General features: G+C 40.8%; 4 protein-coding genes across 12 annotated transcripts in view; 3 read left to right on the forward strand and 1 right to left on the reverse strand.

The window, feature by feature from the left end:
* The first annotated feature begins 486 nt into the window (after positions 1-486).
* ktn1 (kinectin 1) lies at positions 487-16706 on the forward strand. 3 transcript variants are annotated; one of them, XM_077620921.1, is made up of 36 exons: positions 487-746; positions 2896-3572; positions 3757-3912; positions 3997-4116; positions 4494-4624; positions 4720-4824; positions 5385-5516; positions 6387-6493; positions 6590-6734; positions 7154-7250; positions 7345-7529; positions 7727-7816; positions 7909-7946; positions 8045-8135; positions 8214-8282; positions 8363-8400; positions 8572-8662; positions 8773-8841; positions 9066-9106; positions 9623-9713; positions 9875-9987; positions 10072-10147; positions 10216-10256; positions 10344-10434; positions 11042-11128; positions 12354-12443; positions 12514-12600; positions 12675-12764; positions 12838-12930; positions 13380-13448; positions 13526-13609; positions 13941-14024; positions 15016-15099; positions 15178-15273; positions 15759-15863; positions 15981-16706. In XM_077620921.1, exons 2-36 carry the CDS (start codon positions 2897-2899, stop codon positions 16008-16010), a joined length of 3792 nt encoding a protein of 1263 aa, XP_077477047.1. In that variant the 5' UTR covers positions 487-746; position 2896; the 3' UTR covers positions 16011-16706. The 3 variants fall into 3 exon arrangements, with proteins under 3 accessions (XP_077477047.1, XP_077477048.1, XP_077477049.1); XM_077620922.1 differs by lacking the exon at positions 13941-14024 and having other exon boundaries at positions 488-746; XM_077620923.1 differs by lacking the exon at positions 11042-11128 and having other exon boundaries at positions 489-746.
* A 2583-nt stretch (positions 16707-19289) lies between these two features.
* On the forward strand, positions 19290-32518 carry peli2 (pellino E3 ubiquitin protein ligase family member 2). The gene is made up of 6 exons (XM_077621112.1): positions 19290-19630; positions 25034-25163; positions 28920-29021; positions 29339-29536; positions 29720-29908; positions 30069-32518. Exons 1-6 carry the CDS (start codon positions 19554-19556, stop codon positions 30645-30647), a joined length of 1275 nt encoding a protein of 424 aa, XP_077477238.1. The 5' UTR covers positions 19290-19553; the 3' UTR covers positions 30648-32518.
* Positions 32519-40582: 8064 nt separating this feature from the next.
* The window catches only part of tmem260 (transmembrane protein 260), a 45184-nt gene continuing 14522 nt past the window's right edge, over positions 40583-71244 (forward strand). For 4 of the 7 annotated variants that reach the window (XR_013305149.1, XR_013305150.1, XR_013305152.1 and 1 more), the window contains exons 1-14: positions 40583-40898; positions 44298-44329; positions 46068-46219; positions 56098-56275; positions 56362-56475; positions 56552-56731; positions 56804-56844; positions 58322-58408; positions 59021-59129; positions 59230-59402; positions 60274-60445; positions 61210-61349; positions 61794-61970; positions 62953-63006. Coding sequence is in view for 2 of the 7 variants with exons in the window: in XM_077620804.1 (XP_077476930.1) it covers positions 40790-40898; positions 44298-44329; positions 46068-46219; positions 56098-56275; positions 56362-56475; positions 56552-56731; positions 56804-56844; positions 58322-58408; positions 59021-59129; positions 59230-59402; positions 60274-60445; positions 61210-61349; positions 61794-61970; positions 62953-63006; positions 63230-63314; positions 63452-63712 (2064 nt within the window). In the remaining 5 variants the exon portion in view is untranslated. Of the gene's footprint in view, positions 40899-44297; positions 44330-46067; positions 46220-56097; positions 56276-56361; positions 56476-56551; positions 56732-56803; positions 56845-58321; positions 58409-59020; positions 59130-59229; positions 59403-60273; positions 60446-61209; positions 61350-61793; positions 61971-62952; positions 63007-63229; positions 63315-63451; positions 64943-71244 lie in introns of those variants that run through there. The other 3 variants (XM_077620804.1, XM_077620805.1, XR_013305153.1) reach the window with 3 other exon arrangements.
* Positions 47052-71244, reverse strand: part of LOC144089706 (uncharacterized) — a 44190-nt gene continuing 19997 nt past the window's right edge. Inside the window, exon 7 of the mRNA XM_077620808.1 lies at positions 47052-47065. The gene's annotated coding sequence lies outside the window, so the exon portion shown is untranslated. The remainder of the gene's footprint in view (positions 47066-71244) is intronic.

The raw sequence follows: 71244 nt of genomic DNA on the forward strand, positions 1-71244 counted from the left end.
TATATATATATATATATATATACCTTTAATAGACTGTCATTGATGGCACTAGACATGAAAATGACATAAATACTCAGATTAAAAAACGTTATTGATTCATTTTAATATCGTGTTTACCATTTTATACATGAAACACTACAATTATGATAATTACAATTGAGACCTATGTACTATATTTTTGTCCACAACTCTATGTGGACCAGGTCTTTATGGGGTCAATGTTTGTATTTTTGTATAAGGTTAAAGAAAATAACCCGTCCAGCGATCGATTGCATATAAATAGCTGTATTTTTTTTTTAAAGAGATTACACTGACAACAGTTGAAACTTTACATTCGCTCACGTAGAATAAGTCATAGATGTTTAGAAGGAGACGTAGCTATTGTTCCCCGCTCGCCCTCATTTTAATGCACTATGACAGATGTTATTTGACTTTGACGTACACTGTTGCTACATCATAATGATGACTCCATTCCCCTTTGACTTTGACGTCCGCACGAATGTAAGCCGATCTTGGCCGATCGACCTTGTCGCGTTTGAGCCATGTCGCCGCCCGCTCCGGTGTTCCTCGTGCTGTGAAATACGCGTCCCCCCAAAGAGATCGACCCGCCCAGCGAACGGAAGACAAGTTGTCTGGTAAGCCTAACCGAATCCAGGCGCAGCTTTGGGTTGTCAGGACGAGTCTGCTTGAGTCCACCGACAACAGCGCCGTGTAATTACTAAGAGAACAGTCCATTCAAACAACAGGTACGTTTTGCCCACTTCGTTTGCTTTGGTCAGTATATTTGCTTGCCGGTAAGACGCGTGGGAGGGTTGTGGAAAAGCGAATGTGTTAGGCCTGGGAACGGCCTTAGGACTCAAGCGGCAGAAGGGAGCAGAACACCGGGTCAGAGATTTCAAGAGAGGAGGAGGAGGAGACTTGCTCATCGGCCGAGGCAGACCTGACGTCCACGCCTTCGAACCTGTGATTGAGAAACAGCCCATCTGGGTCACCGCCTTTTTGGTTGCTCCGATAGCCAAATATTTTGCTTTGACCCAATAATGAGTTAGCCGGCTAGATGCGTTTTGCTAGCTCGTTAGCTTCCTCCGCCATGGTGTGATGGGCTTTAAACGCCGCGGTGCTATCGTGAGGGCTTTAAAAAGTGCGAATGCAAAACCGCATTACGCTGTGATAGCCAAGTTTTGGCCATGGCGTAAGGACTTCTTTTTAAAAAAAAAAAAACATTGCTTTTGAGAAGTTGGGATGACGAGATTGCATCAGGTCGTATCTAGAACTTGAGCAGCTATAGTTTGTGCTTGCTGGGAACAGCTGCGCTTCACTGTATTGCGCACACGGACACCATTATTAGCTCTTTCCCACTGTCATGGCCCACATGTCAGACGTCATTTTCATGAAAACATGACGCGATGTTACATGCGATCGTGTAGAAATAGCTGTAAAAATATTTAGTATTAAAGGTGCTATTCCAACCGAGTGTCATGCTATCCGGGTACATGGGTCAATATTAGTTGACAAATTGCTAAGTACCCTTTGGTAGCATCATCAAAATTCCGGAATAATACAATTTATTTGGTTCCTTCAGTTTGATCTTCATGTAAATTTATTGTAGGAATGTTTTTTTTTTTTTACAACTGAAAATATTGAAGCCCTGCATGTCTAAAAGTGTTAGTAACCCTCTACTAATTATTTTATGCAAACATCTAAATAAATCACTCTAAAAAAAGCTAGACATTATGTTTGAATTTCACTTAATGAAAAAAAGTCATGAAATATGCCTCAACAAGAATTATTGTACCCAAATAAATATTTATGTTTATTAAATATTGCTCTCCACTATTGACACTGCTCGTAACAGAGGGAGTAACACTGTAATACTGTCTTATTGCTGTATTTATTGATAGGTATATTTTTTTAAAAATGTATGCACCAATCAATTGCCAGCTTTGATATCCACATGAATCAATTAGCACAACACTAATCAAAAGCCTCCTTTTTTACATTTGTGACTTTTACACTAGACAACTCAACATTTTTCATAGGCGCAATTAATAAATCAACATTTAAACTACCAAGGTCTATCTCAGCCCTTTCAGACTCATCTTTCCGTCGTCAGGAAGTGTGGACACGAGTTATTCTTAAATGTATTATCAAGGGTAATCGGCTTAATCCAAATCAGTAAAGAGGCACAGACTGTGACATTGACTCCTGTATTTTATTACTACCGCAAATCTTTGCTGTTTAACAGTATTGCCAACACACTTTTAGTTTCCCTTTGTGTTACAGAAAATGCTATTTAAAGCTATAATTTTGCTTGGTTAGAATACTTTGTCATAATCTGAATTTTATGCTTCATCAGCTTTTGACCAAAAACTTAGATGTAACAATTACATATTAAATAAGACTGCACTCTGACTGATATTTCACTCATTAAAAAAAGATCTACATTTACATCCATAATGAATTGGCTTTATTCAACACTACAGATGTTATACCTCAAATCTACCCAGAGTGAAAAAAGTCATGCTTAATGTGCTTAAAGTGGGCATGCAGTCAACGTCATTTTGTCACTTCAATGTGAGTCAACAGTAAGTGTGTTTACCTCTTTAAATCCATCCTAATATACAGTAACTCAAGAGTTCTTGAAGTTGAGTTGTTTAGTAGGAGGGACCTACTTTATGTTAGCATTTTCTTCATAGTTGACCACCCTTACTGTTCAAATACGCATTGTTAATATTTGTTTTATTACTGATTCCTACATTTTGCCTTGCTTTATCTTGGATGTGAGAATTTTGAATATTTTTTAGAAGAGCTTAATAAACTTTACAATGAGCAATTTTACAAAAGATCACTTAGTACTAACTTTATTTTTTAATGCCATTTTCCTTTTTTGTGCAGAATGGCGGTGGATATCTATGACTCTCAGTACCTGCTCATCCTGGTCCCTTTATTGGTTGTTGCCCTGCTCTTCATCTTCTTCATGCTCTTTACAAAGGAAACATCCTATGATGAGGTGCTTGCCCGGCAGAAACGTGACCTCAAGTTACCACCATCAAAGCCAGACACGCGCAAGAAGAACGAAAAGAAGAAGAGTAAGAAGAAGGAGCCCATAAGCCCAACTGCCGGAGTAGGTGGTGGAGGGGAGTCTGAAGAGGACCAAGCAGACATAGTAATAGTTGTTGGCGCCCAAAGTTCCACCCCAGAGGTCGTTCAAGAACCAGAGAAGGTGGCTACTCCAGCTCCCGTTCCCCCACCACCGTCTACAAATATGTCCGTTCCAGCATCAACAGAGGCTTCCACTGGTTTGAGGGAGAGAAAGAAGAAGGAGAAAAAAGCTGCAAAGGCTGCTGCCGCTGCGGCAACATCTCCCTCACCTCCACCAGAGGAGCCAGAGGTAAACGGTTCCAAGCTTGTGGGACACAAAGCAGAGGCACCTGTAGTTTCCAGCAAACAGCACAGACCACCATCCCCACAGGTTGAGATCCAGGTTCAAGTTACACAAGCAGCTGTTGTGGGTCAGACACCCCCACAGGCTTCAAAAAAGAAGGAGAAAAAGAAGCAAAAGTTCGAAGCAGGTATGTTGCCACAAAAGCTATTTCAAACTGGAGGAAATACTGTCTTAAAGATGTACGTGTATGAGAATGAAATATTTTGGATTTGAACGGAAGTCAGTAATTTTGAGCTGGGTTTCCATTAAGGGTACTTTTGTAGTTGTAGTGCTTTGTTTTAATGTGATAAGTACATTATGTTTCTTTGCAGTGAATGACCAGCATCAGCCCGAGCTCATTAAAGTAGAGCAGCCACCAGTTAAGAAGGAAGCGCCTCAGATGGCTGAAACCAAAGTTCTCACCAATGCAGTTCCAAGTTCTACTTCCAGTGGGAAGAAAGGGGGCAAGAAACAGAAGAATGAACCTGGTATTGCCAGTCCATATCCTACGTTGAATTTTGCTATAGTTAAGCGCTCAGACTAACTTCTAAATTCTATCATCAATGCGCCAGCCAATCAAGTTGATGAGTCTCATGTTCTGACTGAGTCGGCAGCGTCTACCAACCACCAGACTGCCCACAATAATGATGTTCCTCCTAAAGGAAAGAAAGCGAAGAATGAGACGGACAAAGGTAAAGGCAAAGAAACTGCTCAACCGAATCCATGCAATGCCTCTAATGCAGTGGTTCTTAACCTTGTTGGAGCTGCCAAACTGCACCAGTTTCATATGCGCATTCACCGAGCCCTAGTTTAGTGCAAAATAAAATGTGATTTTGTTCAAATTCAAGATATACAAATTTCTCGCAGCACTGACTGGCCAAGCAATGTCGCGTGATCATCTGCAGTCAGTGATGGTCAAGCGGGGCATGCTATCGTGAATAGACATGATTAGTCGATGTGTCTTGACCTCAGCGGCAGAGGTTCCACTGAAACCCTGAGACCGACTCACCGAACCCAGGTTAAGAACCACTGCTCTAATGTGTATTTTTTTTATCTGATGCATTTCCAGAGAACAAAGAAGTGAAACTGAAGGAACTCCTTGCAGGTCTGTCCTCTATCAGCCTGTCTGAAGCTGAGGCTGTCAGCTTGATTGCTGTCCTCCGAGAAAAGAGCCCAAACGCTGTCAACGCCTGGCACAAAGTGAGAGAATAAACAAGTGCTCGATGTTAAAAGTATACAAAAATTTAAAGGAGACTTAAATAATTGTTCTTTTCATGCTGTCCTCAACAAACCAGTCTGCTGCTAAATCTGATCCGGCTGTTCAGGAACAAGCACGTCTCCTGACCACTCTTCAAGAGGAGGCTTCCATTGCCAAAGATAAAGTCAAACAACTCAGCCAGGTACCATACTCCTCCTCCTCCAAAATCAAACATCAAGAACAATAAAACATTCCGGGCTGTGGCATTAGCGCGTCGGCCACACAGTGCGAGTCCTAGGTTCAAATCCATGGATGCATCGTAGGCTAATTGGACACTCTAAATTGCCCCTAGGTATGAGTGTGACAGGGAATGGTTGTCCGTCTCCTCGTGCCCTGCGATTGGCTGATTGGCTGGCCACCGATTCAGGGGGTCTCCCGCCTTTGGCCCAAAGTCAGCTGGAATAGCTGGCACCTCCCGTGACCCTAATGAAGATAAAGCGGTTCAGAAAATGAAATGAAAAAAAATCATTCCTGAACAAGACTGTCAAGACTAATTCTTGAAAAGTACCTGTGGAATTTGCAATTTGCTTCCTCGGATCAAGAGGTCATTCTGGATTAGATTAGATTACCCAATTTTCTGGTTGTAATATACACGTACTAATAATCTTTATAAAATAATTGAAAATATGGATTTATAATGATTTTCTGTCTTTATTGTTGGTTTGACTTTAAATATTTTGCAATCTTGCCACTGTGCTTCAGGAGCTTCAGGCTTCAAAGCAGAAGACAGGACGGGTGGAAACCATGTTGCGTGAGCAGTGTTCAGCAATGGAAAAAGAACTGGGGTGCATGCAGGCCAAAGCACAGGGAAGCTATCAGGAGCTACAGATCAAGGTAGCATCACACATTAAGAAACCCATGATGCTGGTGAAATCATTTCCAATGTATCCTCTTGCAATGGTTATGGTACTTCAGGAAAGTATCAGCAAAAATGTGGATCATTTCCCAATATTAAAAGAAGCCTCTTCACTTTTCCGGATTTATTTTTATTTTTTTAACTGTTGAAAGGTAGAGTGCATTTTTTAAAATTGCCTGATATTAGCTACTATCCGATTGAAATGAAACCTAGCATGCTTAGGTGATAAAAACATTTTAACGGAGGGAGGATCGTATTCCCTTGTGAACAGTAGCTAGCAAGATAGGACAGAGTGGAGGAAACTAAGGGCTGAGAAATCAGGGATGTCCTGATAGATTTTTTTTGGTGTCTCAATTAGTTGTTGTTTTTTCATGTTTTGCCAAAATTTATCCGATACCTATAGTTTTAAACCAATAAAAATGTTGCAACCATTTATCATTTTTATTTTGGTTTACATATTTTTTTATTGCAAGAAACTTTCTCCACCAACCATGTTAATAGAATACATTAAATTATAGATATAAGAATATTGAATAGTTTAACCTCAAAAGCTTTAATGCAAATCAGTTTTACAAAAGAGAAAAATAACAGTAAATTTTTTGGAGATAATACACCCAAAATATCCACATTGCATGCCCATACCGATTTATTTATTCGTATCATATTCCGGGCGTGAATTTAATATGGGGCCACTGTGCTTTTCTAAGGTGGTTGTACTCCTGCCCATGTATGATCTCATACCTCTGTAAATTGACCAATTACATAGTTTTTCATGATTTATTGAACTCTTAAGATTTTGGAAGTTACTTTCCTACTTTTCTGACCTCCATTCGTGTCCCTGTGTGCAGTTCCAGCAGGTTAGAGAGCAGCTAGAGTCTCAAATCAGTCGACTTCAGCAGGAGAATGGCATCCTGCGAGATGCAGTCAGCACAGCCACCACCCAGATGGAGAGCAAGTGAGTGCTGCACCACAGTAATTCAGCGCTTCAATTAGAACATCACCTGTATAAAAATGTACAAATTTCCTCTTCTTGTATTGTATTGCTCGGCAGAAATACCGCTGAAATGAACAAACTTCGTTCTGATTACGCCGCGCTAATGATAGAGTTAGCGGACAACAATGCCAAGCTGCAGCAGGAGGAACACCAGAGGAAGTCACTGGAGGTCAGCTACAAGCAGAACGTGTCTCAGCTGGAGGTACAATGAACCACCATCACTTGTTACCTCCCCACCCCCATTCTTACTAAAGCACAAAGCCCTTCAGGCTGCAACCAAGCCCTGAATTTCTATAGGGGTGTGGCAGTCTTACCAAAAGAATGTTAGGTGGTTGTTGTGGAAGTCCAAGGGTGGGGTCTGAGGACCAGGACATATTTAAGGAGTCCAATGTTGTTACAGCATTTTGTCAAATTGCTAACGGAAACTTCCTCTTTGAGATTAGCCTTTTGTTTTATTAACTGCAATCAAAGCTTGTGTTTCTTTATCCATAGCTAGAGCTTGGTTGATAAAATGTCAAAAGACTTCAGACAATTGAAAGGTTATTGGAATATCAAGTCAGAGCATGATGATTTTTTTTCCATTCAAATTATGGAGCTTTTTTTTTGTTTCCATATACCTAGGCCCAATTGCAAGATGCTAAGCGACGCTGGGAGGAACTGCAAAGCTATCTTCATAGTGTCGATACTGAGCGAGAAAATATTCAGGCATCTAATCAAAGTGATAAGTCAACTCACTCGGATTGTTTACGCTCTAAAAAGATTGAGCTGCATTACATAACCAATTTTGTTTGTTTCTATGTGGGCGGGTGCAGCGCTCCATAGTCAGCTGCTTACGTTGGAAAGTGAGATGAACAACAAGAATAAAGAACTTCAGACCCTTCACAATAGCCTGACTGACGCCATGGTCTCCAAGGAGAGATTAGAGCAAAAGGTGATTGAGCTGCTGGAGGTGTCGCAGCACAGTATTCCGGACGATTCCATGCAGACTCGTGCTCAGGTGAGGCAAACTTTTGAGCAATGGAAATCAGCTATGTGGAAGTATCCTTGAATTGGTTTTGTTGAATTAAAACTTGAAAGTTGTGCTTAAGGTACAGTTATATTCTTCTGTATTGGCGTGGTGTTATGGCCCGCCACATTGAGTTTCACCTATGCAAAGCACAACCACTTTTTGCATTTTCATAATGTTTTTAACAGGAGCTCATGAATGAAAACAAAGGTCTTCAGGTTCAAAAGGAAACTCTCCAAGCACAAAATGAGACACTGCATGCACAGATTTCGACACAGGTATAGGGCAACGAGTCTACTTTAGGTTTCCATTTAATACCGACTCTTAGAACTGACATTGTAATTAGGCTAATGAGATTTTTTTAATGTAGGCCAACCACGTCTCCCACATTGAAGAGCTACAGAAGCTGTGAGATCTTTTCACTGTCTCTCTTAGTTGTAGTGTTTTTTAGTTCAATATTTTTTGCCTCAGTGCAGTCTCATTCTGTAATTCCTAATTTTATCCAGACTGGCTGATAAGGAGTTGCAGAGAAAGAGCCTGGAGGATTCCTTGAACGCTGAACGGAGCAGCGGCGCCAGTAGAGAAACTAACATGCAGGTCTAACAGCACCAGCAAAAATATTCTACTTGCGTCACCAGCCAACCAATGTCTTACTGTTTCATTGATATTCCACAGGCCTTTCACAACGATAACGTCTCCCTAAAGGCAGAAATACAGAATCTGCGGGCACAGATTTCTGATCAGGTCCGTACTTGGAAATTATATTTGCCTATGATCCTGTTTATGACACTACCCATGTTCTTTTTGATGTTCAACACATGCAGACTGCTTCCCAGCTGGCTTTGGACCAGATTCAAAGGAGGTGTGTACAAATCATTAACTCCCTGCGGGACAACAATCTATTGGCAAATACTTTATAAGTTATCGCATGCATCATAGGCTATTGATCATTTTAATGGATATATTTATCACGCACATTTTTGAAATGAGAGTTTAATACCATGAATTGACATACTTAAAACTCTGCTTCCAGTGTCCAAGAAAAAGAGGACAACATGAAAACAGTAGAAAACCTACTGGAGAAGGGTTTAATTGAAGTAGCGAACAAGGAGGAGGAACTAAAGGTGACACTTAATACCCCTGTCACAGTGTCCCATTATAACAATATGAACATTAATTCCACTGTTTCTACTGCTGCAGCGTTCTAATTTTTCTGGTTTCGTCCCAAATTCAGACAGTGAGACAGGAATATGAGGCTCTAAAGCGAGAATTGGGGGGCCTTCAGGAAACGCTAGCTCATCAGGTTAGTCTAAATTTGTAGCTGATAAAGCTAATAAAACATCCTTTACTAAAGTGGTGGTGATCAACTGTTATTATTCTAACAAGGATTGAAGGAAAAATAAAAACAATTCAAGGCCAAAGCTTTTTAATTCATGCATAAAAAAAATAAATCAAGGTCTTTATTTGCTTTACTTATTTTCACCCAGCTAATTCTAAACAGGTAATGCTAACCTTCTTTAATTGTAGATATCATCGGAATCACACATCATCCAAGAACTGCAAAGCAAGTAAGTCTTTTTTTGTGTATTTGCAGCATGCTGAAATCCAGGAGCAAAGTACATATACTTGATTCTGTATATAATGAGATCTTTATTTTTTTATTTTGGTGTTAGAATTTTTGAGATTTTGAGGTTTATCAGGTTTGCAAGATAATTTGTCCTGAAATTGCCCAAAGTGTCAGTTTTTGGAGCTACGGTAGTTCTTTTTTGGAGCTGTTGTTCTTTTTGACTGCCTATCTCTGGGTCGAATTCAGTTATGGGGCAACACTTCACTCTGATTGGCTGTTGAAGATGTTTAGACTTTAGAGGTTCAGGTATATTTGCATATCAGTCAATTTACATGGTACTATAAATGTAATTGCTCTTCCGTGTGTCTTCTATTAATGTTAAAAAAGCATGGTATTTTATAATACTTTTACATCGCAAAAACCCAGTGTACAAAACAGGGCAGAATTTCCTATTTTGATTTATCCATAATATTTATCAGAAAACAAATACAACTGGAGGGTTAATTGTGCTTTATAGGATCCAAGAGAGGGATTTGAAACTCAAGTCAATGGAGGTCAGTCTGCAATCAACAGAAGACAGCTATTCAACCAAGGCAAAGAGTTTTGAGGTGTGATTTTTTTTTCTTTTCTTTTTAATTTCCTTAATAGTATTAAGAAATATTTTGAGAGAGTTACAATGTCCCTTCAATCCCAGTTGCAATATACAGTCATTAAAGGTATCACTGTATTCCAAGGTAGAGCGCTTTCTGAAGCCATGTTCATCTCCTAGGCTCTCGAGCAGCAGTTTACTGCCCTGCAGGTCGAAATGGAGCAGTTGAAACAGAAGGATCAATCAGAACAGCTCACCAGATTGAGTAGTGAACTCCAAATACTACAAGCTCAGTAAGCACACTTTTCCACATAGTTATCACATTGTAGAGCTCTTCTCAATCAGTAGTCTGTAAACATCTGACATCTCATCCACAGGCTAACTGTAAAGGACAGTGAGATCCAGCAGCTAAATATTGAACTGCGTGATAATCTGGAGAAGGCCCACCAACAGGTTAGTGAGTCAAAATATAATTCCTTATGATTTGAATATAAGTGTACGAGCTTGGTCTTTTCTTTCAGCAAACTGTTAATGCAGGACCAAGCCCAGAGCTTCTAACAGCGTGAGTTGGGTTCCATGCTGAATCGTACAAATGCAACAAAGTTTTTTTTAGTGTTCATTATTAGATGGAATATATTTTGTCTCACAGGCTGTCTGAGAAGGACAAGCAAGTTGTAGAACTTCAGGGTGAACTCTGTGAGCTGAAAGAATCTCTGGAGCATCACAGAAAAAAGAACAATGTAGGTGTTTATGAAAACTACAACCAGATCTGTGATAGAAGTCCCTTTTGTGCTTCCCTAAATTTCAGAGTTCAACACTGCACACATCCATCACCCTCTCCTGTCAGCCACCCTTTGTCGTTTTGCTTCGCTGTTTTTCCCCCTAAACTGCAGTCTTTTGTTTGTCTTTGCCAGTATGATTGCACGCATCAGTTATGATTGCTTAAGATGCGGATTGGATAACAGGGATACCTGCATACTTTGCTACTTATCCACACATTGACCAGGACCTCTCCTGTGAGCGTATTTAATGCATTCAAATTTTGGCCTCTTTGGCTTGAGAAAGCACCCCTTTGAGGGCAAAAATGTTCAGACAATATATATACTGAACACTTAGGTTGGAAGGACTCCCTAAATCAGCCCCTTACATTCAAATTGGTATTATGACTTATTTCACCCACACATTGTGGGAGGTTGAGTGTTCTACTGTGGATGGAGCTCAGCTGATATAATAATAGTCACTACTAAAACCAGAAATGATTCCAGAAAGCCCACAAAGTTTGAGGGTCACTGGCTCTTACCCGAGGCTGACTGAATATAGTAATCTCTTTGGAACTGACCAAAACAGGCACTCCGGGAGAAAAACTGGAGTGCAATGGAAGCTTTGTCAGCCACCGAGTCCATGCTTCAAGGAAAACTCAGCAAAGCTGTCAAGGTTCGACACCCGATCTCAGTCTACTTCATTCTATAGCTCCAATCTTATGCATCCCTCAAATTTGCTTTTTCGCCCCTCATGGTTGATCCAATGAGATGTTTTCCACCAGCCATAACGAAGCTGCATGCTCATATAGCTTGCTTTTGTCCTCTCACTTCATACTTGCCCATGAATTACCCATTGATTCTATGGCTAGTTGTAAAGATATGCTACTTTTCTTGAATTAGTAAATGGTACCTTTCCACCAGCATCCATTGTTGCTTCTGGATAGACACACTTCAATATCATCTAAAACTACAATCCAACTCTTGGCACAAAGCTCGGGCTAATGGGTGTGCAGACATGACTGTGATTGTGTCATCCTTTTGCTTGCTAATATATTTGTCATGTCTCATTTACAGCATGCTGTTTGCATATTCAATGTAATTATCATGGTTTGATGGTGTTATTCATCAATCAATTATAGTACAGAAATTTTCTTGCAGGAAGTAATGGAAATAGGCAACAGGCGAAATTATATTGCATTGGTTTATATATGACCTGGAGCCTCATAAAGTTGACCATCACTCTAAACATTGCTGCTTATATATGTGAATTACACATTCACAATGTGCATTATATTAAGTGATGCTATATCACTTTTCCACTACTTTTCCTTCACTGGAGTAACATTAGTAAACATTTCAGCAAAAATTGTACTCCTACAAAAAGGTATTTAGTGTAGGTATGACATTTTAGTAGCCTGCAAAATAAAGCTTACGTTTTACTGTCTAAAAATATCAATTAAAATTTGGCAACAGTCTTGATTTCCATACTCTCCGCATAATTTTGTTCATGTTTTTTTTGTTTTGTTTTTTGTGTTCCCTACAACCATAAAATGTGTAAAGTTTGTGTTCAAAAGGCAGCTTCAGTGTCATTGCAATGTTTCTTTGTTGGTTTAACATTGAAAATCCCAATTTTTCCAATCTGGGTTTACTTTCTCCTCGGTAAACAAATTCTGATGAATCCCGGCAGGGAATTCAATTAATTCTCCAGAGCCTTTGCAGAGCTAAATTCAGTCATCTCTAAGGGAAAAAATATTCAGAACTCTGTTTTGACTAGGAAACAATATATAATGAGTGGGTTCTTAAGACGTTTGAGAGACTCGTGAAAATGCTTCTACTCAAAACAATTAATTTGTCTTTTTCCACCTTTCCCTTTTTTTTTTTTTTTTTTTACCTTGTAGGACAATCAGGCAACCCTGGCATTGTCTGAGTCTGAGTGTCGCAATTTTCTGCACAGAGTTATGCCCCATGTGCCTCTGCCCAACGAACAGGTATAGACATGCAATGGCAGCACTTCTGCCTACTTCTGATGGTATGACAAATTGCTCTTTGGTGTTCTAGAATCATCAGGAGTGGCTCTGCAGGTTTGAAAAAAATGTCAATGAGATTTCAGCGGAACAATCCACCCCTGTATCAGGGGACCCCAAGGTAATGTCCAACGGAATATTCTTAAAGTGCTATTTGTAAAATAAACAAGTTTGACCGTGTTTTCCTCCTGCCAGGAACTGTCTGAGAAGCTGAGAGAAACGGAAGAAGCTCAAAGGGTTCTACAGATTGACTGTGAAACGTACAAGAAAGTTTTGGCGGAAACGGTAAATTAACATTGTAGCCTTTTATTCAAAACAAGGCTGCAGGGCTCAACTGGTGTACATGCTATGTTCACAGGAGGGCATTCTGCAGCGCCTCCAGAACAGTGTGGAGCAGGAAGAGTCAAGATGGAAGGTGAAAGTGGAGCAATCACAGGTGGAACTGAGAGAGGTGTGTGCGGGATTTGATTAGAGATGCAGCTTTAGCTCACCCTTCAATTATATGAAAACTTGTATGCATGTGAGTGTAGTATATATTGTTGGTTTCAACAGTTTGAAAAGGCCATTTGTCAAATCAATTTTCAAACAAGCCTGTACAGAATAAAAGTATCACTTAACATAATTTGACCATTGAAGCACATTCAACATTCCAAATAATTTTATATAAATTATGGCAACATTGTTAATGTGTTTTCTAATTAGAAATACTGGTGTCTTTAGATGTCAGCCAGTTTGCCAATATAATTATAACAATTTGTTTTTTTTTTGCTGTTCGGTGGTTAGAAATTCCAGCCGAGTGATAATCATAAATTCTTTGACATTGTCGAAAGGCCCTGAAATATACTAGGGATATTAACAGTTTTGCTCACATGTTAGTAATTATTATTTATTTTACATCAGATGAGTGAGAGAGTAACAACTCTGGAACAGGATATAGAGAGACGAAGTGACGGAATGGAGTTGGAAAATGTGAGTTCTTCTGGACCACCACTAAGACTTTGTGTTCTTGACGCAGTGCTATTTTCATTGTTTGTCAATTTTTGCAGTTAAGAAGAGAAAAGCAGCACTTGGAATCAGAGTTGGAGAGGGCTGAGCGCGAGAGTGCCACATATGTGACAGAGGTCCGAGAGGTGAGCAAAAGAGCTGATTCTGGGCTTCAGCAATCGTTTGGTTGTGAAAGGATGAGCGGTGCTTTGGTTTCATGATGAAAGAGGGGCGGGTCATTTTTCCGGGGCTGTTATTTGAACCCTTCCACAAAGTCCTTATGTCTAAGTATTTTTGAACTGTAAGTCCAGCCAGACTAAGTTTAGAGACCATGTCTGACAGTTTCACACTGAATGTGATCCCTTATGTCCTCATTAGACCACTCTGTTGTAGATCCTTTTCAGGCAGTCCACATGACACAACTGTCCAGACTGTTTTTAGGTCCCAGTAAACAAGTCCTCTCAAACTTAATTTCAGCTCAAAGATCTGTTGACTGAATTGCAGACCAGACTCGATGGCTCATATACAGAAGCCAACAGGCAGAATGAGGAGCTGAATTTGGTAAGAGTGATTTGCTCGCCTAGCTAGCAATCCTTTTTAAACCTTGCCCTGTCGCACTTGGGACGGTTCTGTAGGTCGTCATTCATAAACTCGCTACATTCCTTACGCTCCCTGATCCTGTTTATATGAACGGCATCCTGTGTTCCATTAAAGCACTGGGTGATTAAAAAAAAGGGTAGGCCATGAATGGTGACTGACAATTTTAAAACCTTACTAACCCCTCCCTATCTTGGGGAGCAGACGCAGTCAAGGTGTCTCATCTTCTTGTGGTCTGGTGCCTAATAACTAGTTCACCGTAATTTCTCAAGTATGATCCCTCCTATTTTTACATTTTATTTTAGGACATCTGGCTCATGAAAAGGGTGTACAAGTTTTACTGGCTTGGATTTCATGGAAATATTTGACCGGCCTGCTTTCGAGCACAATTCTCACATGCGTACAATTTTTATTATTATTAACACATGATCAACAAGAATTATTTCTTGGAAGAAAAACTACCAAAGAAATGTAAATGACTATAGATAAAGTACCCGTAATCTTATGAGCAAGAGTGCATATGAGTAGATAAAAAAGTGATTTTGGGAAGGGCAGGCTATAAATGAGTGTATTATACTCAAGAAATTACGGTACCTTTGATCCTTTTGCAATTTTTATTGTAGCACTTGAAGCTGCACACTCTAATTCCATCCTCCATTTATCTCTTCGACTTTGTCCATTATGTTGATACTATGGGTTGTTGAGGGTGTCAGTTCAGCTGAGCAAACCTATTCTTTTAAACTTGAAAGAGCTCATAAGTCATGAAAGCAAGTGCTGTAGTCGCTTGTAACAATTGCTTTTTCAGTGAAGGTGACATGTGCTGTCTGCCCACCCCCTCGTCACTTTGAAACAGGATATGGCCTAACAAAAGTTATTTTAAAAAGTACTCCCCTTATGATTCAGGATACAAACCATTACATTGCAAATGTAAGTTGACTCTGTTTATCAATTTCAGCTGAAAACACAACTCACAGATACCCTTTCCAAGCTGGAGACCGAAGAGAACGAGCGGCACCAGGTTGCAGATGATCTCTATAAGGTAAGACTCATCAAAAGACTGATTTGCATTGCGCATTTTGCCTCTTCATGATTGTTTTTTTTTCTTTCTGTAATGCAGGCCCAACAATCTCTGGACCTGATCCAAGGGGAGCTCTCCAAAGTGGCAGACAATGCTGATGGCCAGATAGAGAACAGCAGTTTGTCCTCACAGAGAGTGAGTTGGTTGCATACCTGGGAAAGCAAACATTTATGGGTCATGATGGTTTTGTAATGAGAATTATAAATGTGGGATTCCTGTAACAGGCTATGTAAATTCATACTGTCGCATTCATCAGACCTTGATTTAACTATACTAACAAATGAATATTCGACCTTGAATAACTACACTGTCATATATGAATACTTGACTTATGTTTTAAATTTTTTGTATTTAGATAAATGTTATTAGGCTTTACATTTTCTGACTCACATAATGTAACCTCATTGGTCTACATTTTGACTATTAAAAATGTATAAGTTAAGTTTTATGTAATGAAACTTATAAAACAGTATGCACATTTTTTTAAATGGAGCAACAATGGAGTTTCTGAGCAACTTTAGAAGGCTATATTTCCTCAAAATTCCAAATTACACAGCCTTTGTCATTTCACAAATGTGCATTTAAGTTTTGATTGTTGTTTTTTCTTTTTTGTCCAACAGGAAGCACTTGATAGAAATGAAAAAATGACTGCAGGACTTCATCAAACAGTCCAGGAATTGCAGCAGCTGCTACAAGGTGTCAGTCGACAACTCTCCAAGGATGCAGTAAGGCCTCTTTCATTGCCTTTATAGATTTGCATTTATTGTGTACCATGGCACCTAGAGCACATCCAATTTTGTGGGACATTACTAATTTGTATCTGTACATTTTTTTTTGCGCAGGAGCCTGAGAGCGATGTGTCGAAGGTATAGCACGCAGAAGATACATGCAGTCAATTGGATCGCACTACAGACATCACTACCATGTCACATCTGCTATCAAACAAGGGAACGGGCTAAGGCTTATTGTTAATAGTACCAAGCACTCCACACTGTCACGACTTCACTTCCACCACATTCCTCTTAAACAGCAGCATCACATGTTGATTTTCATCAAAATCTCGTTCTGTAGAGCATAATCAACACAATCTGTACGGTTTCACTTGAGTCATTTTGAATACTGCTTTAGTTAGTTACATGCCACACATATCAACAGGGCACAGCTAAAAGACATGGCCAACTCTACTGAACATTTTTTTCAATCTATTTTCTTAAATTAATAAAAGTATTGTTTTAATGTACTGCGATATGCCACATTGATCTTTTCGTCTCTCCACTAGCTGTCTGTCTATCATTAGATACTCATGACTACGTAAATGCGCATATGGGAATTTTTACTCAGTTGAATGGAAAGTTACTACAAGGGTGTTGTGGCGATGCAGAGAACGTTTTAGCGTGGAGAGAGAAGACCAGATCAACAGTGCAGAGGTTTTAATCTACTGTACGGACTCTTAAGAGTGTCCCATATCATCTGTAATCAACACTTACTATATTGTTTCTAAGTTCATAACACTGAAGCGTTTGTTCTTTTGTAACAGGCTGTTAATAAAAGGGATGCTTGATAAATACGCTCAGTGTTCTGGGGCATCTCATTGCATTTCGTCTTGTCTGCCACAAGGGGTCACCGCATTTCCTTTTTAAGAATCCTATGCGTCAACGTTTATATAGTTGATTTTTTTAGGCTAATTATTGGACAATTGAATTGGCCTCATCCCATTAAGGAAACTATCACCTGTGCCAACTGACTTCAGCAAGTGGCAGAGGACACTTTGAAGGTAATACAAGCCAATCATTTGACTAGCAACCATAGACGACAGGTTGTGCTTTCTCTGTAAATTCGCAATCAGTAATCGGCAATGGTTGAATCAAGGCAGTTTTTTTAATATTAGTTCTCTCATTACCTTTTGCAGTACTACATTTTTTTACTTACATTACTTGAGTGACAGAGACTTTCTAAGTCTTCAGTCGTTGTGCTTCAGAACAAGGCATTTTAAACTTGTACTTCAGTGATAAATGTGAAAGGGTATTTGCAGGTCATGGTCAGTAAGGTTCACTGAACAAGTGAGTAGCTGTGCATTGTGCTTTACATTGTGTCGTTTATGTACAAAAGGACAAGGCATAAAGCATTGTTCATCTTCAGTAATTCTATCTTTGAGCCATGTATTTTATTCTTAAGAATGGAGAATTTTTCCATTTCTCTTCTGTACTTCCATCCCCCCACCCAAAGAATCGTTTTGTTGACTTTCCTGGGTGGGTGTACAGGGTGCATGCAGCATTGGATCAGCACATTCCTTACATTCTCAAACACTGTCATGCTGCAGTCAGCTGATTGCCGATCTTTCTTTCGCCTTGATGGAAAACTCTGGAAGTATCTCCTGCTCTTCGCTGACTATTTAAACAGCCTCTGTGTCCTACCAAATCAGTTGTTTTCATTTGCATGTTCTCACAAAAGTAGTCATGTTTGTGTTAACTGGTTTGAGGTGACACTGACTCAAGGCCTTCCCAAAAACTGATGCATGAGGCTTTCCAAACACCATTTTACCATGTCGTCATTGCTCATAATCAATTACGCAATGTCGTTGGTTGTGCTATGTGAGTGCCTGGAAACATTTGCCCCCTCCTCCTGACAGCTCAGTCAAACTACATCAGTGCAGACTCAGCAAAGCGAGTCCCCTCCCTGCATCTGCTCTCCATCAGTGTGGTATGTGCGAGAGCTTTGATCACCACAGACACACAAGCAATGACTGTATGTGGGAGGCCAAGTAGGCGAGCAAAAAAAGACTCGAGTTCTTTCACAGACAATGCCCAGTGGATGAAAGAAAAGAGCTGCAAATACTCATTATAGCCACAGCTTTGTGGTCACCCTCAAGGCCTGTCTTAAAAAAAGCACATTCATCCTATGAGTTCCTTAAGCAACCTTCTTGCTACCTTGAATGAATAACTGGATCTAGTAGGGTGGGATAATGCAATGTCATGCGATTGAACTTTGAACACAAAGGGGGGTGCCATTTGGGAACCCCTGAATCCCACATTGAAACTGAACACCAGTTCAAAGGAGAGGCCATAACTCACAATGAATGATTCTGAAGAAACTCCACCCCCTGCTATGTAGATTCTTGTGAAAACAAGGTGGGCCCATGAAGTTTCGATTAGACATCTAGACAAAAGTGCTACATTTATCAGGAAGGTGTGATAGCCAAGGAGAAACTGGGTGGCCACTAAGAATTGGTGTGGTTATCTTGATTTAATCATCTTAGCGATTACATGTTTCAGAAGTTCTAGGTGCATACATACGGTTAACTTCATCCACAGCAACATTTCCCTGTTTCTAAACTCTGACAGGCCATAGCAACAATACAATGCAGCACATACTACAAGTTATTCATTCAATTCAATACAAACCCCCGCCTTGATCCCTAAATGTCTAATCAACCCACAGACATGTAAAGCATAACCGAGCTAACTCTGACTACAGGCAACAACAAAGAAGCAATTACTTAACGTAATTATCAGCCCTGAGACAAGAAAAATAAAAACTGAGCTCTAAGCCTCCAGGCATGTACATTCATAGAATATACCCACCAAATTTTGTTTTGATCTATACACGAGTAACAGAGAAGTAGCAATTTTAGTGTCTTCTACAAGACAAAGAACATTAAGAATTTGAGACTTCCCACCAGGCAATCTAGAAATGAAACACAGGTTGGCAAACTGGAAGGTGATTCTCAAAATATTTATTTTCACTGATTGTCACTGGAAACAATCAAGTATAATGAATATAAACACAATTTCTTAGAGACTACTGTATACTCGGTTTTTGAAAGGATGACACCTAATTGACGTGGATTTTTTTTTTAATTTTATAGATACTTGACTAATTTGTAAATTAGATCGCCCAAGAATCCCAGGATTGTACTCTTTGTTTACATAACAAACTGGGAGCCACCGACTATACTAGGATGTGTGGACGTGCTTAATTTATATTGGTATTATCACTTTTCTGTACCATTGGTTGTAATTTCTTGATATGACACGTATTTGAGAACTCCAAAAGCAATTCCCCATTCACACTTGTGCGCCCAATGCTTATTTAAAAAAAGAAAAAAAAGTCGGTGATCTTTTTCGCCCCCCCGTGTAAAGTGAAGAACAAGCGAATGGTACATCCCGGCCCAGCTCCGAGCTGTTTTTATATTCGTTTCAGAGCGCGTCCAACCGCCAACTAAGTTAAGATAAGAAGTTAGAGGCTGCGTTTGTTTGATAAAAAAGCGAATCTTTGCAGTCATTTTAACACCTTCCTATGGAAAAATGATATGATCTAAGTGCGTTTTTGAGCTTTCCGAAGGTAGAGCTTAGCTGTACTCGCGCTGCTGTTTCTTTCGTGTACAGTGAACGCCACACAGCGAAGCTACCAGCCTCATGTTTTCGTCCAGCCAAGAGGAACAGTGTGCCCCAACCAAAGACCCAGTAAAATACGGCGAACTGGTCGTTCTGGGGTAAGTTTTTATTTCCAATAAAAAAAAATGAAACACTTGGTTTAATTTCGATCGATGGGCACCGCTACGGGAAGGCTAAATCGACCCCCTGTGAAGAGGAAGTTTCATAAGAGTACTCATGTTTTAGCTAAGCTCGACGACTTTCCGACTACCTTCTCTTTTAAAATAAGTAAATAAGACGTTATATACTTCAAAAACGCCTATGCAATGTGCAGCCACGTTTCGATCAACGTGTTTATTTACCACGTGTAGACGTTTGTAAACGCTTTTATTTTTTAAGGTCGTCATCCCTCCGTGTGGACGTCTGTTTTATTGGTCTGGGGTTTTGAATGGAGGAATACTAGGCGTTTTACCTGCGTGCGAGATGGAAACGACACGATATTTTTCACCACGGGGACCTCGATTAATGCTACGATTTCCACCTCAGAAGTTCGATTCATGGGGTTTTAGGAATTCGGAAGTGCCCCTCCCCCAAACTCTTCAAGTCGGAACCGTTTTTTAAACCCTCGGCCTATACTAGTGTTCATTGAAAATTAGAGGTGCACCCCAGGACTTTATGACAAATCGTCAATAAATAATTATTTTGGATCATACCGTTTCGTTTTTACCATACCAACGTAAATGGATTTTGGTGGCGATTGTTTAAAAACACAAGCATCTATCATTTGTCAGTCATTATTTTTGCAGTAATAACTCATTACTGTCAGTTTAACATGATCCAGCTGTACCTTTTCTTTTTCTAAGTCTTGCCACACATTTCATTTAAGTGTAGCATGTATAGTACAAGTTAGGTGGTGTCTTGAATTGAACACTAGGGGCAGAAAAAAACTATAAAGATAAGTCAAATAACTTGCATGATAAAATATGCCATGTGTCTTTCCTATGCAGCATGTATGTAAGCAAGATTATTCTCTTTATTCACTCTCTTGTGCCATGCTGGATACTTTTTTCTGAGTATTCCAGTATTTCATCAATCAAAAAGACTAGTTGGAAGTTGGCTACTGATAACATTTTTCATCTCTAATGTTTAACTTAACTTTTCACATGAAACTGATTCTCTGATTACCTCATCAATAGCACTGCAGCTTTAAACTATTATCCTGGTTGTTTTTCTGCTTTACACTGCACCGTTTTCAGTATTTTGTGCCTAGCATACCTGAACCATATCAAAACAATTGTTTTACCCTGTCTTTCTTGTCTGCTGCTCCAATGCTGACTTTGATCCTTATTAGCTAACAGAGTGTTTCCCCAACCACTGTACCTTGAGCGATGGTCAGTTGTGCCACGGGAAATTACAAGAAGTCATACATTGTAATATTCCAAGAAAAATCTTTATATTTCGAGATTAAAATTGAACTGTTATGAAGTTAAAATCAACATGATGAACATCAAATCATAAATTGTACAAGTACAGGATTCAAATCCTAATACTATGAAATTAAAATCATTTTGTTGCTTATTTGTAACGTGAACATGAAGTAGTTGGGCATCACGGAATTCAACTTTTGTCAACGTTCAGTCTGCGTGAGCACAAATCTGCTCTTTGCGTAATATTAAGCAATTGAAGTAACATTGGGAGTAAAAAAAGTTGTATTGTTTCAAGATTTAAGAAGTTTTCTTTTTTTCTTTTTATGTTATGTGAGCCGGAAGTTGTTTTGTTTCAAGGCAATCAACTCTTGGTGAGGTAAAGTCTGTATGAGTACAACATTGTGTGTAATATTTGAAGATTTAGGTAATATTGGGAGAAAATGTCATAAAATTAAAATAGGATACAAACATAGCTCAAGGTTGGGAGCTAAAGAGTGAGTGTAACAGACCCTGGGTAATATATGATGAAAAAAAGGGTTTTTTTCTGGGTCACTTTCTGTTGATCTTGGTGCATGCAGACCACTTCCTGTTGATTCTGGGTCACTGAACAGGAAATATTGCAAATGCCTCCCAAAACCGCTAGGAATGGATGTGGATACTCAGTTTCAGTCCCATTGAATGTGCTGAAACCGCCAATCTAGTCAAAGTCGATTGGACGTCAAGTGCCGTCAATGGCAGACAATTAGTTAACAGCCGCTAAGGCCAGTGGTCTTTTGGGGCGGAGTTAGCGGAAGGTAAATTGCATCCAAATGTCCCTGTTTGATTGGTAATAATGTCATCCTTGAGATTCATGTGGCCATTTTTTTGCACACAAAATAACTTGAACTCAGGCAGGCGGTAGGGGGATTTTACGGTATTTCACCCAAAAAAGAGTAATTGCGCAACTCTTCATTTGTTCAGAATCTTGTCTAACATGACATGAGCATCTAAAGCTGTGTACAAATTCTGTCCGTTTGTTTATCTGATAACATTTTTTATGAATTTGTCCTGTGATTCATTTATGTAAGTAAGTTATTTTTGTATGGTGCCTAGACTACACAGGATTAAAAATGTTGTATCATCACTTATTTGTATGACTAGTTTCTTATTTTTTGTGCTCCGGGCCTGTATATGATTTTGTTTCTGAATAGACTGATATGAAGTTTTGACAGCATGATATAGTCGCTCAATCTCCTACACAACCCCATCAGACTGCTTCTGAAGTTGATACTATTTCATCTCTGCTGCGAGTCTGCCACACAAAGACAAACATTTGACGGCTGTATAATCACATCAGGTGACACCTTTTTTCCATAGAATTCATAACAAAACGGGGCAAACAAGCAAGCTGACAAAGTTGAAGAGCAGCGATTCCTTCAGTGTTTGGTTAACATGAGCACCATGAAAAGGATTACTTTGCCTCATCTCGTTACTGCAAGGCCTCGATTGGTGTTGGTCAGCGACAGCGTGTGGGTGGGGGTATGCTGTGTGAGCGTCCTGAAAATGAAAGGATGGATTGATCAGGGTTAGCATTTGCTTCTTCTCGCCCTCCTCTGTCCATTGTGGCACAGTGACTGGGCCTATTGATTGAGCTTTGTATGTTTCTCCCATTAAGCACTACTCAGTCAAGGAAATGTCCAAATAACTGGGGGCATTTCTGGCACGTGCCAAGACTAATTGTTGAAATGTCTTTTTTTGAACTGTGCTCTTTCTATATCCTGTAAACTGATGACGCAATAATGTTGCAAGTGTCGTTGCATTTGATGCAGCAACTTTTGAACAAGGTCATTTGAAGTCAGATGGATTTTTGAAGCCTTGGCAGCTTGTGTCAGATGATGTTTGATGTTTTTACTTATTTTTCCCCCGAACAGTGTGTGTACTAGATTTAGATTTATTTAAGTACTTATGAACTAACTGTTCTTGAACTTGTGGCCTGTTGGGTAAATGTTTCCCCCCAGACATTAATTCTGTTATTGGTGTAGTCCTTGTATATTTGTAGAGTAGTTGCCTTGGGTGTTTTCTATTTCTCTTTCATTTACTATATATTTTGTTCTACCCAGGCTTGCGTGGGTTTTCTCTGCGCTTAGCCAGGATAGGCTCCGAGACCCCCGTGGCCCTTGTGAGGATAAGAGGTTAAAACAAATGAATGAATGAATACTTTGTTGTAAAGGTCACAAGGTTAAAAGGGAGAGAAAAGAATTTAATGATCTATAGTCCATAAAATGTGTTATTGTCATCCAGTCCCAATTATCTCATTTTCAAATCCTCCCTTTCGAAAACAAAAAGCTATTGGGTGGAGGAGACACTGACATATTGTACAAAGAAAAAAAAATGCATTGTTCAAGAATGATAACATAAGACATCATTTGTGAACTACTATTGACAGGCAGAATAATTTGTAAGGTGCATGAGCGATGACAGAGGAAGCATAGAACCATTTCGATGTGTTTGGAGTCCAAAACTGGTCTAATGTTTTTCTTTTTTCAAAGTTTCAAGTGAAGGGCCTGTCAAATAGTGATTACTGTGATAACATTGTAATCTGAGTTAAACTTTCCAAACAACAATTGGTGGTTTGCACGTGAACTTACCCTTTGTAGTTAAGGCAGCCTGGATAGTGCAACTCTGTGTGCGTGACGGGCGACATACTAATGTATTCTCTAATCCGTACTGCTAAGTATTGAATAGTAAATCCTTTGTCTGGCAGAGGTTAAAAAAATAGAAATGGTCTTGATGTAGGCACTGTGGGAAAAGGCGGTAGTGAAATACTGTATACTGATCAGTATTGAAATGGAGCCTTAAAGCTTCAAAACAGTGTGTTAGTGTTCTGTTAGGTGAATTTATCCCAAAACATTAACATCAAAGCATTTTGGATATAAATATTTGGAATGAATTTTCTCACAGTGCTGGATCAGTTAAATACCTTATTTTGAATTTAGCCGGGTCACTTATCTGCTATAAATTAGAACTGCAAGAAACGCAATAAAAACAAACTTATTTCAGTAAGGTGGGTCAATAAAAAGCACCAATAGAAGTCTGCTGTTTCCTCTATTTACATCATGGCATTACATTGCTGGCGTAAATGGTTAAGGTGCACAATAAAGAAAAAATCTACATTCTCCCTACAAAATGCAGTGCTTGAAAGGCAACCTTTTTATTCACTGCTTTGGTCAATTAAAACATGCACGCTCTCCTGTTCTGTCTTGTCACCATTGAACGGACAACAATACAACAGCCGCGACAGACGCCTGTTGCTTTGTGAGTTTGTTCATTACATTCATTGATCCTGTAAATGTATGTCTATTAGGTAATTGATTCCCATTACCTCATTAATCCTCTCACAAAATGTGTATATAGACTGGACTTCTCAGTGGGTGTTTTTTGGGGGAAGGATTAAAATTTACCGTAATTATACCCATCTAACCACGTCCTTCTGCTCTGCACTTACTCATTAATACTGCAGTTAATTCACTGCATATAAATATGCTACACCAACATCGACATGTATTTAAGTATAGACTTAGGGCAGCAAGAAATTGAAGAGTTGAAATGCACAACACATGTTTTTGTGAATTGAGTAGATTTTTTTTAACTTTTAAACTGCTCTACAGTCTCTGATTGGCTAGTTCTCCTCACGCACTACTGGTTTTAAAAGCAATATTAGAAATAGACAGACACTAGACAACTATTTCACATCCTTCCCATAATTGCACCAACTTCCAACTTGTCTTTGTGATTGATGAAATAGTGGAATACTCAAAAAAAGTATCAGGCATAGCAAAAAAAACAACACTGAATTTTGCAATGTGCACATAAATGCAAACCAAACTGTGTATTATGTAATACACAACATTATCCAGGGTAATGCATGGTGTACTAATAGTTTGTGCTAATTTTCCTTATCTCTTTTTTAAACACAAATGTTTATAACTCTTGATTTACCATATTTGATTGTAAATATTATGGATGAAATTCCCATTTTCCTCAGCCTGATGCTGCTCATTTATTATGACCATAAATTCCTGTCCTTGCCTTTACCCCATCCCCTCCCTATGACAGGTACAATGGCTCTCTGCCCACTGGGGATCGCGGTAGACGGAAAAGCAGATTTGCGCTCTACAAGAGGACCAAAGCCAATGGTGTTAAGCCGAGTGCCGTGCACATCCTCAACACACCCCAAGACAGCAAGGTAGACAATTAACAGTAGAACAGCACAAATGATCTGCTTGTCTTTTACGTTAGTCTTCCTAAGTAGTCCTATATGCAGGCACTTGGTTTCCTCAATAAGCTCATTGTTGAATTTGTATCAACCCTTATTGTTTGCACTTTGCAGACCTTGTTGACATTACCAGTAGAATAACACTCATGCTTTGTAAGGTCTAACAGTTTACTCATCTTTGCACGTAAGAGACTGCCAGTAACTGCCTGGTCCAGTAAAACACGTCGGCCCCTCCCACATTCCTTTCCTTGGTCTCTCAAGCAATACAGCAAAAAATGCCAGAGGAGTTGCTTACCTCGGCACCCCCAAAGGGCCATTACTTTTGTTGGTAGCTCAGCTCCCTGGCCAAGGGCCATTGGGCTCATGTTACTCTCACCATGTGGAACTTGACTTTCAATGCTTATAGATGTTTTATTGCAAGTCTGCAGATGCTAAGAATCCACCTCTGCGAAACTTCAATGGTCTCCCAAATGTAGATGCATGTGTATGTTCTGCCAGTTATTGTAAAATGATAGAATTAAAATAACCAGGTTAAAATGTTTTTTTAAAAATCATTTAAAGTCACTATGTGTAACTGATTATGTTCCTAAAACCCTCAGGGATTTAAAATAGACACACGTTTTTGGGTGTTTCCAGAGCCCTTTGCAAAGTGCCTCGTTTTTTGAAGGTACTTCCTTAAGAAATAATTGATGCTCTGGTTTAACCAATCCTGTGATTAGTTTGGCATAAAATTTACAAAAGATTGACATCCCAACCAGTTGCGTGATTAGTTTGGCGTTAACGACAGCTATAGCCTGTTGTACGTCTCCGAGTTGTTGGGCGCATCCGCTCTGCCAGCTTTGCATACTCGGTCCTTAGTCCCCGCGGTGTTTAATTCATAAATTGGAGGTGGTGATAATGGACCATTTGGTTCGTTTGACAACTACCAATGAAGAAAAAAAAGAGACGGTGATGAAGGTTCAAGAAAGCAACTGCAAAAATTTAACATGTCTGTGCAAGAGTATAGGTAGAGGGAGGGAAGGAGGGACCTTGAAATAGGTGGAATCTCCGGATTTATGACTTAGACACCTCTGGAAATCCGTAACCGCCTGTTGTATCTATTGGTTTTGAAGAGAACTAGACCTTGTCTTGTCCCTTTCTCTTTTGAGAATGAGAAAGTATAATAGTTGGGCTTTAAAGGACAATCCATTTAGTGAGACCAGTTGATCAGTCTTTGAAACATTTCTCCCATACGATCTAGTTATTACCCATATATAATGTTCATGGATTTTACAATGATTTTAGTAAGATTACCATTTATCCCTGTCATGTAATTACAAAGTTATGAAATGAATTGTAGATCCTAATGACAAAGTATTGCTCGTTGTGTCTAAATAACTAGACTCCATCTTGTGTTCAGTTCCACGGTTAACTGTCACGTCTTTTGTGGAAGGATGACCAAAAATATATAAAGACAAGCCATTTGTCCATTTTTTGAATGCCCAGCAGGCTGAAACCTCAGAAGATTTCATCTCGCGTGAACTGCATTACAGTTTGACCACATGGGTTGTTCAAACTTTGAAGGCATCGCTCCACTTCACACGTTTTTACAACTGAAAGAACAATGTCTGTGACATTCATTGTCTACTCCCCCCTTTTGCCTCCATGCCACACACGCTGTTAACTGCCAGGCCCGTCCGGTATCAGTAGGACAAACTGAGGAAGAGGTTGTCACAGATGACTGATTCTCGACTCCCCGCCATGCACACTTGGGTCAAAAATAGGCAAAAGAAAGAGGAAGTGTGAGTTAAACCAAATTTGAGGGTTAACTCCAACAGAAACCTTTCTTCAAAAGAGTAGAAACAAATTTAGGAAAGTTGGCCTTATTTTGCTTTTAGTCCACTGTCAATCTGCACTGTCAAATGCAGTCCTGTTCTTATTTTCATACAGTATCTCAGTATTGAGCCACATTATTACAGTTTATTGTTTACAGCCCACCAAATTGCTAATTTTGAGGCAATTGTTTTTAAACGATTTTGACACTATGCAGGAAAGTCTGAATTTAGAATGTCCCGTTTATGGTGTAGTACCAATTGATGCAAGAAAATGCTGGGAATTATTGGAAGAAACAGAAGATAATTAGAGAGAAAAAAGAGGCTGGGTAGGTCCCTAGTTCTGCTCCAGGGATAGTTTTTTTCATCCAGAGCAGAAAGACTAATGCAGGGGTACATATGAGTGGTGATTTTCTGTCGTCAAAGTGTACTTGAGCAAGACACTAAATGAACCCCAAATTTTCTCCTAGAGGGTCTGGCAGCGCCTTCATGCAGCTGCTTGTCAATGTATGTGCGTACCATGTTTCAATGAAAACGAGCCTCTTTTAAGCACACCGGGCACCTTGACGCTGGAGATGAGGGATTCTCAAACTTTTTTTTTTACACCAAATACTACCCCAAAAGATATTTATAGTTATTGAAGTATCATCTCCATAGCCTGTAGTGTTTGAAGGTTGAAGTGCACATTGAAAATTAACATAAACCCAACTTTTTAATTCTTTTTTTAAGTTGCTGTGAACTATCTTAGTACTAGCTTGAATTTAAATAGTAGGAAATAAAAGGTGTTTGGGAAAAAGGGGTCATTCCAACTGTATTACCCCTACACGTTGAAGAGCTGAATGAAATAATTTGAAAAGGTTCTAGATAAAAAATATATAAATTTATTTGAAAAAAAATGTCAGCCAGTGGGAATACATCTTAAATATCCTAGCGTTCTTGCTTTATAAGAGTCTGGTGACTAGTCTTATTAATCAAAACTGAAACTTTTTGCCAGAATTAATTTCATTAACCTAATTTTTGGTGCATCTCTAATGTAAATCAATCAAAGTTTCATTCACAGCAATCATGTGCTGTTGCGTGTGATTGTATTCTTCTCAAGGCCAAAACCACGGGATCAGCAACAAGTCAACCTTACACTCTAAATGTTGAGTAGTAAGCTTATCAAATCGATGTTTGTATAACACCTAGTTTGGAATTATACGGAAGATTAAGAGGAGAGGGTAAGGAATACTCTCAGAAGTGATCCTTTCTTTATAATGATTAAATGATTGTGTCAACCCTCAATTTATTTTATAAATATGTATAGTAAAACCAAGCCATGCTCTTGTGCTTATCTATGTTATCATTTTTCCTCGTGTAAGAGATGGAGCGCCATTTGTTTACGAGGGAAGCCCACATTTGATGTCTCTTGTCTCTAACCTGAAAACATCGGCAGCGTTGGCGCTGACCCACTTTTCTCTTCTTTTTCTCTCACACGTGACAAAAGGAGGAGGTTAGTGGTGGGGGTGGGTTTGTTTTGGGGGAGTGGAATTTGCAGATTAGAGAGGCATGTGGTAAAGTGTCTGAGGAAGCTGAGCGGATCTAACTTGGGTTAACCCAGTCCGACGGGTCGCAAGCTGATGCTAACTGAGGCCAGTCTTACAGTTTATGGTCACTGCCATTGGAGTGTTAACTTGCTTACATTTCTCATTTCCTCTTCCATTTATTTTACCACATTCCTTTAGAAATCATGAACCCAAATTGACGTTAAGACACATTGTATTAGTGGTGCTATTGTTCTATTAAATCTGCAATTGCACGTTGGAGACAATGCAATGGTTGCCAGAGGCTTTTGCTCAATAGATTTCTTTGTGAACATCTCATATTTTGGCACGCAACAATGCATGGTTATTTACTTACTTGCTTTACTTTTCAGGCTGTCAACTCCAAAGGCCGACACAGCATTTCATACACACTCTCCCGCAACCAGACAGTGGTGGTGGAGTACAGCTATGATAAAGACATTGACATGTTTCAGGTAGAATACCTTTCTTTGGAATGTTTTCCTTTCTAAGATCTTGCATCTTATCTGTACCGGGACAAAATGAGGACTAGGCCTGTGCTTATTACAAAGTTATTCACCTATGTACCGGAAATGTTGAAGACTATGAACAAAAGTTAATTTCTACTTTTTTTTCTTGACCACACACTTGTATAATTCTTTTGGAGTCGATTTGAAAGGTTTTAAGATTTTTGCACACCTGAGACAACAAAAGGAAATCATATAAAGGTATTATTTTAGATTAGGGATTTGTTGCATTTCTGAATAGCGTTTCCCCCCTCATCCGCAATTAGATTGGCCGTTCCACTGAGAGTCCAATTGACTTTGTGGTGACGGACACTATAGCAGGAGGCCAGGAGGGCGAGGAGACACCTATCACACAGAGTACCATCTCACGTTTCGCCTGCCGGGTCATATGTGAGCGCAACCCTCCATACACAGCCCGTATCTTCGCAGCTGGGTTCGACTCGTCCAAGAATATCTTCCTTGGGGTAATTGCGAGTTTCTGCATGTTTCTTTAAGAGAAATACGTACATCTATTCTTATAGTATGTGCTTACCAATCATTGTGTTTTAGTCAGAATGTTGGGGCTATTTTGTAAAATGTGTTTTTTTTTGTAAATAAGAAGCCAATATGTCAGTTCTCAACATGATTCGTGCCTCTTTTTCTCCCAGGAAAAAGCCGCAAAGTGGAAGAACCCAGACGGTCACATGGATGGTCTGACAACCAATGGCGTGTTAGTGATGCACCCCAAAGGAGGTTTCACTGAGGAGTCCAAACCTGGCATATGGCGGGAGATTTCTGTGTGTGGGGATGTTTACACCCTGAGAGAGACACGCTCTGCACAGACTCCAGGCAAACTGGTCAGTGTATACTCAGCTTATACACAGAATTGGTGACAGTCAAATCTGGCCCTATCTTAGGACCAGATATCGTAATTGATAGTTTTACGGAGGCACAACCCTGAGGAATGCAGTCTTTAATGAATATATAATAATTTCCAATTGACGTTTTTGTTTTCAGGTGGAAAATGAAAGTAATGTACTCCTGGATGGGTCCCTGGTGGACTTGTGTGGTGCAACCTTGCTGTGGCGCACCGCCGAGGGTCTCTTTCACACTCCCACCCAAAAGCATCTGGAGGCCCTTCGGCAGGAGATCAATGCAGGACGACCTCAGTGTCCTGTGGGTCTAAACACCCTGGCCTTTCCCAGCATGCAACGCAGCCGAGCTCTGTCCTGTCTGGAGGACAAGCAGCCTTGGGTATACTTGGCATGTGGCCACGTGCACGGTTACCACAATTGGGGTCATCGCTCGGAGCAGGAGCCCAACACCCAGCGAGAGTGCCCCATGTGCCGGGTGGTCGGCCCATATGTTCCACTCTGGCTGGGTTGCGAACCCGCCTTCTACGTGGACACGGGAGCTCCCACTCACGCCTTTGTGCCGTGCGGACACGTGTGCTCAGAGAAGTCTGTTAAGTACTGGTCGGAAATCCCTCTGCCCCACGGCACCCACGCCTTCCATGCCGCTTGCCCCTTCTGTGCCACCCAGCTCAGCGTTGCTCAGGGCTGCTCCAAGCTCATTTTCCAGGGCCCCGTGGACTGAGCTGAAGGCGGATTTTGCTCCTGGAAAAGAGTGACAACATGCTGTGAAACTGTTGAGATTAGTTTGTTGATGTTCCACATGCTAGACCCTCTGTGGAAAGCTCAGGTGGTAGTATAGTTTGGATTCTAAAGACTTTCTGGATGCTTTGTGAAGACTTGTCCTTCCAGAACCAAATACTCTTTCACCTGTCCTGCCAAGCAGCCGCTTTAAAGACATGCTCCAGCACTGTTGGGCTACAAGTGATTTACAGTAGCTGGTAAATGTTATGCTTTAGGTAGAGAGAATTTATTGTTTATACACTCTTGAAACTTGATAACGATGAGCTGGTGGAGCTAGATCAGAGAGGTTTAGAAAAGTCAGACAGCGGGACTGTTGGCTCGGAGAACCCGGTGCGTCTATTGCGCCTCACGTGTTTCTCATTTGGTCCTTAAACCTTTATCGGGATCCCTTAACCCTGCGGAGGTGGCTTTCATGTGCGCCATACCCACAGTCAGAATTTAGTGCCTCTAATCCAGCAGTGGGAACGTACTGTAATTCACAGAAAAGAAACAGATATTTAGTTAAAGGTAAGAGAGGTAGTTTTGCATTCTGGTCAAAGTGAATGACAGCCCACATTGATCCAGCTGTGCATTTGTATCCGACAGAAAGAGCTATTTTACTACACTGACGCCCTCGCACTGTTTTCTAATGCAAATGTTAATATATTTTCCTGCATAAATATCACGTGCGAGAATGTTTTGAGTGTGTGAATGTGTGCTGGACGCCGTGGGTGTCCTCAGGCTTTATTAAGATAATTTAAAAGAAGGACAAAAAAAAGCACCCTGTACCATTTCACCCTGAAATCTTCCCTTTTGATCTCTCAGCCCACCAGCCAAATGCTCGACGAGAACCTTCCAGGGCTTGACAATGATTGTACTGGATTACTGCCTCTCGATAGAATAGATAAAACCTGAGACTAAAGCGAGCGTATGCATCAATAATAAGTGCGTCTCAGTCCCACACGTGCACTGTACACCGTCTGCACTGTTGTTGGCTTCATCCTGCGCTGGCTCCAATTCAGCAACTGGAGCGCCAAGAAACCTGGGTATCGCCTCAGCAGTGTGAAGAGATTATACCAAATATAAGGAGGAGCTATTTTCTCTCCACACAGAAGAAGCAAAAGTGTTTCTGTAAACAATCCCTAAACCCAGACCGCTGTTGCAGCGCAATGTTGACAGCTTTGGATTCCAGTGGCATGCACCAGCTCCATGGGAATAATGATATTATCTCACATGATGCCAAATGTGTTCTTTTGTGTGCACGGATGACTCAAAAAAACAAACTAGCGGATAAAGTGAAACTAAAAAATTGGGGACAAATCTGTGCGTTCTTTTGTTTTTGTTCGCTTAACAGACTGTCCAGATGTGAAGAATATTGGCAACCGTGTTGATTCTGCCTTTTCCCCAAACAATACGGAGTATGCAAACTGAGTTGCTTCCAGTTTAGATGCATTCAAGTTGTCTTCCAAAACCATGGATGGCTATGAAGCGGAGCCACCTTGAATTCACCCATGATGTTCTCCTCGCTCAAGTTAAACTTACTTTCAAATTTAAAGCAGCTCAAAATGAGCGCCATCTTGTCGTATGGGGTCCAGCTCCGCGCCACATACAAGGCAGTAGCATTCCTCATTGCACATTGCTTAAGGAAGAGCATGTTCTCCAACAGCTGCCTCAAACATTCCTCCTTGGTAAACATAGGTGGGGCCCTCGGTACACCCAAGGGCAAGTTCACAACTTTGTCTCCCACAGGAAGTGTATATGTACACAAGCCATAGGACGCACTGATATACTTCTCCCAATACAAAGAAAAATAAAATCTATTTTAAAAGTAAACTGCAGCCATGTCATTTTCCCCCCGCATTTACTCCAATTTAAAACTTGACAGGAATTTTAAAGAATTTTATAGAGAGGAAATGAGTATTTGTTCTACATAGCAACATTGTTACGTACACTTGCATACTTGTTTCATCATCTTTCTCTTGTGTATTTCCTTTGGATCTGCATTGCCAAAATGAATTTCAGCGATAAAAGGCAGCATTTTCTTGAAGTCTATTTAGTCACATTCCGTTTTATAGCTGTTCTTTTTCATCTCGTATCAAGCGCATCTCATAATTCACCATGCAGAATGATTGGAAGGGCTGTATTCTTTGGCGTCCCAAATTAGAACCGCAAGGGGGCACTGTTTCCCCAGGAATGGAGGACAAGGTCACCATAGTCATACTGTAAAGTGCCTGCAGCAATTAAAACTCACATTTTGGGTGTTTTCATTAACTAATGAGCTGTGGGTTCAAATTTTAAGACCACCGAGTTGGCTAAATTACAATGGCATATAGCTACATCATTTTGCTCTTTGACATTGTACTGATTGGCCTCTGTTTAAATGTATTGAACGTCTATTACCGTCAATGGCAGCTAATGACTTGATGATGAATAGTATTCTTTGAGTTAATTCTAGATTTTTCCACATTTAAAACGGTTATACGTGTATTCATTATTATTCGAAATTCTGACATTTTTGGACACCTTTTGTTAGCTATCAGTGGCACAAATGCAAAGTTGTGTGTATACTAACATTTTGGAAAAGTGGGAGGTCACATTGCAAAGCAGCACTGAAGTTTAGACGCATGTATGCCTCTTATTTTTGAGAAATTATTCCCCCATTCTTTATAGGGGCTCTAAGCATAATTCCCTTTAATTTAGTATTTAAAAACATACTTACAGTAAAAGAGAAAATGTCAGGGCACACCAAAAATACGATGTACTTTAGTAAACTATTTTAGGATTAATTAATTACACTGGGTATTATTGAAATAAATGGTAACCTCCCCTCTTTTATTTTTATTTTTTGGAGCGTCAGACAGCAGTAGAGCAATTCTAAGCATATCAGGTTTTGGTTTGATTCTGAACTCTGCTCTCCCTTTGTGAAGTTTTCTTTTTATTCTGTGCATGTGTGGGTTTTCTTAGGGCCACCTCGTGCAATCTAAATACGTGTCTTAGTTTCGCTGAAAACTTGAAGTTGCCTATATGTGTACATATGAGTGTGAATGGTTGTGATTGAGTCTAATCCAGGTATAAACTCTTTACTGACACTGACCAAACACAGCCATGGTTGTCCATATATCCTGTATAATAATGGCTGGATGCATGTGTTACAATGACGACATTCTATCATTGATCATGTGACTACATCTACCCTCTATAATAAGGGAATATGTCAAGGGATTTAAATGCACACCATGTAACTTCTGATGAGAAATGGAGCAGTGGGATGCCTGGTTTTCTAATTAAAGCTCCTGTCGTAAGAGGAGTTCATAAGTCTTCATTGCACCCCAGCCAGTTTCTTTTTTTTTATTTTAAATGACAGCTAGAAGGTGACAGAATGCTAATTTCCATCTCTCTGTCGGTGGCTTCCCTGCCTTAAGCAGGTCACTGTTATGCAAATATAAACTGAATTGATGCAACATTTCCTTCTTGATGACAGAGGCAAGGTTCACATGCTTTGGTGATGCTGCTTTAGATGAAAAGCACAAGCCGCGTCACCTTCACAATCCCAATTAACCTCTCTCAGACTGCTTTACTTTTTACCTCTCTTAATTTGCATCAGTTCTATCACAGTAATTCACAAAAGAGGTACTCAGGTTTCAGGCCGTCAACCTCTTGAACCCCATCCTGCGGCATTGAAGTATGAGAGGGGGAAGTGAACGAGACATTTAAAAGAAATTGAGCTGTTAGCGCCAATGTACAATGCTCACAGTGCAATGTTCAAAGGGGGGGGGGGGGGGGGAGTCCTTTAACAGAGGAACGAGATCATTAAATGCATTAGAACCACACAATTTATTTATCAGCTTTTAACACGTCATATTTGTGGCTGACTTTTCAATGGAGATGGTCATGCTCTTTCGAGGTCAAAATGTCATTCTGGTAACAACTAAATTGGCAGAACATGTTAAATATATTGCTAGAATGAAATTGTAAATTGCATGATTGGAAAAGATGATGCACCGTGGATTTTTTACAGCAACTTAATTTCAAATCTTGTTTTGCAACATCATGTGTGAGCTTGTCATGGCAGTTTCAATCTCGTATATAACACTTTCTCCATGTACAGTAATTCCCCAAAATGGTCTAAAATCCAAAATGACCCTCCCTTTTAGGAAAAAAAAACACTTATGGAGTTAAATGCTGATTTGCACATAGCATGTTCCACTGTGAAGTACAGTAGGGGCCTACGGCAGTTACAGCTGATTAGTGATTCTTAAAGTGCAAAGCGGGCACCCACTAGTGGTATATGAATGTTAATGATGCCTTGATCAGTGTTTACATTTGTTTCCTAATCACGCTCATAATTCAAATCTTAAATCATCCATTCCCATTGATTAAAACAAGTATACCGTTAATTTATTGCAGCCACTCCAAATAAAAACAAGACATTTTCAATGTGTTTTTGGACAATAAAAATAGAACTTGAAGAAAAATGATGGAATTAAATAGAAATTTCAGATCCCCATTATAGCAATATTGATTTTGGTTCTTAGCATAGATTTATGAATATATGATACAATACGTACTGCTATATTGTTGTTGTAACACTGCTACTATACATTTGCCAGTTAGCCAATTTCCGTCATGCATTGGCTTCAGCAAACTGTTCTGTTTGGTTTTACAATAGCCACTGCATTTTACCCAAAAAAAACCTTGTTTTTAAACTACAACTGTACAATTTTCAACTTTTATGACCAAACCATTTAAACTAAGCCAGTTGAGTACCGTAATGAAGACAATATCTACAGAAAAGGAATAGATGAATAGTTTAGATCAAACTCGATTTTATGTGGGCCGGACCATTTTAAATATATTTAGATTTTTTTTTATAAATGGATTAAAATAACTGGATTAAAATCCCTGAATATTCAGTTTTTTATAGATCTAAAACAATGTTTATTTGAGCTTTTTTAATATATATTTTTAGATCTTACAAAATGATTTTTGAACTAAAAACACAGAAAAAAATGGATTAAAAAAATACAATTATTGATTTAAAAGGGGGGAAATCAGGAAATTTAATATACATCTATACTCTTCATTTTAATTTGATCTAAAACAGAAAGTCGGCACTCATCATTTACTTTCTCGGGCCGCACAAAATGATGCGGCGGGCCAGATTTGGCCCCCGGGCCGCCACTTTGACACCTGCGGTTTAGATGGAAAAAAAAATCTTAACAAAGTTAAATAACGGTGTGACATAATAGCATGTAAAATGTTCAGTGTGTCTTTTTTGCATTTTGCAACATAATGTGCAACAGGTGACTGTGTGGCTATGTACCAAGCTAAAAACAGCTCTTCCCTGGAAATTTGATGGCTGTGATATTTACCCCAATTACCCAGCATGCAGCAGTAGCTGATTGTATGCAAATCTGAAAATAAGAGGTAGCGCTCTTTGCCTCCTGCACAAGGCGAGCACATGACATGGCGTGAACCAGCATTTGTCTTTGCTTTTAATAGAGTAAACTTGGTCCGACTCTATTATCTGTAGCCAAATTAGACTGATGACACATGTTGTATTATTAAATTCTGCCTTATACTACTTTGACGCCCCCAGTTGATACATATTTGGGTCCACACTATTAGTGCCACTTATTGAAACAAGCATTTTATTTGTTTCTTCTTTGTCATCGTTTTTCCTCCCATGCGTTTAGAAAACATTTTTGCTATTTGAGTTGATTGCAAAGTACTTCAGCTCATGCAATCATCAAATGCCATTGAATTGGCTTGATTGTGAAATGTGCTTCTAGATCTCGTAATCTGTCGCCAGAAAAGTATTCAATGAAGGTCAAGGACAATTGACAAAGAACCAAATGAGTCGCACAACTAAGCTCCCAGTGCCTGACACTTAGAAAAGATACGATGTCTGGTCAGTATTAGAGATATTTTGTCACGGTTTAATGAGATGTTTCATACTTTTTTTCATTGGCCAACATTGTGAAGATATGTTGACTCCATAATTTCAGATACAAGCTCGATGATGGTGTAGTGTTTCACTCGCCTGACTTCGGTGCGGGCAGGCGCGGGATCGATTCTCGCTAGTGGCCTTATGATTGTGAGTGTGAATCCAGTCTGGGTTGTATAGTAGGGTTGCCTTGATCCGATATTCACTGTCGGAATAGAAATGCGCTATATGGCTATTTTTGGAGTATTTGACAGTATCAGATCGGAAGTATTTGCATGTTTTTTAGTACCTCCGTGCTTTTTGGCTGCTGAAAAATCAAACCACTTACCATTTGCATTCTGAAGCTAAAGAGAAAACCAAAAAACTGAGAGCTCCCAGAACTCTTGTGAGGATATGCGGTACAAAAAAATACATAAGTGAGTACAATAACAATAATGATTAGGACAAACAAGTTAGAACTATTGTACAAGTTGTGTGGCGACTTATCCGAAAACATTACATTAATTCAGTGCGTCTCAATGATTTTCTGTGGCGCCCGCAAAAGAATTAAATGTTTCACACACAACCAAAAAAAAATAGTTTTATATAAAAAAGTAACCCCCGAGAAAACTGACAGTGAGCATGCCATTGCTATCCACCGAGAGAATGTGCAATGACACTTTATATTCTAGTCTGGCCAAAAAGTATGTTTCTTAATTCAAAAGCTACCAGGTTTCGCTTTGCGCCCCCCTAGGGAGGCTCGCCCCACTATTTGAGAAGCACCGCATTAATTATACAATTGTGCTAATTAAATCTTCATCAGTTCAAAAACAAATGTATTGCTCTCACATGGTGAATGTTTTCCTTCCTCCTGTTGGTCACCCACTAAAATGATTGCAGATAATAATAATTGGGTGATTTTATTTTAACACCCTGTGTCAGTAGCCAGCTGCTTCTTCCAAGTAATGTAACAAATACCATGTTCAGTATGAGGGTGTGTCCTCTGTTGGGAAACGAGATAGATGATTTATCTGAGGTTCCTGTTGCTTGACAAAATTGAATCCTTTCATTTTAATTGCTCTCTAGTAGGTGTGCCGCTCGGGGCAATGAGAGCAATAGCGCTCTATGTTGTCCTTCTTTGGACCATTATATTCCATTGTGCAAGGTGTCGATTATGGCTGGCTTTATCCTCATCATCTATCTAGCTCTGTATCATTTAGGTAGCCGCATGTTACAAAGGAACAGCAGTCCGCCCTGTTATTAGATGTGTTTGAGTCCCCCGCTTCTTGTAATGAGAAGCAGATCACAGAAACAAGCTAATCTCTCTGAAGACATGAACACCCATTCAAGACCTTGTGACACTTCATAGACCATTGAAGAAAATGTGATTTACATGTTTAATTTGATCAAAATTATTTTTTTAAAAGCAGACATGGTCTTTTTTCTTTCCTCAAATTAAAACTATACTCAGGTTCAAGAATCACTGTTTCCTACACTATTTTTTGGTTAACTGAAACCGTGACCGGACATTTGGTCGCCGGACGTTTGGTCGCCCGGATGTTTGGTCGCCGGACGTTTGGTCGCCCGGGTGAATATAATTTTGAGAGCCGGTTTCAACTGTAGATATTTAGATATTAAACTCTCTCTCATGAATATAATTTTGAGAGCTGGTTTCAACAGTAAACTCTCTGTCATGTTGTCAAATGTCCGGCGACCAAACGTCCAGGCGACCAAACGTCCGGGCGACCAAACGTCCGGGCGACCAAACGTCCGGGCGACCAAACGTCCGGGCGACCAAACGTCCAGCGACCAAATGTCCGTGTACCAATTTAAACTGATTGTATGTGCAGTAAACTTGAGAGTTGCGATGACTGTTTCTTGCATAACGTGTGCCGCACCCCTTAAGTGTCCACTCCGTCACATATGCCACTTTGTATTTCATCCCCACTGTGAATTTTGGAGATTTGTAGAGTTATGATTGTTCATACGGTTAAGAATGGGTGCGTTGTGGTTGCAAAGCACATTCAAATAAAGGTATATGGGCTCTCCTATAATCATAGTTAATCTGAAACCATAATGAATTTCATAGCTATTAGAGTCAACTTAATGTGTGTTAATAACTTAGTGCCATATGGAGTGAGGCACTTTAGGTAATTCCTCTTTTTGGGAGAGCTGCCAATAAAAAAAGGCCACATTAGGAGGAGAGTAGGTTTAATCCACCAGGAACTCTAATAATGTGCCTATACCATGCACTCATAGTTTTAGCTTCCATTTAGAGCTTAAATAATGTGTACATATCAACACTCCACTGAGCAATTCTGTTTTGTACTAAAATGTCATTTTCTGCCTGCGTGATGTATGGAAGTGTGCTCGGAGTATAGACTTCATGACGTGCCTGATTACACCCCCCTCATCCCCGTCACTCCCAAATTCCTCCCCGCATCCCTCTGCCAGCCAGAACTGCAGCCCAGCGGATAACCACGCATGGATTAGCTGTGACATCACACTGAAGAGATGGCTGAGTGCGAGGAAGGCCGAGCACTCGGGTGTGTGTCAGATGTGTGTGTTGGAGACTGATTAGACGGTGAGGGTGGCAGCGAGCGAGAAGCGAGGATTAGGCAGCCATTGGAGAGTTGGCTATAGGTGCTGACACCACTCCACCCCGCCAAGGGCTCAATTTACTGACGGATCAGACTCATTTATGGTGGGTAGGGATTATTATCAGTTCAATAGGGACATTTCTTTATTACAGACACCCTTCAACCTGTGAAATCTTTGCAATATGGGGACATTTAAGGGTGCTGAGCCAATATCAGTGGCAGGCCTCACTTTTGCTGGGCCTTCAACAGGGATTTACCCAATAGGGGGCTGATTTTTCTTTTCAGAACTTGTCATTTTCATGGCTCGACACCTGTGATTATTCTGCTTGTGTGATGCTACAATGTGGTCCACTTTCTTGCTGACCCTGTAACACCGCTTTGACCTTTTATGGCTGCTACCCCGCCTTGACACTATTTCCACAACTCAAGACTATTCCTCACAGATGGGTACCGCAAACTCCTTAAGTTCTTGGAGCAAGCTTGTCTTTTGGTGCCTACAGCTTAGTGTGAGATGAAGTGGGTCCCCAAAAGCCCTGTCTCTAAATAAGAGTGTGAGAGACATACTCATTTTCCAAAGTGTGAGTCGGCTACCCTGTCCTGTTCACTGAAGATGGTGGATTTTCGCACATCATCATTGGCCACATCACTGAACTGTGAAGTTGTCACATGAAAAGAATCCCTTTAATATGACTTTATGACCACCTGCTGTGTCATGATATCCAGTCAAAAATGGGGCAATAAACATGTTTTCTTACTGTAACAAATTTCTTATGATGCTGTTTTTCTTTTCGTATCAGTGAAGGCCAGAAAAGTCATTTTTAGGTCCATGCAATCAGACAACTTAAAATAGCTGCTACTGTCTGAAAGCAGATTGTTAATTATGGTACATATTTTAGATTTAAAAATATATATATTTTATTATTTTGTGTGTTTCAGGATTCGTGCAATATACATTGCCTATTTGTTTGCACATTTACACTCTATTGGGCCAAAATATTTTTTTTCTAAATTAATATGTTATGAAAAGGTTTGTATTCAAATGTAAATTTAATAAACATAAATTATATTATATACACTTGTGTTTGCACGTCGAATTAATATATGTATTCTGTTGAAAAATATTAGAAAACTGAAAAAATACATTTTTCATTCTTTTAATTTTGAAAGTAATAATTTTAACATGGTTCACTTTCACCCACAACATAGTAGAACGGCGAAATCATGAACATGTTACAAATGTGAAAGGGTATGTATGTTATTTTATCATGCTGAACCTTCCTTGCCTTGCAAAAATAAAATAAGGTTAATAAAATAAAGCCATAAGGCAAAAAAATATCCACGATAGTCTCGCGAGATTTATTCAATGGCGGTGTATACGTACCAGGAAATGAATTTCAAATCATTTCAACGACGACGGCGCGTTCTTTAAATGTTGCGTCTCCATTTTACGATGATCGCATTATGGATTTAGGGATTTCAAGTTAATCGACTTGTATTGCTTTATTTTGCCGCGGAACTACGGCATGGCTCTGTAATTGTCTCATGAGCTAAATCTGTCAGTTTGATCCTATGTAAACAATGGGGACAGAACAGAAGACAAGCTGGATGTTGACCGGCGCTACAATCGCCTGTGTTCTCGCTCTTTATGTGCCCCGCGTGCAGAAGACAGTCCCCGGTGGAGATTCAGGTTGGTGTACAAATGACCGTAATCGGCAAGCTAATCAAGTTGCCTTGCATCAAGTCAGCCACGTGGGTTTGTTATGATATTGGGTAGCCACTCGTGCAGTACAGCAAGAGCTGTATATAGTTGGTTAACATACACGTGGTGGAAACCCCAAAAAGATTAATAGTAATGTTATAAATTTCTCCCAACCAGGTCACTGTCATTGCATGAGGCAGGGAATGCTTTTGAATCAGTTGGCAGTGAATGATCGCTGGCAACCCTCCCAGTTAACATGAATTGGACGTCCATCGCCGTCAATTGCCGAGAATGACTGAAGGCTCAAGAAGCCTACTTTACACACACATTGCTTTCACTACAGAAAGACAGTTTGTTCAAACTATTTTACTGCCATTGTTTAAATTAACAATAATAATTGAGAAGAGGAAATAATTGACTTTAAAAAAATCTACACACACATAGGTAAACCTTTCCACTATTAATTTAGGAGAAGTTGTCATAACCTCAGTATGACAAGGGTAAATTATTGTGTACATGTTGTGTATAGTTATGACTTGTCATGTCCCGATCACATATTTTCGGATGCAATTCTGAGTTGCCTTAGTCTGAGTCCCGAGCTGATACCCCGGAAATGTATTGAGGAGAAAAAAACATATCCAAACTTTTTTTAGCCCCAATTTTAATTAAGCAAATTCCACTCCTGGTTTCCTCCCACATTCCAAAGACATGCATAGTAGGCGGATTGGACACTCTAAATTGCCCCTAGGTGTGAGTGTGAATGGTTATCCATCTCCTTGTGCCTTGCGATCGCCTGGTCACCGATTCAGAGTGTCTCCCGCCTCTGGCCCCAAGTCAGCTGGGATAGGCTCCAGCACCCCCGCAACCCTAGTGAGGATAAAGCGGTTCAGAAAAAGAATGAATGATCATTTTTATTTGTTTCTAATATATAAATATATACATAACTATAAGACATTCATCTTTTATTCTCTCAATATCCTCATACTGCTGGATTATCTTGTTGCTTTTACTCCTTAACTCATTCACTGCCATTGACAGACAGACAACTGAAGAAGGCTGTCATTGAGTGACCATGTTTCACTGTCATTGATGGCGATAGACGTCCAATCCATTTTAACTGGGAAGACTTTCAGCGAGCGTCCTATCTCTTTTCCCCTGATTCCTGTCCTCGGGAAATGACGTGATTACACCCGATTTCCAAACACGTGATAGGTAACATCTCTAGTTACTGTTCTGCATGTGGACTGCTTCTCATTTCCTCCAACACTGCAGGCCAATGTGCCTGACAGCATTTTCTGTAATGGAGTTTGCGAGAGAGAATACCTTGCACATTAGCAGAGAATGTTTGGTTGAGATAGTGAAGTTCCAGACTTGTAAAGTGGCCAAATGAAGTCTTTTCTGCTTGTTAGCTGAGCAGCGGTCTGGCGCGCAAGTTGCGGAAAGAAACACACATTTGCACATGGCAAGCGTATGAAGACCCGAGCCAGATGCGAATGTGGGATGAAGAGGAAGGGGCACTGAGTAGCCTGCCTGCTCTCATGAATAAGGATGGTAAAAAGGGGGGTTGGGGTGGGGGGCGCTTTGACGAAAAAAATGGCCAGGCCGTTCTCCACAGTGTTTAGGGACGGTGCAGGATGCCCGCTCTGATAGTGCCAGCTGAATTCCCCAGGTCTCCGTTTCCATGTCCTAATCTCTTTAGGTGTGATGTGCCCTGGAGAAGTTTGAGCACAGACCCACGGGCACACTGTTGTCTCGGAATGTGGAGTGTGGAAATGGTGGGGATTACGGGAAGACCGGTGTGGGTGCCCATGCGCCACTTTCACAAAGACTCTTGGCAACCACGCCGCTCCCCCGTTGAGTCAGTACCGTCCCTTGTTTGGCGTCGGGCGGCAGAACTGCCTCACTGTGAGAGATGCTTTTTCTCACTTAGCTTGATTTATGTTGAATCGTGGAAAAGTGTGCCACCGCTCAGAGAAAATGAGAAGCTGACGAAGGAGAAGAAAATGTGGAAGCTGTGGCAAGTGTTGGCTGCTCATTCGGGTTGAAATGGAGCTGTGAAAGTGTTTAAGCCGTGCAGGTGGAGGAGTTCTGACTTCACGCTCTATTAGACTGATAAGAGTTAGGGATCCTCGTGTGGCAACAAATGTAGGCATTAAATCACTGCAAGGTGTGAGTGCTGTTTCGTGTGCCATCTACCTTTCCCCCCTGTTTGATATTTTCATGTTCAAATTATTGTCTTTTTTTTGTTTTTAAGAAAAGGTCGTCCCCCAGATTTACGTAGTTCGTCTGTAAAAAAAAGTTGAGAGGTCACTGAATCTTGTACTGCTTATCTCAAGTTTTTGTTGTTGTTGTTTTTGTGATACACCCATACATGAAACCTAGCTGGAGCAGAATAAATGTGTATGATGACATCCATAGAATCATAGTTGCAGTGAGATATATAAGACAAAATGAATCCATTTGCATAGGCTGAGTAGTTTTTTGTGTGTTTTTTCCTGTGATGAAATTTATGGAGTGGTTTTACATGAGTTTGTCTCTAGAAATGTTACTATGTGTAAGCACATTTACTTATCTTTCACTGGTCGGCCTTGAAGAACATGAGGATTATTTTAGTTTAATGGTGCAGAGGCAGAACTTTCTCCCTGGTGCCGGTAGAGGGCGTTGTCTTGAACCCAAACATTTATCAGTGTTAGCTAATCTGAACCAAATTTCAATTTTCATGAGTGGGAGATGTAAACATTGGGTGAAAAATCAGCATAATTTGAAACGCTGTGGGTGTATTCTGGCACAAATGGGTTTGTGCCCAGCTACATTAAAGCTCGCTCAAATAGCTTTTAGAAGTAGGGGGGTGGCTCCTTTCATTCTGCGTTGTGCCTCACACAGAGCTTGTCATGAAATTGTGCAGCCGGTTCTTATTTTTGCAGCTTACCTCATTCTGTGACTGTCAGCGGTGTCGCCTTTTTTCCCCTGTTTGTGCCCAACGGACTGAAGGCGACACTGAGACACTGGCAGAGACGCACGGAGAGTGGCAGAAGAAAAACCGTGATGCACGGGGAGGATGGGACTGGGAGCATTCTTCTCAGATCAGCATATGTGTGTCTTAGTGTGACAGTGCATTGGAGAGGGTGTCTCGTGTGAACGTGTGTCTGTGTCTGTGTGTGTGCTAGGGTAAGGGAGGGGAGGCATCAGGGGAGAGGCAAGCGCTGAAGAGAATGAGCGTGCCGCTTAGGAAATGTCACACTGGGAAGATTTGCAGGTTTTGATCCTAGCAAATTAATGCAAAACCCCAGTGCAAGTATTTGATTTGGGAAAACTTTGGGAGCAGACTTGTCTCTTAATAATAATTATTGGGTTTACATTAATTTCCTCCCCCATTCTCTTCCACAGGAGAGCTGATCACCACTGCCTGTGAGCTGGGGGTGAGTGAGCTCTATTGTTTAATCAATTCACTCATTAACTCTTAGAAGCATTAAGCAAGTTTAATTAAGCATGGACAGAAAGCAGATTAATTCAGTTTCAGTCCACAGGTTTCCCCCTTCTTTTCTTTACACTTATTTTACTAAGTTGCGAGTAGAGAATGCTATAATTTGCAACCCGTTTTTCAAATCCAATTAAAGTCAATAGTAAGGCGATGGCTTTTGTAGGCTTTGCCTTATGTACGGTATAAGGCTTATTATATCCACTCCTCTTTTTTTGTGTGTGTAAGCCGCAAAGAATGAACTAAATCGGGTTAACAGTTATAATAAGTTTTATTATTTAATAAAGTTTATTACGCCGCTGTGATCCTTTTAGGGAGGCTGTGTCGGTGTCACTATGCCAGTAATCCTGCCGTTAGGGCTGCAGTCCGTGTGGCCTGCCCGGCTGCCTCGCGGGCCTCCCAAAGGCCTCACAGGCCACCCCCGTGTCCCAGACGGCCCATTTTTATCCCAAGAGCTCTTCCCTTTTCAACCCCAGATTTTTTTTTGTGCCTCAGCACTTTAATCTACCCTCTCGTGTCATTATTTCATACTCAAGTTCACTATTATAAAGTTCCTTTTTGTCTCTCGCTATGTTTCCGGACTACCACATTTTGTTCCAGAGCCCACCCAAGTGTTGTGGTGTGGTTTTATAGTATTGTACGATGCTCTGTCATTGACCAGCAAAGTAATCAAATTCACCTTTCTGCAATGTCTTCATTTGAAGCATTGCCCTTTCTTTCTGTCTGTGTGACTCATGATATTAGCGGCAGGAAATGATTCTGTCTTTAATGACTGAGTCCTTATCTGGGCGAAGGAGACTTAGCGGCTAATTGCTGTGATTGCCGAGATTCCCCCAGACGAGAATGACTGCGACTCGGAGGTGGTTTTGGGAGTTGGGGCGAGCCAAGATCACGTGTTATGTTGCATGCTCTCGGGAGCTGCGCCGTCCTTGGGAAGATGTCAAAGAAGGACAAGTCAAAAGCGCAGAAGAAAATGCCTTTGTCGTCATTAATTCTCAGTTCCGCAATTGATCCCACACCAACCACTCGTATACACAAAGGTCATTCGGCAACTGCTATTTAGCAACTCTTTTAGCATCATTTCAAATATTTTGTTGGCAAGGTTTTGGCTTTTATTTCACTTCAGGTTGACTCTTTGAACTAAAAACACAGAAAAAATGATTAAAAAATTACAATTATGGATTTAAAAGGGGGAAAATCAGGAAATTTAATATACATCTATACTCTATCTTAATTTGATCCTAACACAGAAAGTCAGCACTCATGATTTACTTTCCTGGGCCACACAAAATGATGCGGCGGGCCAGATTTGGCCCCCAGGCCGCCACTTTGACACGTGCTCTACTAGGTTGCATTCACTACCATACCACCAAAATTGCTTGACTTTCTTATTGACAAGGTGAATTGACAATATAAGGATGTCCCAGTCCAATCCGATTTTTAATTTTTTTTAATGTTTGCCAGTCTGATACCCATATTTTTACACTGGTAACAATAATGCAGCTTGTTATAATGGTAATGCATCAAACAGAACAAAAAAATTGTTAAGAATGTTTCACCAGACAAAATATATTGTCACCCTTACTCCAATCTGCCGCTCTTAAATATTTTGTCGCCCCTACTTAATATGTCCTCACATAATTTAATGTAATTTCTAATGCTTTTGTTTCTGTCTCTAGGTGGCCCACCCTCCCGGATATCCACTGTTCACTCTTCTATCCCGTCTGGCTATGTGTCTTTTGCCCACACTCTCACCAGCCCACAGTATCAACCTAATGAGCAGCATTCTGGGGGCAGTGGCGTGTGGCGCCCTCTGCATGACTGTATGCAGGTAAGACTTGTATAGATAGCTGCAGAGAGAAAACTTGGCATATAAAAATGTATTAAATCTAATTTATATATCTACATATATTTTAATTATCCTTGCAATTGGCTAGTCACCAGTTCAGGGTGGCCCTGGCCTGGTGCCCATAGTTGGTTGGGATAAGATCCACCACCCGCCGCGACCCTTGTGAGGATCAGCGGTTTGGAAAATGAATGAAAAAATATGGTCTATTTTTTTTTTAACTAATATAATGTTTATGCCTGCAAACAGTCATGAAGCCATGAAGATTTAATAATGAAATATTTCAGTATGTGAAGTGACTGACTTTCTTTTTCAACAAAACTAGTCTTAAAAGCTCATTTTTGAACAAATTGATTAGAGAAATTTTTTTGGGGGGGGCGCAGAAAGAATTGACATTCTTCAAGGGACATTTTGTATCTGGATGCTGTGTGCGGACTCGCATTTTTGGGGTCCTGACAGCTTGGTGGTGGTGTCCCTAATCCTCTGTTCAGCATTCAGGAGCACAGCTCACGCTGCCCTCCCCCTGCCCAGCCTGTTTACCCATCAGCCACCCGTTGTGACTTAGTGTGCATGTGTGTGTGTATGTATATGACAATTATCATGCCCTCCAACTCGCACACCACCACATCTCCGTATTTCTGCGCCCCCCGTGTTGCCCAGCACGCACCCAATCCTGACATGGCACGATTTCTAATCTACCGCTTCTTGCCTCCTGGGTAAAAGGAACATGATCACAAACGCTGTCCTCCCCTCTCTTACGACCAGCATTTCACCTACAAATGATGACAGTTTTTGGTCCCAGAGTTCACCTCATCATGTTAGGCAGGAATTCTCAAAGCGTGCTATGAATACCACGTGGAAGTAGTATCACTTCCCAAGTATTTTTATTGAATTTTTAAATTCAAAACAATTGCATTTATTCATATTTTTCACGTGCTTCGACTTAATCATTGCATATGTTGAGGTTAATCTTATAAATCTCTTTTTTTTTTTTTATATATATAAATGTTGATGTCATTTTGCCAATTACCAAAGTAGGAAACAGAGCTCCGTATATGTTGCCAAAATTTCTTAAGATAAACAATGTCATTTACACTGTTAAAAACATTTAAGTGTAAAGCACATACTAAAAAGCTTCTATCTACAATTCACTTAATTGTAAATTGGATGATTGATTGTACATCCAATTAGCAAGATATTAATATTTTAGTAGGTTAATAAATGTGCAAATATAGCATGACAATGAGTTAAACCTGTGTATGAATCACAACTTTGTCATGGATGGTTGCATAGTTTGATATGTAATGTACAGAATTTGATTCCCATTTGATTGTAGGCTGGTACGATTTAATTTCAGTCTATCTTTTTACTTGTTATACTTAGTATTTAGTATTGCAGAGTGGATTCGTACTTTTCTCTTTTTGCTTTTGCTCACTTGCTAAACGTTTCAAAAGCAACAAAATAGGAATCATGTCTTTTTCCTAGACATGCGTATTGTATTTAGCAATTGCTGCCTGGTTGCACTATGCAGCAAATCTGTATGTTTTCTTTAGTTCTTTTGTCTTAATGAACTCAAGAGTCAAGGCCTCTCTACAAGTACAGAAGTTGATGAGGATGTGCTTCATAGGGGCCAGCATGCTTTTAGACTCCATTCTCCACATGAGCTGCTTAGGCTTGTGTTTTTCCATTGGCCCCGCAGCCTTAATGCCATTGATGAGTTACTATTCAGTTGGATGGCTGGAAGTAGCTCTTGGCCAGACATTGAGTGGTGGTACTTCCAGGCCAGAAATACCCATGCTGTCTGGGAGCATTTTGGCTCACAGTGTGCATGTTAACTATAGCCCTGTTTGTAATCTCTGGGGATTTAGATTCAATTTAGGATTATGTCAAAGTAAAAAGTCATTATAAAAACATCCCACACCACTCTCCCTCAACTAGCGCTTGATGGGTAGCAAGGACTTCAGCCAAAGCAAACAGTCACATCACATAAGCTGTTAAGAGTGAACATAATGTAATCTATGGTTTAAAAAAAAAAAGGTTTTTGTTATCTTTTCAGGGCCTAGTATGAGTTTTTTTTCCAGAAAGCATAGTGACGTGGTGGCCTATATTGGATGGGGTTGTCTGATAAAATAACAAACTAACCAGTGAATGATTTGTTTTATTTGTGTAAAATTTAGCTTTTAGGTTTTAACCATCTGTATTCCTCAGGTTATACCTGCAAGCCCACACACACACAAAATACCAGCCCTCATTTTGTGCCCTCACAGGAAAATTGTCTTTACATTTCTATGACTGCATTTTGTCACGTTGAGTATTCTTGGACTGGCAAATTTTTCTGAAATATATCCAAACCTTTGAAGTATCAAATTAAATTAGTCGGCTGAATTGTGGCGTTTAATATGGGGAATGTGCGTTCATAGGTTTTGAAAGCACTTTGCTCTGGCAAATGAAGAAATGTAACACTTCCCTTTGATTTGTCAATTCTACTTCCCTCTCTTGCCTTGATCATGCGTTTTGATGGCCAAACTGCATGTCTTGGTGTGTTTGCACCCCTCGGCCTGACAAGCCTTTGAGGATGGAATACATCATGATAGTTACTATCAATTGTATTCATAGGTTCTCTGAGGAAAAACACTTGGTCCTTAAAATGCTACGGGCCTCAACTGTGAGACTCAAGAGGAATGCACCTTTTATAACGGGATAATCCAGACAGCTCTGTATTCTATGCTCGCTCTCGTTTCCCAGTTTATCTACTGAAGCTGCTCCGTATCGCCGCTACCTTAGAAGGATATCGCCCCATTTGCGAGCTTATCCTAAGAAACCAGGAGCAGACACGTTAGCATGCTGTCAACATTCTGAGTAAGAAAACAACCTGGAACACTCTGACATCAGCATTTTTTATTTGAGTATGATTACGTAAAAAAGGCCATAAAAATATATCATTCTCAATTCCTTGGATGAAATTATCTTTTGCTACAATTTGGCTCCGTTGATACCACACGTAACAACGAAGACCTCTGGACTCCATTACCTCCATTACCAATTTGGCTTAGATAACGCTCTAGCCCTGCTCTCTCAGGTATGCAAAAAATGTATTATGTGACACATTTTTGACCATTTTTTGACCTTTTTAAACCACCCAGAGGGAGTGCACAAGATCGATTGAGATTCTTCTTGGTGGGGACACTAACTAACATGGCTACTCCTGCCAAGTTGAGTAATTATTTAGCACAAATGCAATGAAGAAATCCAATTTTTGATGTCATTTTTGTTTGAGAATTTGACAAAACCACAACAAAATGGAATGTGCAATCACACTTTCTCTCTCAGCTGGGTACTTGGCTGCAAATGTAGCATGCCTTATCTTGAAATGTCTTTCCACATGACTCTTTTTTTTAATTTAACAACTCTCTACAAGGCGAACATACAGGCAATCCTCCCGCATTGGCAATGAATGCAAATGATTCGGTCCAAGAAACATTGAATTCTCTGTTTTGCTCAGTTATTTTTTATCTTTTCCCCTTGGGATCCATGGCCGTCACATGGTTGCCGGTTTGCTTACAACAGCGACCTGCCTAGCATCCCGCCCTGCTGGTAGAAATGTATGTCACAGGCTATGACGTGAGTTTTCGTTGATAGAAGTGTTGAAATGTAATATTTATTGTACACATTCTTACAGCATTTTAAAATGTTAAGAATGTTTGTGTCACCACTAGGGCAGCGCTAAAGAGCCAGATGCGTTTCGAGAACCTATGGTTGCCGACCCCCTTTCTAAGTGAACACAATCAGTTTCAATATGATGAAATACAGCGGAACATACAATTTATATAGAACAAGTACCCAAGAAAAGGTCCTACCGGCTGTGTTAACCTTGGATTTAATCTTTTTAAAGCACTGTTTTTTCCCCTTGCTTCTAGTAGGTCTTCAAAGTAGGAAAGGTGCAAACAGAACGATAACATAAATAAAATTTCATAGCCCTACTGATAGCAAACCTTTGGTTTGTCTCTGGCATGTTCCTGATATTCAGGACTTTTTCTTTGTGACTTAAAGCTTTTTTTCTCTAAATTTCTTGATAGGACCTCTTAGCTTAATCCTCTGTGACATTGTCTTGCCAAGAATGCTTTGTGTCTACTGTGATCATTCAGATGTACATTTTCTGTAATTTAAAGGCATTTGGAAATTCACACTTAATAAGACGTCATTTGTACCCAATGTGTGGTAATATTTCCATTTCCACTTTGTGTTACACTGTGGCCCAATAGCCCTCCTTTCAACTACCATCAGCATGACCAATGTTTCCCTCAGGACTCATTCTCTAATACAGTTAAACAGATGTCTAATGAAGATGTTATTTCCTCATTACGGGCTATGGGATGGGGATGAAGAGGAGGAGGGCAGATAGACAGCAGAATACAGCACCAGTTTAATATTCCTTTTCGCCTTTGGGCCTGAGATTGCGTCTGTCTCGGACGTCAATATTACATTCCTCAACCACAGGCAGTCTTAATATGGCACGCAGCATGGAGACGGATCAGACTCGGCAATTACAGTTCAGCCGGAATTAGTTAATGGAATCTACACAGCAACATTTATGTGCTTAATGACTTTAGTAGAAACACATCTAGAAAAATGCCTGTGAATTGCATAAACATGCATTCTTTTTTGGTAAATTGCTTCCCCTTCCTCCTGTAATTTTGTGTGTTGGGCCGAGATTAAGATGGCATTGCGGGAGAAATTGTCATGTCAGGGGCTGCATTGTTTGGGTAGAATTGTGGTGATTAATTTTATACGCACTAGGAGCACTGAAGCGCTTCCTGGAGGAGAGGTGTCTGAGTGGCGGAGACGGAGTCCCTCATTTATCTTCCTGGCTTGTGGAGCAGACTGCATCCTTGGTAAATACTAAAGATGCTGCTGCAAGGGTTGTGTTTTTCAGTAATTGCTCTTAAATTGGGTTATGGCGTCCACATTTAACTGCACTTGACTGTATTTTTAAAAGGATCAGTTGAAAAAGAGGCAACAATGAAAAGACTAATGTTCAACATTGTTCTTTCATTGACTAATGAATATTAGTGATAAAGATTACTTATTTCAGGCAGATAAACTGTTTTCTTATGAAAGAGACTGACAAAAAGGATTATTTTGGATTATTTTTTGTTCTTATCAAATCATGCCTGATTATTTCTTTTCCATCATTTGTTAGGTTACAGTCTTTAGCCTAGGTGCTAGATAAATCTCAGACCACCACCTAATAAACAAGCAGCCTTAAATAGAAATAAAATTCCACAATTGAACTAACTGAAATCTTCAAGAAGAAAATATGACTATTAATTGTTAACCATTAATTTTCTAATGTACTCTGTAAAAAAAATAAAACAGCCACACAGTTTGTTGATTCAAATATCACAGTATGCATTTTGATTTCTTAAAGAAAACAGACATTTTTACTGGTTTATGAGGTTCAGTTTGATCAACTCCAATTGATTTCAAATAGTCAATTTTTTTTATAGCAAAGTATGAAACTGGAAGATCTCTTAAGGGCAGTCAGTCTACGAGTTTTATTTCCCACTATCGGTTATACATCAATTACAATCCATAATAATATAATTTAAATTGATATTGCATAAAATGTATAACCTGTATTTTGTCTTCAAAAGGTTCAGGTTATCATGATTACAATATTTTTTTTTATAAAATAGCAATATATAAATAAATATAATATAACTTGCATGCAGATATACTAAATCTTTTTAAGGTCTCTTTTTGTCTTTTTTTAAGAACCAGGTTTACAATAACTTTCACATTTCAATGCAGAAATGGATATCAATTGCAGTTTGTCTTTACAGTTCAAAGCAATGCAATATGCTATAACATAATAGCTACTAAGTACCCAGCCTGCAACGCTGGCCCGAGGAAAGCCTGAGGGTGCCATTGAAGGCCAACTGGAAGCATCCATCGCAGCCCTCTCTACGGGTTCCCTCCCCTCTTCAGGAATGTGTGATTCCTTTCCAGGACAGAGAACAGTGCAGCACTGATCTGCCACGGTGCACTTGTGGTATTTTATTGTCTGGTCCCTGAGGTGGTGCGTGTTGCTGGCTGCCCCTACAAGCTCCTTTGTGAAGCGTCATTCCGTTCACAGGGCTGGTGTATGCTTTTGTGTGCAGTTATTTCACAGAGTCTGCTATGCTGGCATATCTCGACCAGACACTGTATAGAAAGAGCTTGGTGGTAAATGAGGCAGGTCCTGTTTTGAAAGTGGTTTACTGCCTTCTGTGAGTCCTTGAAGAGGATGTATTTATTTTTTATCTTTTTTTGTCAATGCTCAGAATATTTTACAGATTTCAAATGTGACTCAGCATCTTGGGACCCAAACCAACAACTGATAATTAGTATAATTTTGTGTTTGGTTCGTTGTAGCCTCATGGTTTTTTCAAAGAGATTGATTATTCGTTTGATAAAGCAGATGTTTTGGCTTCTGGGTCTTATCGTGTGCTGGATTGTTCTTCTGCCACATTCCAGTCAGGCCTTTGTCGCTGAGCCATAGCATTTCTACACAGCAGCATCCTCCCCTACAGAGGGCAGCGATAACAGCAAATGCGGCCACTCTGGTGCCAGAGTGTGCCCTGTTTTATCAGTAACCCCTGGGAGCAGCTGGGCTGGAGAATAAGCTGTAGAGAGGCTGACATGGACCAAGGTGGTCCCATGCAGACAGATGGATCATTTACAGCTGTACTGTACACACTTCAGTGGGCGTCAATGGACTGTCAAGTTCTAACAGTGAGATTTATCAGCCACCCAGTGAGAATAAAGTAGTAGAAGATGAAAAAGGTCCATGTCTGAATATGTGACAAGTGCTGTATGTCTATCAGGTGGGGCTTAAGGAGCCAGAACCGACTTGTTGTAATAACTGTGTCCAGGGACCCCCCTGACTGTTCTGCACCCACAAAAAATGTCCCCCCTGCTAGGTGTGTGAGCTCTGGGTTAACTGTCAAGTGGTGAAGTAAAGTTGTGCATGCAGTGCTTCCCATTTGCCCCCACCACCTTTCTCCCAGCTTCAAGTTCCAACTAATTCCTGGAGCGGGGCAGTGAGGGAAGACTTTTATGAAGACTTGTGCCTAGACGTCCCATCGACACCCTCTGCCCCCCCAATTCCCTCCTTTTGCACACATGCTCATGAACTCGACTTGCAGTGAACAAAAAATAGTGAAGGAGAAGAAAGCCCAAGAAAAAAAGAGGAAATAGTCAGCAAGCAAGTTTTTTTTTCCCCTACCCCTTTCCGTCTCTTTCCCCCCCCCCCCTGATTTAGCGCGCTTTCCTCAGAAAGCTCTATTGTTCCCCTCGCCTAAGTCTCATCAGGCCTTTTGTGGCTGACTATCACAGCGGCAGGCAGAGAGCTGGAAATGTATAAATGGTATCATGCCTTCTGATTAATGGCGGTGCTTATGAGTCAGGTCTGATAACGGGCCTGCTCTCTACTCAATTTCAGATACCGTTAATGGAATCTGTCTTCTGCGATTGTAATGTGAGAGCGCCTAATTTGCTATGGAGCTTGAAGCTGTCACCGGCAAGGGATTGTGGGGTCATAAGGGACCTGGCAGCCGTTTGGCCTGCAGCTTGTATCTGCCGCGCTGAATAGAGCAGCTCTCTGCCTGTCAGTTAGCTGATAGGCTGATGAGGACTCTAAGCCACTAACACACAATGGTGGAAAGGGCCATACTGCCTGACTTCCCTAATTGTCGAGCCTGCTCATATTTCCGAGCCAGCGTGCAGGGGACTGGGCTGCCCCCCCTGCCCCCCATATTTCTCTTTTACACCCTCTCTTTCTGTTTGAACTTTTTTCCCCTGCTTTAGTTCCTCCTTCATTCGGCACACTGGCTCAACCCTTTAACACACATTTTACTGCAGTATTTTGCGTCCCCTCCTCCCTCCCATCATTTGTCACCTCTCTCTCTTCCCCTCTGTCTCTCATTTTTAGTAAGTGGTGGGTCTTAGCATATGACAGATTAGGCCAAGTTTGCTTCAATTACAGCAAAGGGGATGGAGACATTACCAGGAGAGGAGGAAGGGCGATACTTTTGTGCATAGATATTATTTAAGAAGCTGGGAATAATGTGCTATCACGGCCAGTTTTTTTTCTCCTTTCGGTTCGTTCGAGATCAGCTAGTTTCTCAAAACTAGGAGGAGGTGGAGTTTTATAATTCTCATTTGGGCCAATTCTCAAAACGTTTTGTAGGTTTTGCCTGTCTGGTTTGGAATGCAAAATTGTAATAAAGCATGTTTAGGGATAGGATGAGGTTATTGACTGCGTCGCTGAAAAATGACACAAAACAAAAGGTGCAAATAGGTATTTTATGTGTGCCAAATACTTTCTAGTATGCAACACGAGAATTAACAGTTAAGTGTAATAAATATTTGGCAAGTCAAGATAATTGTGTCGTTAAGTATATATGTATATATATTTTTATGAGCACCCAGGCCAACTTCAACCTCTGAAAATATAAGCGCAATCGTACTAATATTTCAGCTGCAATGGACGGTAAACTTTTTAACTGGTATCCACCGCTTAATATAGAAATAGCAAGTTGTCTGATTGATCCATAACAGATTAATACTGCTGCCCTCTGGCACGCGCTACAGGACCATACCGGCCAAAACACACACTGGGATAGTTTCTTCCGAATTGCCGCCACCATACTCAACTCCAGTTTTGCACCGAGGACCTAATCTAGACTCAAGTACTGTCACTGCACTATAAAATTTCATTACACTGCCTGATGCATATCAATTAGTGATGTTCTCAGACTTTTACTTAAGTCTTTGCATTGCAAAATTTTTATCTTGCACTTTGATACTTGCTAAAACACCATATGTACCTCATGTTCTGCTAACCACTATAGTCACTTTATTACCTCACTTAATTTCTTTTGTTTTTGAATCTTGCCATGGCTATACCTATATATATATATATATATATATATATATATATATATATATATATATATATATATGCACACTTTATGGTGAAGCTTTAATTCTCATTGTACTTGTATGATAACAATAAAGCCATTCTATTCAATGCGAGTTCCATGTTACTGTGCAGAAAATTCACAAAGTGGGCTTGTTAATTGAAAATTATAAAGATGGTCCATCTTTACAAAAAAATAGCCTGTAATATTTTTCATATAATACCACTCTACTCTACCACATACAACACGTGTCAAAGTGGCGGTCCGGGGGCCAAATCTGGCCCGCCGCATCATTTTGTGTGGCTCAAGAAAGTAAATCATGAGTGCCGACTTTCTGTTTTAGGATCAAATTAAAATGAATAGCATAGATGTATATTACATTTCCTGATTTTCTCCCTTTTAAATCAATAATTGTAATTTTTAATCATTTTTTTTCTGTTTTTAGTTCAAAAATTATTTTGTAAAATCTAGAAATATATAAAAAGAGCTAAAATAAACATTGTTTTAGATCTATAAAAAAAACTGAATATTCAGGGCTTTTAATCCAGTTCTTTTAATCCATTTATTTAAAAAAATCTAAATATTATATCTAAAATGGTCCGGCCCACATGAGATCTGGTCACCATGAATGTGGCCCGCCAACCAAACTGGGTTTGACACCCCTGACAAAAACAAATTAGGCCAATAATTTCAAGTGTAGCTTTTTGCAAACCCAAATTTATTTTTTCCAAATAATATGCTGCAAAGGGCACATGCCACTGGTAAAAGCAAAGTATGTTTTTAGTTCATAAGACACATGAGTTGAGCCATCACCAAAATTGCAAACATTTTTCCTGCGTTTATTGGCAGATAAATATGATGGACTCATGCTAATCACCTGCATTTGTCTTTTTCTGCCAGGTTGACAGGTCCTGGTCCTGGGGCACTACTGACTGGGGGAGTATTTGCAGTTTCCAGGCTGACTTGGCAGTGGTCAATGGTTGCAGAGGTTTTCACCCTCAACAACCTTTTTACTGGGTTGCTCTTCCTGTCTGCTGCTAACTTTCACTCGGCTAAGAATGCATGGGAGAGGCAAAAGGTATTTACAGTTTCAGTTTTTACATTTTTAGGAGTTTTTGCTGAGATGTCATTACAATGATCTACTCCACTGCTTGTCCTTGTTAGTTTTCACAGTGGGGGGCACTCTGCTGTGGGCTTGGACTGTGCAACCAGCATACCCTGGTTCTGTATGTAATTGTAGTCATCCCATGGGTCTTCCAAAGACTCCACTCACACAGGGTGAGCCTGAGGTTCTTGTATTCTTATTCCCTCGCCATATCATACGTGATTGCAAATCTGTTTGCTGTCTTGACAGGAGCTTTCTCTGTGGAGCCTCATGTCAATGGGACTGTGTTTCCTACTAGGCTTAACGCCCTACACCTTCCTGCCTTTATCCTCCTATGCAAACTCAGCCCGTTGGAGCTGGGGTGACCAGACCTCCATGTCAGGTCTGCTAACCCATCTTCTCAGGGTTGAATATGGGACCTTTAGTCTGGTAAGAGTTGCTTGTTCTATTTTGGTTCTTTTGCAAACTAAATTGGACTTTATTTTCTTTTTGTATTTCCAGGCAAAGACAGAGAGCTCTGTTAACATGACCTCATTACTTCAGTGAGTTTTTTTAAACTTCTTTTTGTACCTAAATATGCAATTTCATTCTTTTTTTTTTTTTTAATGGATTTTTTTTTTTGCCGATGTAGCAGCGGTACAGTCAGGGAGTTGGGTAACCTTGCCACCTCCCTATCTGGTTTTCCTCTTGCACACTTGTTTAACAACACCAATTTGTTGACGGAGCTCCACAATTCCCACAACTCATCTATCTTGCTGTCTTTCATGAGTTTTTGTTCCTCTACACCAGGGGTGTCAGACTTGGGTTGGTTCGCGGGCCGCTTTAACGTCGACTTGATTTCACGTGGGCCGGACCATTTTAGATATAATATTTAGATTTTTTTTTAAATAAATTGATTAAAAGAACTGGATTAAAATCCCTCAATATTCAGTTTTTTCTATAGATCTAAAACAATGTTTATTTGAGCTTTTTTTTTACATTATATTAGATTTTACAAAATGATTTTTGAACTAAAAACACAGAAAAAATGATTAAAAAATTACAATTATTGATTTAAAAGGGGGAAAATCAGGAAATGTAATATACATCTATACTCTTCATTTTAATGTGATCCTAAAACAGAAAGTTGGCACTCATGATTTACTTTCCCGGGCCACACAAAATGATGCGGCAGACCAGATTTGGCCCGCCACTGAGACTGGTGCTCTACACTCTCCCGTCAAAGTACATTTGAACCTTCTTAGAGGGCCAAATCACTGTGTTTTGTTTCAACAGCATTTTGAAATCATCACTCAGCTCTGGTTGTTTAAAGCGTGACATGCTGTGATGATAGATGCTGCAACAGTGTTGGGGAAAAAAGTCATTTCTCCACTTTAGCCCCCAACTCCACCTGATTCATCCCCCTTCTCTTCTCTACCATTCCTGCAGTCATTTCACTCGTCTCTTTCTCCTTCTGATAGAATGTGGGGGGTGTTGTCTGCGTCTTATGGCCCCCCACTGTCGCTGCACCCCCCGCATCCCTCTGCCAAGCACCCAGCACCACTCATCACCCCCGCCGCTTGATGGACAAGAGCACCTTCAAAATGGGGAAGAGAGGCAAACATGACAGCCATGTCTCTCCAGAGACGTAAACCCACTGGAGAAGCTGACACAACTACTCGCAAGCACACACTCGCGCGTATCGCGTACATTGGGAGATATAGAGACTCAATAAGCTGTCAAATAGAGATGGGTATTAAGAAGGAGGCAGGAAACTATCAGTGTGCTCTGAAAAAGCACTCGCTGACTGACAAGCGCTGAGAAGAGAGGACGGGGCAGCGGGGGGTGCATGACACTGTCATTTGAGTCTGTCAATCCGTTTGAAAGGAAGAGCGCACAGTCCAGGGTGTTTGTTTTGATAGCGGACAGCAAGGATTTTATAATTACTGTCTTTGGGCTCTGTCACGGGACGAGCGTCTGAGTTTGTTTTTGGTGTCCGTCAGACTGTGTGTTCATTGGGTTTGCTTGTGTTTTTTGCAGGGCCCAGTTGGACCACTGCCTGGCAGATCTTTCTCTTCCTGTTGTATCTCTGGCAGGACTAGGCCTCCTCCTTTCTTCCTCAGATAGGTAGGAGGAAAAAGCAAGTCATCCGACTGCTGCTGCATGTATGACAGCTACTTGAAGTGAAAATTAAACCGCTCTCAGTTCAAGAAACAAAACCATTAAAGCATGGGACCCACCAAGCATTTGGATGGAACATGGCGTAATAGTTTCCAATATTTATAACGACATGTTTCGGTATAAGCTTCCATTAAATTAACAATTTAATTTGGGACTTTTGGCAAATGTGGCACTCTGTTTGCCTTAAAATATGGCAACTATAACTCAGCTATTAACCCCACCCGACACTACTGACGTTAACTTTACTGTATTGCTGTAGATTGGCAAAGAACGGCTGGATCATGCTGCATACTTTTAATCCCATTTTATTGTGAAAGCTCGTGTGTTTCAGCATTCAGCAATTTTTATGGCAGTCACTGGTATATATCCAACGTTACGACTTTTTCACTGCAGTTGGGATTTTCAAATCCAGCAAAACTAGTGGCTGACAATTAGCCACATTTTTTGTGCATTTGAAGGCATCTGACCTGCTTCACAAACTGATTTGTGTGCTCATTCTCATTCAACCAAAAAAATGAGTCATTTTGTCATTCATTGACTCATCTATTCCTGTTCCAGAACACATTGCTCCATGGCCTGGCTGTTATCTTCCATGCTGCTCACATACTCAATTTTTTTTGCCTGGAGGGCAAACTTGGACATCAGTAGACCTTTACTGCTTGGAGTGGTTAGAACAACATGTTTTCTTAATGGAATTAATGGAACATTTCTGCAGTGACTATAACAATATTTGCAGAAGTCTAATTTCAGGAATCAATTTGCTACAGGTGGAGCGCTTTTGGATTCAGAGTGACGCTATAGTGTGTGTGCTGGCTGGCCTCGGCTCCAGTCTGACCTTCCGTGTGTTAGAGCGGAAGCTTGGCCATGGGGGGGTTTGGAAGACCACGGCCTGGATCCTTACCACGGCTCTACTTGCACACATGGTGCACATTAACCACAGGCGAGTACTGCATTTATACAAAATACTTGCTTTAGAATGTTATATTTGTGAGGAAAAGGCACCACATTCTGTCTAAAAATACGGTCAACGTTTGTTCTGTGCGCTGATATTTGCAATTCCATAGCAAATGGGCGAATACCCCGGAAACCTCCTTTGTCAAAATACTCCTTTTGTTTTTAGTTTTAACTAGCATGAAAAAGGCGGCTCTCCCTCAGAGTGGCTCTAAATGCTCTCAAAGGATTAAGTAACTTTGAATTGTTTCAACTAACCCGTTTCCATTGTTCCAAGTTACTTGAGCAGAGAAAAGTTAAATCCAAAAGAAAAGGGGGAAAAAAAAGTCCTCTCGCAATACCGTACCTTTTGAAAATCCCTATGCATAATTTTTTTCCTGAGTCAACTAGATTTATTTCTACTCAGTGCTTCAGACCCTGGGTATGAACATGTCAGGTTTCGCTCCACTCACCCCATGGTAAGGGCTAAGAGAGGCACGGTTAGCACATAGATTCCACTCGCTGAGCTCAGCCTGAGATGTTAGCTGTCCGAGGAGGCAGATTACACAAACGAGGTGCAGAGGAGTGCTAGACAGCCATTACTGAGCGGCTTTGATCAAGAGGAGAGCATGGCCTGCGCTGTCACACCCATCGCACCTGTCTGCACACGACGAGATAGGCAGCTAGAGTCCTCCATACAGGCGAAGGGGCGGGGGTACTGACAACTTACCCTCAGAGCACCTTGTAAGCGCACTCACAAGCAAACACGCTGACTCTCTTTTATACAGTAGCACAGTGAGAATGAAGGTGAAGATGCACCCTTCACTCTCCTTTAATGCAAGTAAATCGAGCTGCTCTTTCATATTTGTGGGTGATCTTAGGGAATGTGATCAGAGCAGCAACAGCGTGGTGGAGCGATTTGGCAGGGAGCTTTTAGCTTCCTTTCCAAAAGATTCCATCATTCTGACCAGAGGAGACCTGCCGGGAAACTCCCTACGCTACCTACACTACTGTCTTGATGTACGGCCTGATGTGCGCCTGGTCGACCAGGAGGTCAGAGCCTCCTCACTTGTCCTCCCTCAGTCTGATCAATTTTAGGGATTGATGATTATAACAGAGCTGTCAAATACTATGAATCTTTTGTCGTTTACTGCATCAGTTTTTGCCAAAATACTAAATACGCTGTTTTTTTTTCAGCAATTTAAATGAAATGTGGAAAGTTTTCATTTTTTGGCTCGCCATTTTAACTTACCATGACGATTCTTTTTGAAATGCAACGTTCTAAATATTTTTTTAGTTTTGCATATTAAGTTAAGTAGCATGCTCACTTCCTTTTCAATGACACGTGTGCATTCTCATTGGTTGTTTCAAGCAGTGTAGACGTGTGTTAGCGATGTACACAAAATGAAAATGTAAGTAATAGTTGATTTTTTGTTTGTTTTTTATTTCTTTGCAAGAAGAACTATTGAAAAAGGGAAACTATTTGAAAAGAATTCGAAAATTAGATAATATTGAGCTTTATTTTTGTACGTATCGCTGGTAAATGCCACTTGGAAAAAGGGTCACACAATCTGAAAATTATATCTACCCACTCTGAAATATGATTTTCGATGATTGGCAGCTCTGTTATAAAGTACACAATAACTAATCCGCCCCCTACTCCCATATCCACAGTACTAATAATAACCAGAAAAATAAACATTTTTCAATTGTTTGGCAAACCAAATTGTGAATTCTAATTTGGAATTTCATCTAGGGATGTCCTTTTTTTAATTGAAATGTTTTTTTTTTTAATTATTATCATTGTACTTGCACAGATGATGACTTACAGTTGGTATGTGGGAAAGCTGGGGCCTCACCTAACTGGCGTGAACTTTCCTGGCCACCAGTGGGACCCAGCCCACTTAAACGAGAACAACACCTTCAATCTGGAGCAGTTTCTGATCCACAACTCCCAGTGAGTTCCAAACTGATCCTACAATTATCCATTGAAATTTTCCTACAGCACAGTGGGTGATCTCATTAGGCAATAGACCCCAAGCACTGAGCACAGGGTGAATATAAGCACTTGCCTATATTGAAGGCTCTGATGAATCACTACTCATTTTGTTAAATAGACTAGTCTCTGTTTACTGGAACTGACAAGACATGATAATACCAATGCCACTAGGTGGCAGTGCTTGCTAGGCAAAAAAATGCTAATCACTCTGCAGGAAAACACTAAACTGGGATTTTAACCCCTAGGGCTTGATTTTTTTTTTAATTTTTTTTTTGGGGTGAGATGTACACATTGTATAAGATGTGGGAGGATGCTTAGTAAGAAGAAACATATGTGAATTAATTAGTGTTTTGCTTGATGAGGGAGAAAGAGGCTTCATTTTATGACACTATTTTTCTGCAGGAGAGATGTGTTGGCCTGTATTGGGCTGACTGATGGTGACCCAAGCTGGGCACGTAGCTTTTCCCGCTGGCCTTTTGGTGTGTGTGACACTTTGGTACCTGCGAGGAGGCAATTTCACCCTAAAGAGTGGGCGAGTCGCACACACAACCTTTATAACTGGAGTGAACCACACAACAGGTAAGCTACAAAATGAGGGTTTATTCTAAACCATACATTCCATAAACTGACTCTAATATTACATTTGCACAAACAATAACGTTGCAAAATATTCTATCTCAGCAATTCTGCCACTACATTACAGTCTAATCTTGTTTAGAGGGCTGTAGTGATTAATAAACTTGGTGCATCCCCTGGGGGAAATCATAATCAACATTTTCTTTTAAAATAAATGTTTTATTGTATATGATGGGACAAAAAGTATTCATCGTGACAGGAAAGACTTCCTGATGAATTTGTTAGAGGAATGAGAGTCATTTCCACGTATTGGGTTTTATTCAGATTGTTTTTTGTATTTTTTTGGAGAGAGAGATTCAAGTAAACATTATGCATTTAATCAGAAGATGCAGATCTGTTTGCTACTTGTCTCAGTGCTCCTCACTCACTGTAGCTTGGCTGCGCTCTGTTCTCCAAGCTGCGATCCGCTTTCTTTGTGAATTCAAGCAGAGCATAGACATTAGGCTCTCAGCCATTTGAAATGAGAGCAAAGATGGGAAATAATGAGTTCCATATTCTGTTTTGTCAATAACTGTGTCAAAAGTGGAATTAGTCAGAGCTACATATTCTGTTGCGGTTGCCAGCAGCCCCGCATTCACTCAGATATCCACAGCTGAATACTGTGACATTATTTCCCGCACTCTCACGACAAGCGTGTCCGCTGGTGCCCACCAGCCAAATATTAGCACCGGGGCCCTGCTGAAATATTCTTTTGAAGAAGAGGTCAAGTGGTTACCATATTCAAGTGGGGAAAAAACTGCTGCAAATATGGTTCTGCTCCATATCTAATGTTCAAACTGGCATTGTTGCACAGTCATTTAAAGTTTATGCAGCAAACATACACTGGTCTACTGGAACAATATGCTCACATTTGTATTCATTTAAAGTTACTGGCTGAAGCTTTTTAGATAAATGTTTCTCCTCCCTCTCCTTCATTTATGAACAGTTTCCACTCTGCATCCTGGGAGCGTGTGGCAAACGAGGAGATGTGGCAAGCCAGGTACAATCAAACATGTCTTATTTTAGATTCGGTTACACTTTGAAGAAACTCAATGTGCTAACTAGAACATCTCCATGAACTAGTCTTGCGTGGTGGCGCATTTCCAGTGTGTATGCATGCTCTTCTTTAACTGCATTTCCAAAAGTCACTCTCTTGAAGTGGCACGTTATCCATTCATCCATCCAGCCAGCACTTAGCCCAAAGCTTGAGCGCTTTGTTTCAGGATGAAGACAGCTTTCTTTCTGTTTGACCTGGCAGAGATGATGCAGGGAGAGGGCAAATCTGACCTCTTTGAGCTGTCTTACACTGTGAGTCTGACGTCAACAAATAATACTTTTATTGTAAAAGCGGACAATTTAAAGCGCCGCTTCCTGGAAATGTTGGAAAATCTTTGACATTTTAAGAGCATCTGCTCGCATAATAGTCTTGCTGTGTCTGCCTGCAGCTGTATAAGGAGCTTGTGGAGTCCCACTCTAGCTACCCCACAAACTGGGACAAGAATCTGGCACTGGCCTGCGAGCGTCTGCTCCGCTCAGGTCACCGAGGCCACGATCCAGACGCCCTGCTGACCTGCAGCATCCAGCATTTTACCCTCTATTTGGATAGAGAACCTGCAGACCTGCAGGCGTCTGCCATACGCTCGGCTGTTGCCCACCTGTTGAAAGAAAGACAGCGGCACCGACAAGAACTAGGGAAAACTACCTGACACGTTTTTTTACCTGACAACCAGGAGGTGTCAAACAGACCCATTATTGGAGGACGCTTTCCAAATGGAGGCACAATAATGTTTTATGAAGACTTTGACTGAAGTGTCACGTTAGATTGACTAAATCAGAAAACTGTTGAGAGAGAGAGCTCAACTCCGGGAAGCCTCATATGACCCCAATCAAGTATGCCCCCGTGGACCTTTCACTTGATTGCTTTATCATTCCATCATCTGCTCCCTTCGTCACTCCTCTCCTGCAGCTTTTAATGTACTGATTATTTTTGCTTCGGCCGATGCGCCACTTCTTTTTTTCCCCCCCTCTCCACATTACGACTACGAGATTGAGGGAAACCCAATTTGGGGGCAGTCGTGGGGGATTAGAGCCACTGTCTAATCTAGGACAAACTTGCACTACTCCGCTCATTCCCGGCAGTTGCCACCCATCCCCCTGTCCGTCCATCCATCAGTCTATCTTAGATGGTCTTTTAAATGTTTGAAACTAATGGATTCGATTAGGTTTTTTTCCCTCCCTCACTCTTCCGTCCTAACGGGAGGCCTGTAATCCCTCATGGATTTAAAGGAAATGTCACAATGCCAGAGACCCTTTTAAAGTGTGTGCGTGCGCATACGTGTCGGTTCTTTTTTTTTTTAATAGGCATGCGTGTGAATATGCATAGACCTCAACCATAGTCCTTTCTGTTACAAACATTCAGCAATACGATTGGTAACCAGGAATAGCGCCCACTGATGTGAGGAGTTTCCAGATCTGGCCCGGTGGAAGAGTGGTTAGCATGTTGGCTTCACAGTTCTGAAAGCGAGGGTTTGATCCCACATCTAGACTTTCCTGTGTGAAGTATGCATGTCCCCCCCAGATTTTGCGTGGGTTTTCTCCGGGTACTCTGGTTTCCTCCCTCATCCCAAAAACAGATTGCCTCAAGTTATGAGTGAGAGCGTGCCCTGCGATTGGCTGGCCACTTCCAGTCTGGGTAATCCCCCGCCTGGTGCTGGGATAGGCTCCAGCACCCCCGCAACCCTTGTCAGGTTAAGCGGTACAGAAAATAAATGAATGACTGATCCAGATGTTGAATTGCTACTGTATTTTATATTTCGCTGCATTTTCAAGCAATCAAGTCCTCTATACTTTGAACGCTCTAGTAGTCTGAGCACGTTTGTTACCAAGACCAAAATTGTTTTTATTGGTTGAATAAAAAAAAGGGGGAAACAGAAAGACTTCCTGTCATTGTTGTTTGCACAGTTTGGCGTTTAAGGCCCATTTTCTGTTTTTACTTGTATCCTATCTGCCCTCATCCCTGTCCTCCGTGACCCTTTCGGCTTCCCTCTCTGAATTTCTCTGAGAGTCAGTTACCCACCCTAAATCAGAAAGCTGCCGAGGATTGTGGGAACCCGTGGAATCACCGTGACTGAGGATGCAGGCAGGGAGCCACGACAACGCTGGAATGTGGGACGTCTGAGGCGATAAGAGTTGTGTGAGCCCAGCCAGGAATCGGAGAGTGATGGGGCAAGGATGGGAGTGGGGGGGGTGAGGCAGTGAGGGTGAGACAGGAACAAGGAGAGGAGCAGGTCTATGAATGGAGAGACAGAAAGACAACAGCATAAACAGTTTGAGGGTAAGGCAGTGTAAGAGAGGGGCGGGAGTCTTTTGGGAGGGGGGGGGCAGACTCCGGAGATGGGAAGCCAGCCTTATTCCTCTTTGCATTTCATTTACATCCCTGGCCGTATCGACCAATCGGATTGGGAGCAAAGCCCAGGGCTTAGGAGGGGAATAAAAAGACAAAATGTCTTTGCTGCTCTCATCCCTCTCTGATAATACCCTCTCTGTTTTTCTTTTCTCTTTCCCTCTCGTCTATAAGTAGATACTGTCCGAAATGCCAGCAGAAAAGCGACACCTCCGCTTGCTGTGTATCTCAGATAGACGGAGCGGGGAGCAGGGGCTGAAAAGACAGCTTTAGCAACTGGGCCTATCTCCTCTCCTCTCTGGCTGCACGGAAGCCGGGGTGGAGGGAGGCGATGGCGGCTTGGGATGTGTCTGCACGTGTTTGGGAAGAGAATAGAGGGTGTGAGAGCCGTGATATACAGAGCTGGCCGCAGTTCTTGCAGAATCTTACACTCTGGAGAAACTTTCTGCGCAGATCCCATTTTTAAGCAGAAGAAACCTGTTTCAAGGGTGCTTAGCAGGCGCCACCCATTTCCGTGCCGGTTGCCAACTTGTGCCTCCACGTTCCTTCTTTGTTGACATCACAAGGGGGGCTGAAACAAACTATTTGGGAAGACGACAACTTCACTAACCATGGGATAAAGTAAGGGGACACCTACAAAGTGGAAGGCAATCGAAAGTTGGATAGCCTCCGCTTGGCTGTAAGAACTTTGGTGGTTTATTGGCTCAATTTTTACCACACCAAAACTTCCAACCATGACTAATGACCTTAAAAAGAGCCTATCACAAACAGTGAATTAAGGAAAGATGTCCTATTTTCTGTCCACAAAGTTTGCTATGTGTATTGAGTGGAATTATCCCCATTGAGGTCTGTGTTGACATGCCATTATTGATTATCAGGAGTTTGTTTACTATCACCCTTATTGTGTGCGCTTCTCAGTGTGTGGTAGTAACTGTCTGTCCGCAGTACAGGTACAGTATGTTTGCCAGCCTAATGGGCTTGTTTGTACAGGTGTTCGTAGTATTCTGCATTTCGTTTGTGTTTGGGTGGAACCCATTGTGTAAAGTGTTTTTGCTGTTTTATCAAGGACCCACCTAAACTCCTTGCCACCGCCTTGAGCTGCTGAGATGTTGCGTTAAAGGGTTCTTGACTTGCCACCCGCTCATCCTTGGTGAAAGGCACCATCTTCAGGGAAACACCCTGAAATTTAACAAAGCCAGAAAAGTGTTATTTCAGCAGGATTTGAAGTCAGAGGTCAGGAAAATGTGACAGCTCCTACTTTCAGGGTCGTCTTCAATTGAATATTTGGCTGTTGTAAAATTGATGAAGTGGGGCTTAAATGTCAACAGAGGACGTGTATACTTGTTTTTCATATCCAAACCTGACTGTAATCCTCAGCAATAGACCCCTGAATGTTTTTATTTGCGCGTGTGATAGCACTTCGCATGCAATGTTTGTCCATCGACTTTACGCACATTTTCATAGAGTTCTAATCTGTCCATATGGGATAACTTTTCAGTTCTTGCGCGAATATTATCCCCAAGTTGCCGTTTTATCTTGTGTACACACATTTGTTTATTTGATGTGGTGCCTCTTCACCACACCGCATGTGGATATCAAAGACAGCAGTGCCGAGCGTAATTGAAAATGGTTACCGTGGCGAAAGGTCTCTTTATGCTTGACTGCGAAGAGGCAGAAAAATAGCCCTATTCTCTGCTGCCGTCTTGGATCTATTTAAATAATTGAGGAGTAAACTGACAAATTAGGCACCTTTATAGATGCCCCTGGGCTCTCTCTGGGGTCCTTTACTGCGCACCAATTCAAGACACAGCCACTAGGCACAGGATAATATCGGTACGTTGAGATAGGCGCCTGACTGTGTGCATGTGTGTTTAGGCGCGTGAAGAGGAGGACTGTAGTGGGCCAGGAGGTGTTTCGCCAATCAAACAGGCCACACTTCCTCCCCCAGGTTCTAATTTTGTGCCACATTAAAGAGCTCGGCCTCCATTTAGGACATAGAGAACCATTTTCATAATTTGCCGGGTCTCTCCACTCGCTCGGGGTGTCTTCTTCCCCCCTTCAACCCCCTCTTATGCGCTCACACTACGTCTGAATGGAAGGCCTGAGGAGAAAGAAGGGTAAATGATTCCCCTCCTTTCAACCAACTCTTCTGCATAATTTTTCTCTTAGGTGTGTAGAGTAGCAAATATTTATCTCTATAATGGCACCATATTAGGCCTGAATATTCTATTCTATATAATAGCTAACTGGTCTGATTTACGTGTGAACAAGCAGCATCCTTTTACATTTGGCCCGTGCATTATGCTACTTTTTGAGCTTATATTTGCTCTGCATCCCTATTTCACTGCAATCATTTTGCTCACATGGATAAAATCAAGGATGCGGTATAGATTTTGCGACATGAACTCGGTTAAATCTCCGTTTGAACCATCCATTCATGCTCTCCAGTACACAGTGGCAGTGATTCCTATGTGATTGGTCGCATAATTCACAGTCTCAGGGGGCATTTCTTTGCTGACAGACACGCTAATCTAAAATCCCCCAATTTACAAATGAAAATCCCACCATCCAATTGAGCTAATAGAGGGACTTGAATGGGATAATAAGATGTGCTGTAATACTGTGTAAAAAGCCTTTAACGTTGTGTTGGTGTAAGAGCCCAAGTGGCTGCATGTTTGACTGTTTGCTGTGATTACGGTGGGAGGCTAGGGGGTTTCCTCCGTTCTTCCCTGGGCAAGGAGATGGATACCCTACTACTGGGGCTCCAGGGAGAAGTTACACGATAGGGCACATGTGTCAAAGTGGCGGCCCGGGGGCCAAATCTGGCCCGCCGGATCATTTTGTGTGGCCCGGGAAAGTAAATCATGAGAGCCGACTTCCTGTTTTAGGTTCAAATTAAAATGAAGAGTATAGATGTATATTACATGTCCTGATTTTCCCCCTTTTAAATCAATAATTGTAATTTTTTTGTGTTTTTAGTTAAAAAATCATTTTGTAAAATTTAAAAATATATTAAAAAAGCTAAAATAAACATTGTTTTAGATCTATAAAAATGGAATATTCAGGGCTTTTAATCCATTTATTTAAAAAAAAAAAAACTAAATATTATATCTAAAATAGTCCGGCCCACATGAAATCGAGGTGACGTTAACGCGGCCCACGAACCAACCCGAGTCTGACATCTTGCTTGCCTATCACTTTTTGACGCAAAAATATTTTTTAAAAGTCCCTCTTATCTCCATCTGTCCCTCACACGTCTCTCTCTGCCTCTGTCACCTTTTCCCAATCGTTCTATTTTTTTTACTTTTTCACTCTCCTTGTATGTTTCTTGTTTCTACTTCTGTCGTACTCTTCCTTCCCCTCTCTCACCCCGTCGCCGGCCGCGCGACAAACGCGGCGAGGTGTTGCTTGCAGATGTGCACAAACAAGCGAGGATTAAAGCAAAACGAATCTAAACAGACAAATGGAATTAGAGTGATGGGTGTCACTGGGCTGGTTCACGGTGATAAACAATATGATGCCCTGCGTGAGTGTGTGTCTGGGGGATTACCAGCGGTTAGGTGTGTGTGGCATGAACGGCGGCTTCTGCTTGTTTGCCTAGCCATCTATATTTTTGTAATTATGCGTGTGTATATTTATTTCATCGCACGTGTGCTTGGTAATGTGTTATTCCTTATGAATGCTGCGTGATTTTGCTGCGCTTTTCTCCTCATTTTCTTCTTGTATTTACATTTTGTCTCCACTGAGAATGTTATGTTTTATTGCCATTTGTTTGCGAGCAGGATTAAAGCAAAACTACCTCACTGATTTCTGCCATTCACAGTGAAGTAGGTCACAGACCAAGGCAGACTGTATAAAATTTGTCAAGGATCTGGAAATGTGTACAGAAGGCCATATTCTGTGATATATTCAAATGATTTCTCAATGTTGGTTTTAATTGAATATGTTCACACAATATGGGAGTAAACATTTTTCAGTACAATTCTACATACATTTTTCATTCATTCATTTTCCTAAGGGGTGCTGGAGACGGTGCTCGGTCTTTTGGTCGCCCGGAAGGTTATTGATAATTACCATTTAAATCGTTGCTCAACTTCCTTAAATACAAACTGCAAATTATTATTTAGTCATACTTAATGCCCTATTAATTATTAGGCTAAAGAAAAGCTCCAAATTTCCTGTACTTTTATTGTATTTTGTTGGAGAACTTGTTAAGACCCTGACTGACGTCCCTTCCTAAGGGGACAACTCATGTACATACAAACTCTTATACACTCACACGTCGGCTCAGTGAAACTGCTCAGGGCCATTGTTGGCTTTTATTGATGCGTAGACCGTGTTGTTTTACCTTGTTTTGTCGCCGGTCTTTTGGTCGCCTTTTTTTTGATCGCCCGTTGTTTGGGTCCGGGTGACCAAAAGACCGGGGACCAAAAGACCGGCGACCAAAAGACCGGCGACCAAAAGACCGGCAACCAAAAGACGGCGACCAAAAGACCGGCAACCAAACGACCGCACAGGCTGGAGACTATCCCAGCTAACTATGGGCACTAGGCGGGGGACACCCTGAATTGGTGGCCAGCCAATCGCAGGACACAATGAGACGTACATACAACTATACACGTTCCCAGTCATACCTAGGGCCAATATAGTGTTCAATCAGCCTACCATGTATATTTTGGGATGTGGGAGGAAAAACGGAGTACCCGGAGAAAACCCACAGAAGCCTCACGAGAACATGCCAACTCCGCACTGTAAGGCGGAAGCGCTAACCACACGCCCACCGGACCTCACTACATTTTTCATTTACTCCAATATTTGTATTCAGGTTTTAAAGTAATGCTAGGCATAGTTTTCAAAATGTTATATTTTCAGTTTATTTTTGCCAAAACACGATAAACCTAGCATGGCTGATGGTTTTATTCCATCGCCAGAGCTGTTTACGCCAACTAGCTGTACGTATAGGTAAAAAACATTTGGCAACAACCACTGCCTGTGAATGTCAGGGTACAAGTCAGAAGCTCATGTGTGAGCAGATTTTCTTGTTGCTGGCATTTTTGTGTTTATATACTGAAGAGGTCAAGTAATTGGAGGTGCCAGCAGGGGGGCTAGTGATCAACAGTCTGTGGAACCCCTGCTGAGGGTCTCTGAGCTTAGTGATAAGCCCTCACCCGCCAGATGGGCACACCACATCCCCAACATCGCACATCAGCTCCAGCATCCTTTGGACCGGCAACACTCACCCGCTGCCCCCAACGCCCTCTGATGAAATGAGGTGACTGTAATCCCAATTCCTGAACTGATGTAAAGGCCGTAGAGTGGCACTGAAATCCCATGTGAGGTCAAACTAGAGTCATTTAATTCAATTCTACTGTACATTTCTAACGTTTTACCGAGACGGGGCTACATGGGAAGGACGTTGCCTGATGAGGGTGAGAACCTCGTTTTAGTATCTGTTCGAAGACAGTGGACATGTTGGATAATCTTGTACTACATTCTGAGGGCACACATCTGCCTGACTGATGTCTTTGGAGAAAACGTTTACCATATTGTTAGGCGAATAACACAGTTGTCAGGTCTAATATTAGGTAAAGAACCAGAATACTCTGAGAAAACCAACTCAAGCCCTGGGAGAACTTGCAAACTCGACACAGGAAGGTCTGAATCACAGATTGACCCCTTGATCTCAGAACTGTGAGGCCGACATGCTTACCACCACCTACTGCAATCTAATGTACTAATCTTGTAATTAAGATGTATGATTTTTCTACTACTACTCCACTACCTTGGATTGTTTGAAAAAATACTTGTGTCTTCTGTTGATACAAGAATACCCTA

Source organism: Stigmatopora argus, chromosome 15, assembly GCF_051989625.1.
Source record: "Stigmatopora argus isolate UIUO_Sarg chromosome 15, RoL_Sarg_1.0, whole genome shotgun sequence".
Classification (NCBI taxonomy): domain Eukaryota; kingdom Metazoa; phylum Chordata; class Actinopteri; order Syngnathiformes; family Syngnathidae; genus Stigmatopora; species Stigmatopora argus.

Bases quoted from the DNA above. Each gene is read 5' to 3' on its own strand.
- ktn1 (XM_077620921.1), top strand. From the start codon at position 2,897: ATGGCGGTGGATATCTATGACTCTCAGTACCTGCTCATCCTGGTCCCT. The intron at 4,625-4,719 runs GTGAGAGAATAA...TCAACAAACCAG, and splicing joins CTGTCAACGCCTGGCACAAA to TCTGCTGCTAAATCTGATCC. The intron at 6,494-6,589 runs GTGAGTGCTGCA...ATTGCTCGGCAG, and splicing joins ACCACCCAGATGGAGAGCAA to AAATACCGCTGAAATGAACA.
- peli2 (XM_077621112.1), top strand. From the start codon at position 19,554: ATGTTTTCGTCCAGCCAAGAGGAACAGTGTGCCCCAACCAAAGACCCA. The intron at 29,022-29,338 runs GTAGAATACCTT...ATCCGCAATTAG, and splicing joins AAGACATTGACATGTTTCAG to ATTGGCCGTTCCACTGAGAG. The intron at 29,537-29,719 runs GTAATTGCGAGT...TTTTTCTCCCAG, and splicing joins CCAAGAATATCTTCCTTGGG to GAAAAAGCCGCAAAGTGGAA.